Source organism: Augochlora pura, chromosome 6, assembly GCF_028453695.1.
Source record: "Augochlora pura isolate Apur16 chromosome 6, APUR_v2.2.1, whole genome shotgun sequence".
NCBI lineage: Eukaryota > Metazoa > Arthropoda > Insecta > Hymenoptera > Halictidae > Augochlora > Augochlora pura.
In genome coordinates, this window is record NC_135777.1 from 13,121,879 (window position 1) to 13,193,967 (window position 72,089).

A 72,089-nucleotide genomic window follows, 5' to 3' on the forward strand; every position below is an offset into this window, starting at 1 on the left:
TTAAAAGGGTTAAAAATCGAAGGATCTCGAGACGGGAGGTCTCGCAGCCGATTGGCGGGGAAATCGTTGCAGAGGAGCCAGAGGCCGGCGTTTTAGCACGGCAAGGGGTTCCGTGGAAGAGCAGCTGGATCGAGATTGTTCGAGGATATATGGAAGGTATATCGGAAGGTACACAAGGGCCGGGGCCCCTTCCGGGGCCGATCGCGGCTCTTCGAGTGTCGGCTCGCCGGGAAAGAAGCCGGGGGGTGGCGCGAGGGGCCAGGCCACGATCCTCGCACGCACGTGCTAGATAGAGGGTCGAGCCGCGGAGCGGAGGAGCTCCCCCGGGAGCCACGTACCATTTTGCATAAATCGCGAGACACCCCGTAGCGGCGGAACCTCGGGGAGATTCCGAAATGGCTGGAACGAGCGCTCGCGATCACGAGGAAGGGGGATGAAAATGCCGTGGCGCGGCGGCTGCCGGCGGAGAGACCGCACTCGATATTTCACCCCGTTTTTCTTCGCGGCCGTGGAACGCGGTCTCCCCCGCGCCGCGCAAGGAATCTCCTCGATAATCCCGTGGAATCCTGGGAACACGTCGCGTTTCCCGAACGACGCGAGACGATGGGACCGCGATAGCTCTGGACAAAAGGGAGAGAGCTCCGGCGGCGGACCGTGTGGACCACCCCCTCTCGTTGGCCAGCTTAATTCAACGATAACCGCAATATGCTTTCTCCCGCGGCCGACGAGTATCGTTTTATAGCGGCAACTTGCCAGAGCTCGGGGATGTGGCCCCCGATGAGGGGATGGATTCGCGACTCCGAATGAAACGGAACGACAGCTCGGGGTGCAGTTAATTCTCGATTCGTCGCCTGCGCCCGAAATTTCGCTGATCCTACAAACGCCACAACTTTACCTGTATAATGTTGTTCGACCAAGAGTACCTGTTACGCGCGGTCGATTAGAAAATAAGTTGATAGCCCTGCTGCTAAAAAATTTCATATACGGACTTTTATATATTTTACATTTGATTTATGGAGAACTTGACTTTAAACAAATTACATTGTAATGGTGCTTTTATAATAAATCAGCAATTGCTATAATATTCTTTTATGCTTTGACTGTCGTGCCAACGAGTTCAAAAACTTCATTAAATTAAAGTGTTTCGTTTAATTAACCTCTCACACTACGATTTCTTTTACAACTACGTTCTCCGGTGTTTCATTGTAGCTAATAGATTCTTAGACGGGAAATATAACTTGCACTGGCTGCATGCCAACCGTTGAATTTGATTTCGAATTAAAGTGCATAACGTGTACACAGTATATAGTAGAGTTTGCATGTGTGTATATGTAGTAGATTATAATAGAAATTTTCATAAAAAGTCTGACGTTGTTACAGCGCAAGAAATTAAACTGAAATTGATAAGTTAGATTGCATAACATTACAATAATTTATCATAAAAATGAATTTTCAAATCTCAGAAAATGGTTCCGTCCCCTCATACGTCTGTCGCGACAGTTAAAGTAACCTTTGCTTTAGACTTACCAATGACTTTCACTCCTCCTACATTAGTTCGTTTCGCTTCTGTTTCATTGACCCATATTTTAGCAAGTGTTTGTTTGTTTAGGAAACGCATGATAGAAAATTGCCGGAACAGTGGACGCTCGTACATTATGGTATCGCATCGAGCATCGATCGGCCCGGATTCCGCTTCTGAACGATAAATCTTCGGGGCGTAGTTTTTCGAAATGATCCGGCCATTATCGGGGACAGTGATTTGGCTGCGGGATCTACCGATCGATCGCGATTCAGTGGCCCGATAAGGCCCGTCCCGTGGAACCGGTAACGCGGTCGCTTCGCGGCATCCTCTCTGGTCCGCTTTCAGCTGCGACCGTGGCCGGTTGCATCACTTTCACAGCGGATTTAAGTCGGCCCGTAAACCTTGGCTTACCGTCTGGTCGATACGTCGTTCCGTTTGATGGGAAAGTCCGGCTATGGTTTCGACCGTCGGGACGACCGCGCCGGCCGGACATCTTCCGCGTTCCTTGCCGCGATCGTTTTGGAATACCATCGTCGGAACGCGGACCGTCCGCGTCCGGCCTTCGTAATGAGCTTCTCCGTTTATCTGGGAACGATTAATAAGCCGGAGACCCGTCGTTGATTCGTCCAAGCGATTCAGGTAACGGTATACCGCTCCCTTGTCGACTTGGAACCGACTTGATTCACTTGGGCGAGACAGGTACCATTTTTCCAGGACCAGTGGAAGACCTTGAGAAGTGACTTTGCTCTGACTTCGCTCTAGAATCTTGAGCCCAGATTGCACTAAAGAACGGATAATCGAAAGTCACGTTGAAATTACATAAATACGATAGCGTCGCTTTTAAAGTGACTGTAGTGAGTATAACTCTCTGCTTCGAATTTTCGTCTGTTTATTGGAAAAGGTTAGATCCTAGCTTCTGTCAAATGACCACAGAGTTTCCATCGGTGAGCCTGGGCTAAGTAGGTGTGGCTTCGTTGCTCATGAGTCCGACGGAACAATTGCATTGCCCCATGGGACAATGTCCGCTTTGCTTCGACCTGTAATAACAGCTGGAAGTCACGATATGGTAACCTTGCCTCTTTACTTTGAATTCATTAATAAGATTCGTTCTATCTCACACAGGACAGTCAGTGCTCCTACCTGCGCTGTGGGATTTTTTGCGGAAGAATGGAAATGATTTTGCAATAGAGCAAGATGAAACAGATTAAAGATGGATGGAGAGCCTCGTGCTGCCACTGGGACGTTGTTGTACGGAGCAGGACGATTTAATTCGATTCGAAGGGCGCTGGGATAAATAGGCACTCTCGCGCCGGATGATCGAGGGACCGCGGATCATTTAATTTAATTAGTTGGCCGGGGGTTAATAGCGAAGATAAAGGTGGCTACGCTCGTGCTGGATATTGCAGCGCATGGTCGGGCATCGTCCCGCGTCCGCCCCCAAAAATAAATCGTCCCCTCGCCGCGCCGCGCCGGCATCGCGCGTCGCGCGTCGCGTGGTCCCCCAGCTCCCGGGCGCGTGCTTGAAAAACTGCCGGGCTACTTAATCTCGAGCAACGCGTTCAAACTGTTATGACAACGGCCGAGCACCCTCCATGCGCCGGATTAATCACTGGAGATTCGATTCGCCAAGATTCCGCGAGCTGGAACTCGTCGAAGAGGGGCTGGTTTCTTCAAAATTTGCTTTGCGCTATACAAATCGAAATCGAAATCGAAATCAACGGAACAAGCTTTCCGAGAAAACTAAAAGATTAATCCTTTGCAGCTCTAATTTAAAATGCTATTACTAGGATACGATGGTCGCGTTTGTTTAAATGGCTATTTAAATTTGCCGAGTACGAGTGGAATTTTATGTTCAGTTAATTGAGAAAGAATCATGAAGAGTAAACTGTAAGAGTTTTCGTTGAAATTATTCTTTCCTACCCAATTTTTAATAAATGTTTGCATAAAATAATCTCCACATCTCATTTCTTCGTCTAGTATTTCAATCGCAAAATGCAATACAAATTCCAATATATGAATTCGAATGTAGCAACAGTGTTTTGGGGTGTTTAGATATTTAAATCTTTAGCGTCTTGGAGTGTTAGTTGTTTCACGATTAAAATTAGCTTTAACACGTTCGTCGCCGCGTCACCCATATCTGGGTGACACCAATTTCTGACCAATTTTGAAAATTTATTTTTATTGCAATATATTCGAGCAAAATGAATTCTACTATGATTTTTCGAATACGAAAGAGTTCTAATGGCATCCCCTATGATAAATTTGAACCTTTTAGATTTATTTTAATTAATTAAATTGCTTTAATTATGTGGGGATTTTAGTGTCTACTTGTCGGCGACAAACGTGTTAAAGTTAAATGTTTAAAGTCAGCATTATCGGTCTTTGCAACCACCTCCTAGAGTGGCTAATTCAACCGGTTGTAACACCTTCTGCTGTACCAATTATTATATCACGTCAGCGTTGCCGAGTACTATTTCATTACGAGCGATCCCTGTCCAGAGCCAGCACAGGCCAAGGTTTAGGACAGAGTACTGGCTCCATATTTTTGAGTCGCCTCGGTGCCAACTCCGAGCTGCCAGCGATAGACAATTTCCGGTTGTACCGCGAGCGTGGTCGTGCGGGACGCATTGGGGTCGATTTAATTTCATAAACCGCAACTGTTGCCACTATTCGGTCGGAAAAGGGAGCGCGAGACTAACGGTTACGAGCTCGACCTCCTGCTCTTAATCGCGCGGTCCTGTGCCCCCTTTGGATGGAACTTCCCCGGCGCGGTCCACGAAATCGCCCTTCGGCTTGTTCCCCGAACGGTGCCTCTCGTCTCGTCTCGTTCCGTCTGGTCTCGTCTTGTCGCGGACTCGTCGGACGTCTTTTTGCGTCGGATGGAAGAAAACGAGATCGATCGGCAGTCGATCGGCTCGATGCACTCCCTGAATCGCTGCCAAGAAGGGCCGCCGGACCGGGAGACGCGCCGCAAAAAGCTCGACCCGAACGAATTCGAAGCGGACCGCTGGGTCCGACACGTGCTGCGCGCGTTCCGGTCGCTCCCCTCTCTTCTCCTCTCCTCACCGCGCCACGCCGCGTCGCGTCGCGTAGCGTTGCGTTGCCAGGCTCACCGTTCGGTAATTTCGATGGGCGGCCATATCAACGATATTCCGATGACGACGCTCGCAGTCGGGCCTCGAACGGACCGAACGGGCAGCAGAGGGATGGTTCGTAGCCGCGGATGTCTCCGGCATTGTATGCAGATGAAGAAGGCAGGGCGACAATGACTCGGGACAAGCCGGGGCCGAGGACCCAGGCCGCTCGCTCTATCTTCGAGCTCGGAGTCTTCGAACTCATCCGGCGGGAGCCCTCCTTCGGCTCGTGCTTCGCCACCACCGTCCTCATCCTCCTGCTCTCGCGTCGCCCACCCCTCGGCAGACACGCTTTTACGTACTACGCATCCATGCATTAACATGTCATCATCGCGCGGAAACCGCCCTTCTCCTCGACCTTCCTGCGGACGTCGTGTCTCGGGACGTGCGACGCGACGCCCCCTGCGAGGACCCACTCGCTTCTATTGTGCGGGCCCCTTTATCGTGGGCGGACGGAAATCCTGCGGCGAGCTGGGCCCAATTTTGTCGCAGTTTTGGAGCGGTATAATTGATGGAAAAATTCGGACGACCCACGCGAGCTGGGAAGTTTCTCGATCGCATTAACAAGGGGAACATCGGGCATGGGTCGTACCGATTTCAACGAAATTTTACAGGACGGTATATCTTTATGTAAAATAAGCTTAGCTAATAATTTAGCTGTATACAGGCAGTCAATTATGAGAAGATTCAACATAAAGTTTATACAAATTTGGTAGGCTGCAACGATTGTCGCTATATACCATACTTGTTGTTAGATGTCGAGCAGGACAATTCCAATAATATTATTGAAGTGTATGCGTTTCTAGCAATTTCTACAAATTTTACACGTAATTATCTTGTAATTGATTATTCATATACAGCTAATATTTTAGCTATACTTATTGTAGGTATAGATGTATTAGCTTGTCACATTTTGTTGGAATCAAGTAGAGCTATATTTGATGCTCTCCTCGTAAATGACACGGCTATGGGATACTCTCACTTGTCTGTTCATGATCTATAATTTAGTCAGTAATCCCAGCCCAAAATTATCCTGAACGGCTGGTAACATAATATGAAACAGAAAAATCGGAAGTTTGAATTGTTGCGATGTCTATAGATGAGATCGCCTAGACTCGTAGTCTTACAGGTGTAATCGATCAGTAGAATCTAAACAAGAGGCTTCCTGTTCCCTCAGTAACCTGTTACTTGAAGTAGGCCATCATAAATGAAAAGACCCAACACGAATGGAAATCATATGCAATTTATCTACACTCAATGAATCGAACATGGATTCTGTAACACGAAGATCTAGCAAAGCCCCAATGTTCCGAAGATCTTCAACCATTAACACCATGAATTGGGATAACTCCAAAATCCATCCAAACCTTGGTCGCTCGCTTGAAGGTTGCATCGCGGAGAGTGTTACATCTCCGAACGGAGAATTCGAAAAGAAAACGCCGAGTCGTTGGAATCGTCTCGCAAGGGCCAGACGAAGGGTGGTCGGGAGGGGGCTGGAGACACATCGGTCGAATCAAACCTCTGGAAAATCGTTGACGAGAGTATTTCGGTATCGCGAGGGGAGTTTGGGAGCGGGTCGATACGACGCCGGGGGTTGTTTGGCAGATACGCGTACGCGCAAAGGTAGAGGGCCGAGCGGAGCCGGGCCGAGCCGAGCGGCGCGATGCCGGGCCAAGCGAAAGGTAGAGAGCAGAGGCAGAGGCAGAGGCAGAGGCAGACGGGACTGCGGGCGTTGGTGTAGGAAGAGCTGGATTGGTAAACCGGTCACGTAGTGCTCGGCGATGAATGGACCCGGCGAGTCGAGGCCAGAGCCGGGAATTGGCTACTGGGCATACCACGACCACCTACCCCACTGCGTCAGCTTTAGCCACCCCACGGCAACGTAAAATTACAAAGAGAGGTGCTCAAACCCGGGCTAGCTCCTCGCGCGCGTTCTCCTCGCCGCTCGCTAGCACGAAATTGCCTCGTCGAACGGCCGAACGAGAGACCCTCCTCTCCACCCAGAATGCTCCTTCAACGTTTCCCTTCGAAACCCACCGACTTTGCACTTTCGACTTTTTCGCCTGGCCTACCCTACCCCTCCCGCCCCCACTTTCTTGCTCTCACCACCCCCTCGCGGCCCTCCGATCACGAAACTGTTCCGCCACCGTTACGCTCGCAATAAAACGATTCTCCTTGAACCGCCGCTAAATGTCTGTAAATTTCAGGTTGTCGCGGACCCGATGGATTATCGACCGCGTACCCGAGGTAATCAGGATTCCATTTGCGGAATCCTCGAGGGCTCGCGACGCTGCCCCGTTCGCCGCGCGATCTCGATCCTCGGACAAGACCGAGTCTCTGACTCGTGGTTCCAGGTCGAGCCCCCTCGTGCAATCTAAACTGTGCCGCCGATCTGCCATAAAGTCATTTCGTAGGCCATCCCGAGGGTTAAGTGCCGGCGAGGCCCGAATCCCGGGTTAAGCGGTTCGGCTCGCGCGAAGGTTACGTCTCTCTGTCCCTTCCTCTTTAACCTCCTTTCCTCCCTCGCCCCTTAAAATCGCAGCCCAAAGCGTGCACTAAATGAATAAAATATGGACGAAGCTGGACAAGGTGCGGCGGGTAGTAAACTTCGTTGAGATCTGCGTACTACAAGTTACTGGAATAATTCGGCCTCGCAGTTTAAGGGCTGAGAGCCCTTCTCGCTTCACTCAAGCTTGTTACTATTGTACCCTCCTTGTGTTTTGCTGGAATTTCCCGATTGTAATCCATTCCGTCGGGAAACGAGTCCATCGACACCACAGTTTAAGTTTTAATTAACGATATTACTTGGTCACGTTTGCGTCGCTGAGTCACCGTTCTGGGTTTTCCGGGCGGACATTGGGTTCCAAGGGAAAGAAGCGTGAAATCGCCGAAGGAAATCCGCGATCGGAGGGACGCGAGCGGAGGAGCAGTGGCAGGACCGGTGACAGTTGGGCCGGGATTAAAAAATAAAAGCTCGTTGTAAATCATACGGCTTGTCGACGAGCGCGGCGGCGGCTGCAGACCTCGGGTGGTATCGCGAGGCGAAGATGGGGCGACTGGGGAGGCGAAAACCCTTTCGTTAATTGCTCGACGCAGATGCCGGTCGTTGCAGCCGCTTTTTATGAGCCACTCTTTCCCTCGACGCTTTACGAACGGCGCTGAGCCGCGCTGGAAAAGCGGAGATCATTGCGAAAAGAAACTCTGGCTTCCAGCGATTGTGCTCTCCCGTTAATGTGGTCATGATTTCGGGAAAATAGTTTTCAAGGTCGTGCAACGGAATCTTGAGACGTAGGTCGCTGAACAAGTGAGTTGCGCGGGATGCTCGCGAAAAAAAATATTTTACCCTAAATTTTAGAGTTCCCTTTTGAGTTGGTCGATAAAGCCGTGCTCACTTTGCAATATTGGTAAAATTGGTGGAACACCTTGTGGGAAATGGAAGATGGACCTAGGATATAGAACAAGACAGTCGGTTACATAAAATAATGTATTTATTGTTAATACCCCACTTCGCTACAGCGATTAACATTGATTTAACACAATTTATACCGTAATTCTATGTAATGTATGCATTTCCACACTGACACGACGCCTCGCTGCGACGACAGGACCCTGGGAGAAGAACGATCGCTTGCATCTGGACGATACGAGACAAATCTGTAAGCTGCAACATCACAAGCAAAACCCTCTTAGAATATCGAACCCTCGCAAACGGTCGGAAGTTCTAGTTCGCGATCGATTTGCAGCAAGTACGGTGGAAGACGGCGATCTGGGATTTTTTGACAGATCTCGCCGCGATTTCGTGCGGGATCGGCGGGATTCTCAGGGGGGCCCCGCCTTCCGTGGGTCCGAGAGTATCCTCGGATATCTTCGAGGCGAGATCTCTTCTTCCCTGAGACGAGGAAGGGTCCAGGGGCGGCGGAGGAGGCCACGGAAACGTTATTAATTGGCTACACGATAAAACAGTGTTAGTCCCCATTCGCTGTCCTTCGCTGGACCCCCCCTGGCTTCTCCTTAAGATATGGGGCCACGCGACTTCCAGGCACCTGTGTGAGCCTGTTCTACCTGTGCGTGTGCATGTGCGTGCGCCACGCCGCACCGCGCCGTGCCGGAGGTCCGCGGGTTTCGGGCCCCGCGAAAAGGAACGTCTCGACCTCGCCGAGGATCGCGCGGTTTCGAGCGGAACCGACCAGGAATTTTGGAGATCGGATCGCGAATTCCCACGGGCGAAAACACGATCCACGGGGTGCTCGTTTGATCTGGATCCTGACGTTGAGTCTTTGGAAGCGACCACTGCCTTTGCGATTTTTGTAATCAGCGCATCTCTATGCATTTTTCCAATTTACGGATTTTTAACGAATAGCTCAATATTTTAGTCGACCCTCGTTCGTTTATTAGAAGAAATTGACCCTCTGTTGTCACAATATGCGAAACGCGCGTGTTATAGTAGATCACTGAGACCGAGTTCAATTTTCAAACAGCTGTCATTGGAAAATTAGCAAAACTGTAGTGACTCAAATAATTTAGATATCTCACGATTTCGCATCTCCAAATGTATTGAATTGTTAATTTCAATCCTCTCATAGTAGAATTACCTTCACGAATAGAAAAACGTGGTTACATTTTGACCTGGCATGAGCAACGGTGGGTTAATACAACAAATTATGAAAAAAGAGTATTGCACATGTAATTGTTTAGTTTTGGGTATAGACTGCGGTAGTTCTGCATTAGTGGTAAAAATGAATAAGTGAAATGCAGACTAATGGAGTCAGCAGAAAAATTTGAAAACGTACTTCCTCGCTTTAGAGGTCTTATTTCTCCATTTTAATTCTCCATTTCCTCTTTAGAATCTTATTTCTCCATTTTACTATAGTATTTCCGATTTATTAATATTATGAAAAGAAAAAAATACATCTTCATTAAACTCCTGTTCCGTACAACTGACACAAACAATTTGTATTTCGCATAGAAGTCCGTAGTCGCTCGATTACATTAATTTCTAAAGCATTGTTTCAAAGCGTCGCCAAGGGACAAATGAAATTGGTCAAAGAAATGTGTAAGAATCATTTATCGCTTCCCTATCGTAAAGCTCTCGGATTCGTTGCATTCGTCACAGTTCCATTCAAATATACTGGACAAAGTAGGACATGTTCCTAAAACTGGCGCGAAGGGTTAAAAATCTCGGCGCCCATTCGAATTCTATAAATTCCGGCGGGGCGCGAGCACCCTCCTACGGCGCTGACTATATTTTAATTTATAGGCGCCGCTAATTAAGTGGTAGCGACGGTCGGCGCGCGAGAGGTAATTAAATTTCGCGCGCGCGAGACGAAAGAAACGGGGAAAACACAAAGGGGAGACCTCGTAGAGGCCACGTCCACCCCCGTCGTCGTCCGACTCCTCCTCGGGCCGTTCGTTTTTTGCTCGTTCTTCGGTTACAACGCGAATGCCTCGGACCCGCTCCCTCCGGTTCGGTTCCCCCGATCGTGCTTTCCGCTCCGCGCCAGTCCGCTCCTTCTCGATTTCTGTTGCGGCCGGAGGATCGGCGGGTCCTTTGGCTGGCTCGTTACACAGACTCCGGTGTCGATGGGGTATATATATCGCGTGTGTTTCGCGTTTCGTACCCCTATCGGTTCCCGTCGCCCCCCTCCTCGTTCCCCCGCCTCCGCTCTCTCTCTCCCTCTCTCTCTCTCTCTCTCCGCCTCCTCCCTTCACCGTCTCTCCTTGTTTTTTTGCAATCGCGGTGCGTGCATGTCGGCCGTTGTTGGCGTTGTTGTTGTTGTTGTCCCTCCCATGGACAAGGGAGCGAGCGTATGAGCGCTATAGGCCATAAGGGCTAACAAGGCGATTACTCATGCCTCCCATAAGAAGAAGTTACAAGCGGGTTCGAAGGTTTATTGCGGCAAATGGCGAAATTTGTACCTTGCTAACGATCGGCCGTCTTTTTTGCTCCTCCGCCTCTCGCGAACCCCCTCCCCCGGTGTGTCGCTGTCCCCCCTCGACGCTCCCGGATCGGGTACACGGGTACACGGACCCGCTCTAGTCTACCCTCCACGGTAATAATTAACAAATCGCAACGAGTTGATCCACGAGCCCGCGATTACCCTTTCTCCGGTCCGACAGCCCTCCAATCGTAAATCCCACGCGGCCTCGAAAATCGCGAACCCTCCGACGTCCTCAGCCCCCTGGACATCGGTCGCCGTGTACTCGCCGAATTATTCGCTACCGTCCGTAGATATTTAGCCGCGTAAATCTCTTCTCGAGAAATCCCTTTTATTGTTATTCTAATTTCCCGTGGAACACTGACCTAGACCTAACGCGCGTCCATTGTACCCTTTAGTCGGTACAGGACTCGCAGTCGAATGGAAACAAGCGACACAATACCTGACAAGGAATTATCCTCTTGGAGATCGAAATGAATTGCTGCGAATTTTATCGCTTTTATCAAGCGAGTTTAATAAATCGACAACAACGGCTTCGTTCGAATATTAATAGTCTTTTGTGTTCTTCGGAGGATTCGATAGCGGTCAGATATTTAAGGACGGTAGTTAAAGTAGGAATTTAATTGCGAATTCATCGAGATGATCCTTACCTCGAATCCGACGACGATCCAGACCCTTTCCATGTTCGAACCGTGAAAAAAACGATGCACCATCGCACTGCATTTCCGGAGAACCGGGTTGAAGACGCCGATGGCTGCCTCGAGGTGAATCCTGCGCGTCTCGGGCCCTGCGGCTGGCGGGACCGGGAGGGATCCGTGGAACGTTCGATGATCCGAGGTCAGGAAACTGTAATTTCACAAAGGGGAGCCTTAATTTGGGATCCTGCCGTTCATAATTACGATAGCTAACGTCTAAATAGCCTCATCCACTTTTTGTCTTGCCTTCCGTACCACGTGCACCTGTATCAATTGCTAAACACTCATCCTTTGGCCACTTAGCATATATTTAATAGAAATTAATAGTATACTTTCATTTCGTCTCTACTAAATAGTAGACAAGATAAAATAGAGACGAAATAGTGGTAATCTTGGTACTCTAATCGCTTATCTTTATGAAAAGATCCGTGGTTTGTTAACCTTTCGATGATGGAACATTTTCACAACTGTACAATTGAGTAGTTAGAGTCATAGTATCGTCAATCATGTATACAAAAATATATCTTAAAACGTAATCTACGTTTACATGCCTAAATGTTAAAATGACGAATAAAATAAATTATGAAGTTAGAACGTTTTAACTGAACTGTAAATTATCTTAACAATAAATCAATAAAAGATACAGATGATACTAAATAATAATACTGTTTACATCCCATGATATGGAAAATGTGACTTGATTTCTGCCCACTTGATTGACGATGTTTATAATCATTCTCGACGTTGTTCATTAATCTTTCAAGACATATTTTTGAAGATTCTTCTTATCAGTCTATCTGCCGTTTAGACTGCATTAGCAATAATTTAATTTAATTGCAAACAATTGGTTAATTAAGTAAACTTGGTCAGCTTGACTCAGTAAACTATATCTATCAACAATCTATATCTATCAGTATAGTATATCAATAAACAATTTGTTTCGAAAGTTTCAACGACACCAGGGCACGGTTCCAGACCAATTCACCGTCCGAGTAAGTTCAAGTTCGAGCAGCTCGAACCGGGCAACAATGTTCAAGCTCGGTCGAACAGGTTCATAGAAAACTGGTCTCCGCTTTCACCGGCGATTCCGTCGCGGAGTTTCCTTTAGCCGCGTAGCTTGGCGACAAGTCGCACTCTCGACGCTACAATTAACGCGATTACACGGTACGTTCCACATTACCGCCTAACGGCTACGAATCGAAATAATTATGACATTAGCGACGCAAAGCAGCCGACTCGATAATGATCGTCCGGATCTAAGCAATGCTGCAGGATCGCAGGCGACAATTACCCGATCCGGCCGGCCTCCGTTTAGCCGTTCACGAAACACGATTGATCGGCCGATCGCTATCGTCTCCGCGATCGTAATCTCCCTTGAACACAGATAACGGAGTTCTTCCAGAAAACCTGCGTGTTTCGCAGCAACGGAGGCGAGATTGCGTCACCACGCCCTGGGTCGATCGTCCGCTCCTATCGAAGAGAATGCGGCTCGATCGCGCGGGGATTTTCCAGAGCAGAATAATTTCCACGGCGCGGTACGCGTCACGTACACACGCCGCGTCGTCGGAAATTATTTTTTTTCGAAAAGCGGACGCAACGCCCGCGACGCGAGAGAGAGCCGTGGACTTTGATCGATCGCGAAGTCTCGCAGCTTTTCGAGGCGGCCTCCTTTTTCCCGATGGAAAAACTCCTCGGAGGGAGGCAGCTCTCGTTTCCACGCTGACCCGCGCCGAACGGGACGAGACCCATTAGTCTTCCGCCAAGGAGACGCAGGGAAATTCGAGGATATTAATTTAAATCGCCTGCCGCCACGCTGGGGGCCTGCACCGTAAATAAAGAAGCGGCCGGAACGAGTTCCAGCGATGAAATGGATCTGCCCTGGGAAACAGAGAGGCGACGATGGCTGGTTTAATTGATCATCGAAGGTTCACTTTTTAAGTTTGCCGCAGCTGTCAACTAACTCATCGATTCAGGGTTCAAGTATCGAATTGTCAAGTAAGAATTACGATTTTCTTCATGGTACAATAATTAAAAATTCTCCGACTCTGATCATTTACTAAAGGCACAAGAGAATTTATATTTGTTGCGCGTCTACATTTACTTGAATGCTGAAATATTAACGATAAAATTTTATTTCGACTTAACACGGGGGCATACTATTCGTTTTCTAACATATTATTACTCCAAATTATGTCTTAGTCTCCATTACAAATCACACCGGTCGAAGGACCGCAAAGGGTTAAAAGACACTGACAAATTTGAGAGAAATCCGTCTGGAGGAAATAGAAACATTCCTATTGTCGGTTTAATTAATGACAGGACATTGCGGGGATTCTTGCGGTAGAGCCTCGGAGGATCTCATCCCCTAAGCGCAACCCTTTCTCAATCGTCTATCCGGGACACTTTTCTGCGTGTGCAGACTGCCGTAGAAGACAAAACGGAGGGCGACGGTTGAGATGGCTGGTGTCGAGCGGCTTCTTCTTTCCAACAACGGTCACCCTGGGCCGTTTCAGTGCAGGAGGAACCCGATTCGAAAACTGGATTCCGATGCAGACTGAAAGAGGCTGCGCACGGACGAGGGTAAGCGGAGCAATCTCTGCTTGCAGCGGAGTCTCTCTTCCGCAGAGAAATGCGAGGTGTTCCGCTAGCAGTTACTCTTTACACTGTGATCCCAAAAAAGATCAACGTGAACGATGATTTCGTGATAGCCGGACAGAATAATGAGGACTCAAAATTTAGACAATTGATTTAGGCTAAACGAGCTTCCGTCTATGAATATTTGGGAAGCAATGTGTAATAGTAAAGTTACTATATAATTTTCGAAATAATAAACGATCGACGCTGGTGTCACATAAAACTATGCTCACAGACTCTTTGATTATTGCCTGTGGAAATCTATATCATAAAAATCGAAGAATATTTGTACCATTGGAAGAGACGTTTGGATAATGATCAATACGTCCTACACCATTGCAAGATGAAGAAAATGCCGAGCAGACTGAAGCACTGTCCGTGGAAGGTGCAAAAGAATCGCTGTCGACGTGTAACGATCTCGTAGGTTCCAGGATCGCCAATTTATGATTGCACATTTAAACGGAAAAGTCTTGGAAAGAACAGTGTCTCATTACACCCACGCAATAATCTCTCCCCGGAATCCTGGTCGTAGATGGAATAAACCGAATCGGCTTGGTTGGGATCGCGGATCCGGTCGCGGTACGAGGGCCGACCCCGGGAATCTGAAATCTCGAATCGATAACAAGACAAATTGCGTAGGTACTCGTATAATTAAAGAGTCGGCAGGCAGGCAGGCAAGCGAGCAAGCGAGCAAGCAAGCAAGCAGCGGCGGTAGGAGCCGCTGGATCGGCAGCAGACCGGGAATATCTTGGATCGCGCAGAATCCCAGAGCCGTGTATCCCGTGGTTCGCGTCTCTCGTGTCTCCGAACGAGGAGCTACGAGGCAGCAGCCTTTCTCGGTCTCTGAAGCAACGGATCAGATAGTGCTCGGTGGTATCGGTGTCGCTCGAGGCTGGTCCGCGCGAGCTTAGTATCAAGTCATCAGAGAACCACCGAAGACCCGGGCTAGAGAGAGTCAAGGTAGCGAGCCGGTGCATCGTCGCAGCGATTCTCTGGTCCGATGATAAATGATACGCTGAAACGTGGTGGGCAGCGCCGGGGAACGGGTCCGCCGATACGGCGCGAAACTTCCTCCCCGCTGGGGTAGCAGTCGGCCAGGGAAACGAACAAGAAGGAGGAAGGCAGGAAGGAAGGGAACGGCGGCCCGAGAACCAGAAAAAAGCGACAGAGAGAGAGAGAGCTGGACCGACCAAACACCGGTCTGCGTCGCAACGCGCAGACCGGTGACCAGCAGCCGGTGACCAGTCAGAGAATCCTGCGAGTCCCGAAGGCTAGAACTCCTAGGGAATCCAGGCAGAACCGGTCCAGTCGGATCCGGAGCACCCGCTGCTCGCTCGCTCTCTTCGAGAGCTGTCTACTATCCTCTGCCGGCTCGTACGGCTCTAGACGTCTCTCTCCTATCCCACAGACGCAGAACACACTGTCCTGCGCCTCTTCCGTTTTGTCCTGCTGCTTCCTTTCGGCCCTCGTACACACTTTCTGCCGACAGCCTACCACAAGCGATACTCCACTCGAGCAATCGCTGCAAACTGTCCCAGGTTCTTCGACTTCTTGACAGATCATTCGTTTGCCTGTGTACTGACTTCTCCGGTTCGTCTAATTGTCGCAGAGACAAATCTGAAGCCACCTCATCGCGTGCACCGTCGAAAAGTTTTAGTATCTTTACTTCGTATTAAGTATAAAACCTTGTGATATTTTTTTAATATTTCTAATATTTCTTATAATGCTAAATTGTCCATATTTACTACAATCTGAAGGACAATTGGGTAGAATTTATTATAACCCTAAGGCAACACTGTTTCTAAATATTTTGAACGCTTTTATGTTCTTAACTAAAAGAATTGATTGTAATTGTTTTCCTTCGAAACACTATACTGCTCCTAATGGAAAAATTAAATGTTACCTGTTCTGGTCTCTTTTCTAGAACACTCTTCTAAAAGCGGAGCCATATGAATGTTCGGATAGCAAAACATAGATCGTCATAAACAGTTCATAAATTAAATTATTTTGCATAGAAGTCGAGTTAGTTTTAGCTGACCGGATGTGACACGTTTTTGAAGGATCTGATATTCGAGGTCCTATAATGGCTACTAAAAAAGTAGAAGTGGAAGCCGAAAGATTTCGGCGAAGTAAGAACGTTGCGAAAAAATTGAATAAATCGACGGTAGGAATAAATTGACACCGAAACGTTTAAACTCGTTCCGAGGTATAATCTAAAAGGATCTCGGCCCAGCACGCTTTCTCCGGTGCTCCAGGTTATCGTCGGGTGGAGGTGTCATCCAAGGATTAAAATATCACCTTCCAGGCCAGTGTACTAATCCCTGCCGATCCTCCGAGACGATTCAAGGCCATCCTAGAACCCGACCGGACGCCCACGCGAGTTTCCGAGCAACTCGCCGGCAAAGTCGTCTAGTTTGCTGGCAGTTTCTCCCCGAGGGCGGAGGATCGAGAACGATTTCGCGCACTAGATTCCGCTCGCGCGATGATCGCCGTCTTTGTCTCCGTGCCCCGCTCCTCCCGGATGATCGAACGAGATACCGGAGCAGCACCTGCGCCCACCGAGCCGAAGGCCTCTCTGTTGCGCGCGCGAGTATCGAGCGGCATGCGGTAACAGCGTCGCGAGATCCTATCTCGCCGGGGAGAAAAAGTCGGGCGTCGTGGACGTCGATGACGCGATTAGGATGGAACGTCGTCGTCGCTGGGTCACGCCTATGACGAATCACCGCGAGAACCATCTAAGGACACCCGCCCCTTCTCTTTCTCTCTCTCCCTCTCTCTCTCTCTCTCTCTCTCTCTCTCTCTCTCACTGATTGCTGTGCCTATCCTTCTCTCTTTTTCTGGTCGTCTGTCGAGGTTGTGGCACGAGTCGGCGACTGTCGACTAGGCGACAAAAGGTGCGCGACCACCGGCTTCCAGGTTGACCCGTGACCCCTCAGGGATCGATTTCGACGTCGATCTATCACCATTAGATTCCAACCCGGCGGCTGGAATTTCCAACAACTCCCGTAGTACCACGCGTTCTCGTCAACGCCTCTGACAAATTTCAGAACGGTTCCTTTTCTATTCGATCGAAAGCTGTTCCTGTTCGGCGAGGATCGATACCGCAATCGACCTTTGACAAATTTATCAACGGATTCTTCTCGGTTGAGTCAAAAGATGTGTCGATTTGCTGGAGACTGGGTAGCAATCAACCTCTGACAAATTTCTTCAAAGAAGAAATTTCTTCAAAGTTCTTTCTTATTCGAAGATGTCCTGATTCGTTACGGATCCGCATAGTTACCGACTTCAAGGAAATTTCGTAACAGTTTCTTTCCCGCTTAAACAGAAGGGTTTATCGAGGATAGGCATAGTAATCAAGTTTTAACAAATTTCAAACAATTCCTTCTTTACCGGATCGAAATGTGTCCGAGTTACTCAAGAATCGATATAGCGGTAAATATCTGAGAAATTTCAGTGCGGTTTTCTTTTTTTTTGCTCCAAAAAGTGTCTCGTTTCTCCTGAGATCGGCGTAACACCTCGCTTTTAACACGCTTCAAACAATTCCTTCCGTATTGAACCGAGAGGTGTCTCGTTTCTCCGCTGATCGGTACAGTAATCGACGTCTGACAAATTTCAGAACGGTTCCTTCCTTTGTTCGTCGAACGGTGTCTAGGTTCGCCGGAGATCGGCACAGCAATGGACCACGGGGGGAACGACTCGCGGAAACCCGACACCGTGGATTGTTCTTTCGACGCGATCGCCGCGGAAATCGTATTCGCTCGGTTTTACGATAACCGGGATCGCTGTAAAACCTGCCGATCTCGATCTCCGTCGGCCATTACGCGTGCCGGTTTATGGCGACGATTTAGCCCGACCCCGCGATCGCGCCGGCCGATTGCGGGACCCGGTTCTAATCCGTGACGACTCTTCCGCGTGCTACGGCGTTTATAATTTCGTCGCGTTCTCGCACTCGATTCGCCGGGTGATTCGAATTTCCTGTGCCGGGGCACTCGATTAGATTTTATGCGACGACGGTTTCCTCTGCGCTTCGCCTCTATCCGCCGCTGTTCTCGGCAGGACGCGGGCAACCGAGGAGCCGAAAAGGATCGTGCCGAGCGAGAATGCTCGAAGGATTACGTATCCCCCGGTGCTCACCTTCGGCATTCTATCCTCGGCTCGAGACTCGTCCTCGCCGCCTCGGCGTCTTCCTACTCGCCTTGCCAACAGACCGGCCTGCTGCGTGAAAGTTCACGTGCTGATTCTGCGAGCCCCACCGGCCCTCTCGTTCCCTTTCAAGGCCCTTATCCTCCTTCGCGGTCCCATGACTTCATCCCTTTACCTTCTAATTAGACTGTCGGAACTTTCAGTCGCCGTGTTTAGGGATGTCAAAAGGCGGGAGGAACATTTTCACTCGTGTTATAGAACCGAATTACGAAGATTTCCTTTCCCAACACAATGAGGGTAATCTGCGCATCAAGTTAGTTTATCAGAAAAACGATTTGTTATTTAGAAAACGTCATCCGGCAGATTGTCGGGTGCATTATCGTTGTCCTAGTGAGCTCGACAGCAGGACAAGCTAACTAGATTGCAGAATGATTTGTAATCGGAGAACGGCGAAGGAGACGTCAAGTTCTGCGGTGTAGGAGGAAAACGGACGAACGGATCGAGAAAGAGCAGAGGTGGTGTCCGAAGCCGTAGGGTAGGATGCGGAGAGGGAAAAGAAGGACGCACGGCCGGATCGTACGTCTGAGTGGCGTGCGCTCCGGTTTTCCAGTTTCGTCCGCGAGCGAGCGAGCGAGCGAGCGAGCGAACGAGCGAGCCGGATTACATTCCCGAGATCTTAACGAGACGTAATTACACGGCGAAAGGTACGAAGCGACGGATGCCTTCGGAATATAGCTACTAACACGATAATTGCCGCTATTACGTTCCGAAACGTCGTATTTAACGGCTAAACGGCGTTCGCCTACTAATCGCACGGGGAAGCCCCATTGATCGATCGGAATTGATGCCCCGCGTTACGCGCACCTTTCGCGCAGCCACCGCCATCTTCGCGCCTAATTTCGTCGTTTGTTCCTGGATCGACTGACGAATGCTCCACCGTTCGTTCTCCTTGCCTACGGATTTACCGTTCCGAGCTTTTCCCGCGACTCGAGAGCCGATGCTGTAGCGATCATGGCAGCAGTTATCCGACCACCCTGTATATCGGTTCTCGATCATCCGAAATAACTCTCCCCTCTTTCCGGAGCAGACCCCCGAAACCAGCTAACGCGGCAAATGCGTTTACCTGGCCGGCGTGTAATCCTGTAAGCGCCCCTTATTACGCTCCGCGTGGCCCATTGTCGCCCGATCTTAACTTCTACGGATTATAAACTGTTTCTCGTCCGGCATTAGCTTTTTTGTTCGCCGTTTTTCCGTGCTGCTTCGCTCGCACAAGTCTCGACTCCCGCTGCGAGCAGTCCCGATCGCACGAAACTAGAGCACCCTTCGTCCCACCCTGCACCTTTCTGTCGGCTACCCTAGGAACATCGCCGGCGACCTAAGAACGTTGCCTTCGGTCTCTCGGAGCAAGGATCTTGTCAAGCGACAATTACTTTGCGACACCTATCACGAGCAGTACTTCGCACCTTCGATAATCTTGTCCGTCCTGGGAACGTGTTACATAGTTGCAATGCTTTCGCGAATATAGATTTAAGTGGACAGCTCGTTTTAGTTGCACAGTGTCCGCGCGTCTGGGCGTAAATATTCATAACCGCGTTTGTAGATCGCCTACTAATGCATCGCTGACCAGTCTAACCCAGCCTCGACGCGAACAAATTATAATAGGTCCACTCTCGTAAGCGGTAATTCTATGGTATTAAAAGCGGGAGAACAGCTCCCTCCTTAAAAACACGCCTAACCGGGGACGAAAAGGTTGGCATCGGGGCATGATTTTCTGCGGCGCCGCGCCGCTGCGCTCGCCAGTGGCAATTTAGCCGAAGGAATTTCGCAAATAATAAATAATCGCGGGTGGCAGGGGCGGCTTATCGCGGCGCCACGGGGAAAAAAGGAATTCTACGGTGTATCCTTCGCTCCGGAGCGTGGCGGGGCCGATGCACGGATAAAGGCGGATCCATAATTCCTCTTTCTCTTTAGCCTCTCGCGGTCGGCCAGCCGGTAATTAATGAACACCGTGTAGAATAGGGAGAATTATTGCGCGCTTACGGGCCCGCGTTCTCTCTCTCGTTCACCCTCTCTCGCGTGCGCGCGCGAGCGCGGGCGAGTTCTTTTATGAAAGGACCCGAGATTGAAATCGTGACCGCGGATGCGCGCTCGCTCCCGCCGCGATTTATGCTTGTTCCATAAAACCGGCGGAGGACCGTGTCATTGGACACATGTCGCGCCACCGGTTTTTCGCGGCACCGAAAGCTTCGTCTTCTCTATCTCTCTCGCTTTTTACTCTGCTCGAAAACACGGGAACAGCTCACGAGAACCGTTCTGCGTTTTCGTTGTTTGGAAACAAGGTATCGATGATGCACTTTCGTTGGTTACTGGGGAGCCGAGGCAGACGTTCGACACGCGGCGGTCGGACAGCTGCAGCCTGGACCCCCGTAAGCGATCCACGTCGCAAGCGGAACGCGGATGGAAGCGGTGGAACGTGGCCCGTCGTGGAACACGCCCGTACAAAAACCGTGCGTGGACGGGCGCACAATGCGAGCAAGCGTTGCAACCGCCCGGCACAAAAGACAGCCGACCATAGGACGACCCGGCCGAAACCAGTCAAATCTGCTCCATCATCGGACGCCGACAGACACGGACGTCCTAACGAGGATCCTCCACGTTCGAGGATCGATGGAAATAGGTCGGAAGCGTTGCCTGTCCGTGAGCAATCCGAATTGCTCCGGGAGTATACGAGAAATAAATGAGAGTCGCAACCCACGTTTAGACGCGTTGATCTAATCTCAAATGGCGCCGGCATTTGCATTTGGACCATGTTGCATATCCTCCAAAAGTCTAGTTTCATGGATTACAATAATTCCTACCTTTTTATCAGAATAATGGAATGCTACGCTCTAATGAAAATTTCCTGAACGATTGTTAGTTGACCCTCTGAAACCGGAACCATTTTAACTCGAAATCCAGGATAGCTATTCTTACAGTATTTCCATTTTATACAATCTGGTGTAGTTTATACACATGAAATTAAATTTTCCGATTCATGCAACAATTACCCTTTTAATAATTCTTTAAATATAAACAGATTTAGTAATATTAAAATTACTTTAAAACGTGATATGGCAATTTTTAGAGAAGCCTTAGAGTCACCATTCGTCAGCAGTGTTGAACTCTCCTCAGTGGGCGTGGCTAACCTGCTCCTGATTGATGAGCAAGGATAATGACTTAAAGGGCAATTACCGAGGAAGAAAATGACTCTTTACTCTCTCTCTCTCTCTCTCTCTCTCTCTCTCTCTCTCTCTCTCTCTCTCTCTCTCTGTTTTCATCGAAATAGTAACATTTCATTCAAGTCTCACTATACCAATCCAGTTCCGGCAGGCGTGCTTCAACGGGACAGAACAAGTCTGCGACTCTAATCGATCTCCGTCGAATTCAATATAAACACCTCAATCAGAAATCCCGTGTCATGAATATTCCAGCGAACTGTCTGGGAAATCAGCGAAACTTTTCCCGGACAATCTATGCATAATTGATCTCGGCCGATGAAAGCTGTGGCGCAGAGACGCGGTATCCGTCGCAGGGTGCAGCGACACGGCCGGTCGGCCGGACTAAATGATTCAAGGAAAACGCAGTCGGATCGCGCGATCGCCGCGCGCTTCTCGCCGCGGTTATTTTTACAATCGCGTCGCGGTACGAGTCCGAGCAACGTGCCGGGACGGTGGTAAAGTTCAAGGCGAGCCTGTGACACCACCGACAAAGGTGTCCGCGAGGAAAAACGCGTGACGCGATAAAGTTCGACGACGAATGCAGAGAGGCAAAAAGCCGTGACCGGTGACCGACGTTTCCGCGGTAAACACGTGGCGGCGGTGTCGGTGTTCGAATTCACGGAAAAACGCAGCGTCAATCGCTGAACCGCACGATTCGTGGATGCGCGCGAATTCCACGAAGAAGAGGAACGAAATCGGCGAAGTTCCACGTGGATTCTGGAAGGATTCCGCGTGAGTCATCGTGGTCCCGACGATCCGAATGACGAGGAAAAGTAACGGCGACGGCGGCGAGGGGAGGGGAATTGGAGGAAAACAGGCGAAACGGGGAAAAATCACGGAGCGTGCCGGACAAAAATAAGAGAGCGAGGTGTGCCGCGCCCTCGACCCCCCCCTCCTCACACCGTGGATCTCGCGAACAAAGCCGGAAAAGCCAGGGGTGGAGAGGCTGCGCTCGGTTCGGGATCTCCTGGCACCGTTTCCCTCTCTTTTCCGCCTCGCTCCGGTTACCGTCTCGTTTCTCGCCTACCGCTGCCGCAGCTAATACGACCGGACAACAATGCGGACCCGTCCGCATTGCACGCGTCCGACCGCTAATTCCTCGCGTTTTTTCGCCCCTCCTCCCCACCCCGCTTGCCAACCCCGCAAACATCCTGTCCGCCAACCTAACGCGGACCTTCTCTTTCCCGTTTCGGCTAGCCGATTTCCCTCCTCGCTCTTTTCCTGCGAGACCCGGCTCCGGACCGGCCCCCGGAGCCTCCGGAATTGGATTTCACGAAGGACTTTTTGCGGTGGTCCACCCATCTGCTGGCACGCTCCGGCGAGACGGAGCGAGGCAAAAACACCCCCGGAAAACCTCTATCCAACGATTGTCGCGCGGGGTGACAACATTTTCTAGATCCGACTCGAAACGCTGACCAGTCGATGAGAATCGAGAAACTGGTGCGATCTCGGGAACAGACGATACTTTTTATATTATGTAGCTATTTCATTATTCAGATTGTAAAAATACATTTATAAGGTATTTAGTCAATACGTGTGTTATTTGCGGAAGATATCATAATAACACTCGTTAGAAATGAAAAATAAATGTTTTATTCTTACGTTTACAAGCTAATATAAAACAGTTGTTTTTAGTGCTTCGCAAAGTCAGAATAGCTGCTAACACATTATATGTTGGAGAGATATTCTGCCCTCCTTACTTAGATTGTCCTGATATTTCTGATCTGTCAAGAAATGGAGCTTCATATTAATGAAACCATGTAATAAGTACAGACTAATAAATGGAATCACATTTGGAACTCTACGAATAATTATAATAATTAATTAACTAAGGACGACAGTGTTAATAACATTTTTTTGTTTGATTTTGCTGTGCATTTAAAAGAAGTCGCCTTTGTAATTCCAAAAATACTCATTATATACTTATTATCAAAATATTATTATTGCGTTTCAATGTATTATAAGTTTTTCTAAATGTGGATTTTTTCAATCTTCGTTGATTTTTAGTGAATCAAACTCAATTCGATGTTCGTAGAAAATGTGTTAACCATCTATAGGCTGAATTAATTTCTTAAATATCTATTTGCAGACAACTTGCCAGGTATTTGTTATATTGTTATTTGCCATTTCAAAGACCTTGTATAATAATGACATATATGTTATCTTGTGGAAAAATTAAAATTATTTGGTAAAATATCGATTTAGTAATATGTAAAAGCTACATAATTCCGTTAAGAGCTAAGAAAATAAACAGTAATGGTAAATTGAGTGAGAGCATGGATTGAGATTGATGAACAAATCAGTTTCGATACTAATATTCGAGGGTCAATAGCTTCTCCCAGATATCTTGTATTTAAGGATGTAGTTTCCTGTGGTAATCTCGAAATGAAGAATCCACGTAGCAAAATAATTAACTCTCCAATTATTGAAGCGCCGTCTCGAGTGCCGGAGTCCTTTCTGACTGGCGCCGATATTCTACTAATGCATATTTGCGATCCTCCACTCTTGTTGGCCGTGACTCCGGCACAGTAGACAGCGGATTAAAACTTGCGAAATAGTGAACAATGAATATGCTGATTTTGTATTACTGGCTCTTCATCTATATTCTTTAACTCTGTGCACTCGAGTGGTGACTCTAAGGCACCACTATAATTATTCTATCACGTCCCAAGATAATTTCAATAATAACAAAGTTTAGATTTAGAAAGTTGTTAAATAGTGAAACTATTGTTACGGGTCACAAGAATCATTTTCGTATGCTTAAAAGTGCATTTTATTACATACAATGAGAATACTATGAGCTGGGAAAATAATTTAAAATTTATTGTTGAAATAGCTTCGAGCGCAAAGGGTTAATTGTCAAAATTGCGATGTTCTGTAGCTGCACAGAAATTGAAAAATAATCAATGACACCGTCGGGTCTGTTCAAGCTCGTGTTTTCAGGGTTCTTCGACGAGCTATCGCCACCAAAGTGAACGTTTTGACGAATCTAAACGAAAAATTGAAGAGGCAAGCGGATCCGCATCGGTTGAGCGGTTTCTCGTCTTCCGAGAACTCGTATCGAACCGATGGAAATGCAAATTTGCGGCACGGACGGGCGGATCGACGGACGGAAGGGAGAAACAGAGAGGCGTCGGCGACCACTCGGATTGATTTCCGGCGAATTCCGGCAATGCGGTTCCCCGATGTAGGTACTTCCATCAGACACGAGGCCTACACGCGATTTCTCAGCCAATAATGCGGCGTGCGAACCCTTGCTCCAATTGCTGGTACACAAAATACACGAACGTTGTCCACAGAGTCCAAGAATTGTTTTTATCACGCTCATATTTGCGCGGAGAGGAAGCAAAATCGTCGCGATGTTCGACCTTCTTGCAGTATGCGATGCATTAAAATTTGACAAGATGCAACTGACCTTTCTATATAAACCAAACTGTCGTCACCATTGCTACAGCGTTGCAAAATTGTTGCAGAGATCTAGAGAGATTCATCGGTTGAGAGAAATAATCTTGAACAATATATGATGCCTCTAAGTATCGATTATCACTGCCGATCTAACTGCACTTCCTACAAGCAAAATCGAAGCGAACGTTTCCTCGAACTGACTCGAATATTCGGCTTCGAATAAAAGAAGACCAACGGGAGATTAACACTGTCCCCGATTCCCGATGCATCTCCTAACCCGAGCGCATCGATCACCGGCGGAATCCATGCGGCGGTGGTGTAACAGCGAGAAAAAAGTGTCCCGCAGCTTGTATCGGAATTGGAAAGCGGGGGCGGGCGACGCACGGCGAAAACAGCTCCTTGATCGGGCAATTAAAGAGGGAACGACACGGATAGGATCGAGCTCGCGTCGAACAATGTACCCTGAATACGTAACAGCGTATCGTCGCGGGAGGCGAGCGTGTCGGGGCACTAAATGCAGGCTATCGGGCTCGAGTTTCCCGCAGGTAAATATTTCGTCGGCGGCGACGCGGTTCGGGGCGTGCGGACGCGATCGTTAAATTCGTCGGCGCGGCTCGGCGCGGCGCGGCGCGGAACGGCGCGGACCGGTAGCAGCACCAGCACCACCGGAATTCGTGGGCTCCGCGCGATTCCCTCGAGTGAGCTTCTCTCTCTTCCGCCTGGTCCTCTCTTCTCTCGTCTCTTTCACTCGGGTTGGTCGCCGTTTATCGCGCCACCCGGTGCATTCGGTAGCCCGATAGCGCGGTTATCCGCCGGCAGCCTCCTCTCGCTCCGCCTCCGCCTCCGCCTCCACCTCCGCCTCTATCTCTGCCTCTCCTCGCCTCGAAATTTGCATGGCATTTACATCCGATTGCGGCGCGACGCGGACCGAAAGTGGCTAGCGTGTCCGCCTGGCCCTCGTCGATCGAACTCGCCCCCCGACGAAGGGCACCTGCCGTTGCGAGGGTCACGGGCGCGATGCACACCTTCCCCTACGCCGATCGATCGATCGCGATCGCGATCTTCTTCGGACAGTCTCCACCAAATTGACAACGAATACCTGAACGCGCCTGATGGAGCGTCACAACTGATCTATCCTTGTTAAAACGCCTTGGGCCAGATCTGACCCCGGCGCAGGTTTCTGTACGAGGAGGATGAGACTTCACCGTTATCTGTCGACATTCGAGGAATAACGCAACGCATGTACAATGTTGCATATAAGTCTCGAATACTTTAGAAAGGAGGATAAATTAATTTACGCCTAGATTGGATTTAATTCAAAAAGCAGTGACAATTGATACTACTAATGATTGGCCCCAGAATTCTATGCATTCCTGTTTTTAACCTGCCACCTGGGGTTACTGGGTCATTCCGATCCAGTATATATATTTAAATCGTCACCTTGTTAATCAATTAAATACCAGCTATAGAAACAATAGAAGTATCTCAAAAAGATGTTCGTAAAAATTGACGAATAAAGCTGAGTTCTGAGAATAATCGAAAATCTGAGGGTTAATACCTGCAACATTTATTCTGCACAAAAATCCGCAGTCTACCAACCACACTGAACTTTTCTTCCTCAAGATGCATCGTCGACGACCAGCTTTGGAATTTTTCGATAATTTCATCGAACGGTGTCACATTTTGCATAGATTAGTCCGAGCAAATAGTAAACCACGCACGGTTGGACCGAGGTCACAGCACGCACGCGCCGCATCGAACGAAAGAATGAATAATCTTGGTAGCAGAACGTGTCAGTGTTGCAAGGGTTAATGGAAACGTCACTAGAGCCCACGACCGGTTGTTTAATGTCTGTCGAAGAAACACAGAGGAGGGTTTTTACAGACAGAATCGTTTTCCCGAATCGCGTCGGCGAACCGATGGAAGTTCGTCCTACGACGTTCCATTGTGTCCGATGCTACTACACAGTATTGTGATTTAGGGTTCGATGACGACCCGTGAAGCACCTTTCACCTATAGGTTCGCGTGGCAAAAATGGAAGGTGAAAGCATTCGCGAATTCCAAGGTATTTCTTTCGTGTAGAAATAGTTGTTTTATCTCTTCACGACCGCCAGCCTAAAACTCAGAACTGTTAATTGCTCGTTCGATGAGGAAAATGAATAGCGGATTCGCTCGTGCAGATCATTGCACAAGATACTCTGAAAACCAATTATTCCGACTGCCGATGAGTAATACATAATTGGATAAATAATTCTTTGATGTTCCCACGATCCACAATGTTCCGCGAGTTATTACACAAACATTACACCCGTTTTTCAATTCACACGAATTTGTTTTACGCGAATGAAAATTGCAAAAAAGGATAATACTAAATCACAGAAAAAGTATTGAAAATAGAAGCTGAGGTAGGTTTTAGAAATACATATTTATTTCAGTTGGCTTAAGAAAAATTAATTTTACCATTTCAGTAAGCGGAAATAAATTTTATTCTACAATTTTAAACAATCAGCTTTTTCTACTTCATTAGCACAAACTCACCGTCTTCATCATTTGAAACAATTAGAAGTCCGACATCATTTCCATTTCTAATATAAACTATTTCGGATGATATATTCGCCATGTCTCGTTTCAGAAACTTGCTGATACTCGCGGCAAATATTTGATTACTTTTGTTAAAATTTAAAGACTGCTCGAAAGTTCGAGTCATCGTCTACAATAACACTTTCCAATCCATTGACTAATTCATGAGTTTCGCGGAGATTTAGTGGCAGCATAAATTCAAATGGCGTATCAAAAATACCGCGTCGATAGTGTTATAATTTGCCCCGTAAAAAAAAGGGACGCGCGTAAAAAAGTGCCGCATAAATCGTGGAACGGGAGTACGCGTTTGACGAGAAGAAGAAACGTCGGACAAATGACCAAGAACGAGCGACTTAAACGGCACCCCTGTTTTATAGCGCGGCCGATCGACGCGAGAATGATCTGGCCTGTTCCGTCCCCAAGCAATTCTATCAACGCTTTCCATTGCATTTAGAGCGCATTAAAAGATAACTAGGTCCCCTTTTAGGGTTGTTCCGAACCGAAATCGCGGATTGGTAACACGCGAGTCGACCGTAGGCCGTCGGAGCGCCGCCCACTCGGCCGAGCATTCCTCGGCAGTTCCGAATGAGCGCTCAAGGTAAGCCGAGAAGAGTCAGGGTCGTAGGTGCTGCAGTTACGTCGGAATTGGACATTATTTTCAGCGAGTGCCGGCCACTTAACTTGGGCGACCGCGAGAGAGCGAGAGTACAGCTGCGCCCGCGTGCACGTGTACGTGTACGCGTCGCGTACGTGGTGCGTGCGTGTCATAGGTCCTATTATCGCGGCCGCTCGGCACTGTTGGGCCGATTCGCATACTCTTGTCCCCGCCAAAGTTCGCGCCGCGCGAGTCTCTCGACCCGTTCGTTTCTCCCGGCCGGATAAGTTCGCGGCTTTACGACGGGTCGCGTTCCCGGCGTTAACGAGCGTCGCCGAGAGGAGCGGAGCGGAGCGAGGAGGACTCGCGGACGTTCCCAGACGGTTTCGCGACGAGACGATAGCGGGGTATTGGAATTTCATGAAATTCGAGGGGCACCGTGGCGCTAATTCTCCGAGTATCGTGGAACGAGAGGGTCTCCGGTTTCCCGCCTGTTAGCGAGCTCGTCGCCGGACTCTCTCGATCGGGTCCTCTCGATCCCCTGACCTCTCCGCAACGGACCTGATAGAGTTTCCTTCCGCGTGAACGCCGGAGGAGGACCGAACCGGGCAACGGTCGCGGCGCCGTTCCGTTTTTACGGGGCCACGCCGCGCCTGCTATCTAGCCAGCAGCAACAGGCCGGTTATAAAACGCTCTCTACGCGTCGACGAACGTCGTAAAAGCGAGAGCACTCGCCGCTCGATGTTTATCCGCTTAGAATTTTGAGGACGGACCGACCTGCCGTTGGCTCTCGAGACCGTTCATTAGCAACACGAGTTTGCCACTGCGACATTCCACCAGCTCATAGTCTTCAAGTTTACAGATATTTGCTGCACCGAAAATTTTGAGCATAAGATTCTTTTTCGAAGCCTAACGCTAAATACCAAGACAACAACTATATTTTTTTATCTTCAGTATCATAAAATATTCTTCAATTTTCTCTTCGCTTTTGGAGTTTGAAATAGTTTCTAACGTTATCCATTTAGATACAATTTAGATCTGACTCAGACGCCACTTAATGCTCCGAATAAAATTCCCTAGCTCTATCGTGGTCATATTTGGCGGATCTCTAAATTTGTTCAGCCCCCCCCCCCTGTTACCTTTAAAAGTGATGATTTATGGGCCGACATACATTTTTGTATCTATACCAAAGGATTTAATCTCGTTATCTGTATATAGACAATAAATCATTAACTGCAATGCCGATTTTCCAAATAAGAAAATAAGGGTTCCTCGAGATCCTGGAGCGCGCTAAATACCAAGATAACACGAATACCGATCTCTCTAATTACAAAATTAAGACTCGCAGCGTTCCCCGATGGAATATATAAGAGAAACAACGATTCTGCCGCGACAGGTCCCCCAGAGGCAGGTAAAGATGGCGCGGTTAATTGAATCGTCGCTCGCTCGAGATTAGAGCTCGCATGCAGGGCGTAAAACGCGATCGGCAAATGTATATTAAGCAGCCACGATTTTATGGGCTGTCCGGTAGGTGGTGAAGCGATACCAGTCGCGGTAAAGCGATACACACGGCACGATCACGCGATCCTCCGATCGATCGATCGGTTGGAATTTCGTACCAGGACGAAAATCGACGCTGCGCCTTCCGCCTCGCCTCCGACGACCGAGCCGACACCTTCTCCTTGACATTTTCTCCAGACACCTACGGGCTATTCTCGAGATCTCGCCATGGAATTTGCTTGCGCGCCGCGAGTCGACGCGATCGGGTCCGATGAGATCGCGTGGAGGATCGATTCTTCAAGCTGCCCGCGACCCACCCCTGACCGATTCCCATAATTATCCCTTCGACACCGTGACACGCTGTCAGATGTCGAAACTGTGGGTCTTCCGTGGATACCCAAGTTGATTTTTCCACCGACGATGTTGACTTTCAAAGCTACTCTCGATGTTAATCGCAAAAGTGCGGAGAAATAGTGTAAGAATATAAAAATAAACTGTCCACCAGGTATATCGAATTTACCGAACTCCGTATTGGATAACAAAATATTAAATGCAATTTCCTCCCGGCTCTTTTTGTCAAGCTTTCATTGCATTTTTAAACAAGCACCGATTAAAATCAAACTATCGAGACGATCCCTTCGATCGAAGGTACTCGATCCACCCTCTAAGTCCTATTAGTCGTTCATGCCACTTTTGTAGCACTCGAGTGTTACCATTTCACCGAGGTGAATTGAAACGTCAAGTGTTCCTTTGAAAAGACAGGCCGCAAACACGAAGACAATGGCCAGGCGGGTGCACCCTCGCTTAGGGGATGCTCCGGCTCGCAGCTGGCTGCGAGTATGGAATCGCAAACGGTCGCCGTGGCTTGGAATCTGAGAAGAAGCTGGTCGTCCGGCCGCGATTCGATCGTAGCATCGATAAAATTGAGAATGCACACGCGGTCTCCGGGTTTTAATGAATGAACGTCTCGTGGATGCAGCAAGGGGGAGAGACCGAGATAGTGGGGAGGGGTACGGACGAGAGGAACGAGCCACCGACCGGGGCAGAGGGGGGAAGGTTGATGCGCGCCGCCGAGAGAAACACAGAAACACCGGTGACCGGGTCCCCGCGTGTGCTTCGCGTTCTTGCGCGTGTGTACACATGCATGTGCATGCGAAGAGCGTGGTGCACCACGAACCTGAACGCACAGTCATAGGGAGAGTTAAACAGGCGTTTGTGTAACGGCGGGACGTAGCCGGAACGGATAGCTCGCCGCGGCCGTACAGATCTACATAATGTTTATTATGCTAACCTAGGCCAACGCGCTTGCATCAACAAGTGTTATATTATCATTCAAATAAAATGTTTTAATCTGCATACGTTTTATCGGGCTCCCGCGGGCATGCGGAATGCGCCGGTGGCACGAGACAAGCGCGTTCCACGCGGACCAGACCTGCACGCGTCCCGAGGCCCCCTCACAGTGTCCCTTTAACACCTTGCACACCCCATAGATCCGCTCCATCTTCGAAACAATCGGGTGTTCGATCTCTGGTTCGCCAAAAATTCTGTAGACAATTTCAACTCGATAGGTCGTCGGTCAGCCTCGACGATGCTGCGCAATTGCATGTGAACTGTTATTGTTTTCGCGTTGTCAGTCGGTGAATTGATTTGCTTCTTTTAATAGAAGAACGGGTACTTGGGACAACTGATTTGATTTATGCAAACTCAAGTCTGCTGGCAAAATATTTATCAAACTTCTTCCTCGATCTTTATGCAATACTTCGGATCATTTCATTAAAATTAGCCATCCGGCTGACGAACTAATTTCGAGGTTGTGAAATAGTTTACACGACACTCAAAATTGTTTAAAATGGATGTATTGCTACTGCACGTGTCAGTGTACGATGGATAAAAAAAGAAAATAAGAAATATTAATTTTTAAATCGGAATTAAATATAACGTAAATTGCACATGTCGAGTGTAATCGGAAGAATTACTTGAAGTAATAAATTCAAGATTCACTTATGGTAGAAGTAACAAGTAATAGTAGACTCTGACAGACTCGGGGTCTGCAGGTAATGGTTAAGATATCATTTGAAGTCAAGAGGTGAAGAAAGACATTGCAACTTTGAGCGGCAGAAACGAGAAGATTGTAGTCTGCCTTCCAGCAACTTGGACACGAATAAATACGTTTGTCTGTCTCTCAACAATTACAGATGAAACGAAAAAATTGTCAGTGCCTACGTAAGCACTCGGTTTGCAGTTATTCTTTCCTGTGGAACGTTAGCCAGAGCTCACTCCAGGGATTACGAATGCGGGCAGCAGCGCAGAGTAGATCGTGATCAGGTCCACCCGCGAATTTACGAAGAGTTTAGCCGCGAGCCGCGAGTGTCGGCGCGCACCGAAAGGTCAATAAAATTACTCGGCCGCAAATACGCCGTGGATTCGATCGCGTACAAATGTAACGAGCGCACCGGGCACGGGGAGGGCCGCGCTGCCGATAAATACACTCGCCGCCGATTCAATTACGGATCGGCGGATGCTCGTCCATCCTTCCGTCCGAATTTACGGTGGAACGGCCCGTCCAGATGAATCCCCGATCTCGTCGCGCACCGGGACAGAACCGTCCGTCGATGCTGCGCCACCGACGGACACCAGCCTTTTCCCCTTTTACCAAGAAAGTTTATTGTTTAAAACGTCGATCGTGCGAGCGACACGTCCCCGCCGCCGATAAACTGGCAAATCGACGAACCTTTTTCACGAAACGCCACTCCAAGTACCGAAATTCGAGGCTCTCCGACGAATTTTTTGAAAATCACCTTGAACTGTGAAAATTATTTCTAAATGAATATATAACGTAGTAGAATAAAGTAGAATTAAGGATGGTTCGACTGTTAAAAATTTCTAAATTCTGTCTTACGCTTTCCTAAATCTTCAATTGTTGATAATCTTTTAAATATTATAAGATCAGAGTTTTCCAACAAATTAGTGAGATATTTAACCCCTTGCCATACTTTCACGAGTCTGACACATGATGGAGATCTCTAGTAAATGCCTGTTAAGTTCTTTTTCACCTGAATAAAATTTTGATTCCTTGTCATCAATATTCAAACATTCAAGTAAATGTGGACAAAATAAATATAAATCGTCTTTTTTCTTCTTCGAAAGTATTAAGATCGGGAAACTTTGAATCGTTGTATCTATAAAGAAAGTACAGCAAATACTTTGGACACTGAACACTCAACTCAATATATGATAAACTTACCGCCCCAATCTTCCTATGAGATTTGATTATTTCTAAATCAGATCGTAATGTCCAGTTCTTCAGTTGCCGAAATGCAATGGCGTATCATTTTGACCAAAATCTCTAATCCCATAATACATTTCGAAGACGAATCCTTGAGATCAATGTTGACCGATTAGTCAGTTAACCGTCTTTTGCGAGCATACTCTGATTATATTCTGCCTATATATATATCAACCATGTAATATACCAAAATGACTAACAGCAGCTCAAGCTATGAATTTTGCGAATCGGCAATCGCAAAGACAAAACGTTCTACTTTCATATTAATATGGAGAACAAGTGCGAATTATGTCGAACATTTTTCACCCCTGAAGCACCGCCGGACCCTCGCAGCTATACGTTAACCAGAGGTAGAACTTTGCGACAGATTTTCGATTAGGCGGGTCGGAAAAGGCCCAGCGAGATTCGAGAAAAAGTTGGTCGACGAAAAACGGTGTAATCCGACGGTTTATCGGTCTCGAGGGTCGCGTGGGGCGTTCGCGAGCGGACGACGCGGATAAAATGGATCAAATGGATAAAATGGGTAAAACGGCTAACACAGCGCTGAACAGGGTTGGCGGGCGATCGAGCGGGCACGGTCGTGACGCCGAAGCGGAAAAGGGCCGGCGCGGTGCGGTGCGAAGCGGAGCGGAGACGCGGCCGACGGCCTGAGAAGAAAAAGCCAAGGCGTTTCGGTCGCGTTCGTATAGCGAGTGCGTGACGGCACGGATTCGTGGCAATGCCAGTCCGTGCGACGCGTAATTGTACTAAACGTCCGCATTCTTGTCGTCGACGCTCGGAAAGCGAGGGGAACGGAGGCCTGACGCGAAAAAAGCCGAGAGACGTCTTCTGTCGTGACACACGCGTGCCGTTTACCTGCGATCGTGACGAGATCGAAATTATTGTTCCGTTTATTACCGGCCTGTCGATCTCGTTGCGCAATAATTGCACCAGAAGATTAGTGATTTTTGCGTCTGTAAGGGCGCGGTGCTGTCACTAGCCTCGTTACCGTCGCGCTGTATAATTAAACTCATAGCGGCGGAGTAACGGTTAATTTCAGCTGTTCGATCGAAGACGAACGATATCGTTGGAAACCTCGTCCGCGACAAATCACCCTGTCCAAATAATGCTGGTACACGAGAATATCGCCGGTGTTTTATAAGCGGCAATTTTCCGCATAATTGCGATGCACACGTCGCCGTTTCTCGGTTTCGGTTCGGCTCGGCTTCGGATTTTAATCGCGGATGCTGCTAAGCGATCTCGTCATCGTTCGTGCTTGTTAATAGACTCGTCGTTCGCAATAAACACGCTATTATTACCGACTTTCCAAACCAGCCGATCACCTCGCAACGATCTCGATCCCGGAATCGCGACGGCGGAGGAACGGGGCGCCGATAATCAGTGACATAACCGAATGAATAATAAACGGCCGCGAATAATAGCGATCGACCGGAATTAATGAATACGATATTTCGCGAGACGTTTCAACTCTCTCTTTCTCCTTCTCTCGCCTCGAGAGCCGTGTCCCGGGCCCGCTCCAGGTTGAACGCTCGATTGGAGAGACCGCTAGATTTAAATATCCAGTTATGCAAAGTGTCGCGACGACTGACGCTCCAATTGTGTCCCGAAGAATCCGCCCATCTGCGGGGACGGGCGTGAATTTCGATGGGAAAGAGACGCGAAAACCTGAGGAAAAGAGTCCGAGGTCAGAGTCCAGAGGCGGGACGTGTCGCCTGGTAACGATAAATAGAAAATGAGCTTCGACTCGGACAAACGGAGCCTCGAAGAATCGGAAACTAGGCAGACGAGCGGCGTCTTTCTCTCCTCTCTCTCTCTCTCTCTCTCGCTCTCTTTCTCTCTCTCCCTTTCTCTGGTTTCCAGCTGGGCATCCGGCTCTCTCTCTTTCTCTTTCTCTTTCTCTCTTCGCTCGAGACTACGCGTTGCTTTCTCCGTCTCTGGGTCACTCGCACGGGGAACCTGGGTGGGATCTTTCCGTGCCACCTGTGTCTTCATTATTCAGCAATGCAAATAGATTGCCGGCGCATTACCATAATTAGATTCAATATTTGTAACTTGTCACGCCATTAGTATAATTCATCCGACCGAGCGCTCCGTCTAATCTCCTCGGACAACCATGCTCAGGATCACGTTTTTTCCGAAAATCGTCTAATACATCTTCGTGCCAACAGATCGCCGAAGATTCATTCTACCAGCACAGCATCGGAAATCTTCTAGTAATTGAATGAAACTGTTCCGAACCCATTTATGGCCATTGGAATCATGGCGCATTTGCATGCTACTGTTTATTACTGGAAACGGAATCCCGAATGTGGGTATCAATGTTACGATCAATGAATATCTACCACTTTTCTCGCGTACAATAAACAATATTATATAAACGCCGAACGAAACAACTTTTCCGCCTGTCCCGCTATAAATCTATGCCCGCACATTCTACACCGTTATTTAGGATTTGTCAATGTTTTCTGGTAAGCCCAATTATTGCAATGGCTCGACGAATGCTTTCGGAAATAATTCACAATGTTCTTGTTTCAGAACTTTTTTTGTCTACTCTTATTGTGGACTAACGTGTCGCGCGTGACAACTTGCACCGGTTCAACTTACGTCTATACGTCGAATGTTCTTTATCGTTTGCGACTATCAACTGCCGGCAAAATTTTCATCTGTGATTATCCTCAAAGCGGAAGATATTATCATGTTTAGTGGAGAATTCAGTAAGTATTTCGAAATTTGTTTAAATCTATCTAAAGTATAGAACATTAAAAAGATATCAATTCCAGGTTGGTAAAAACTACCTTGTCGGCAGAGGTGTAATAACGCAGAAACTCTCGAATAAAATGAAGAAAAACACACCGCCTAGGGAAACCTCGTCGCAGAGAGACAAACAAACAGAAGTCGTCAACCAATTTTCACACTTTCCCAGTGTGCAGGCAACTGCGCGATTACTATTTCAATGTGCAAAGTGCATCGAGCAGGTGACGCCTCTTGGAAAGAAACGAAGCAGCGTAAGTGGAAGAGGACAGCCTCGCGCAGCCATGCGTCAGGGTCCGGCGGGACCCGGGCGCAGTGGTCAGACAGGTCGACTATTAATCCACTGGTGGGATCGGCGCGTCACGAATCGTTAGCAAAAACGACGCCGAGCCTTGGCGCACGTTACCGACGAGTTAATAACGCGACGCCGGGCCGGCCGGAAGTCTCGATTCGCATAAAACTCGCCGGCACGTCCCATAAATTCTCGAGTTCGATTAGAAAAACCTGTGCAAAAACCGTGACCGATAATCTTCTAGATGCTTCATCGATCCGCTCGATTTCCGCGTTGCTGTCGGCGGCCGTGTCCCGACGACACGGCGTCGCGGGATTCTCGTGGAACGCGCTCGTGCAGCGCTCACGACGGTGCATTCGACGACGCAGTCGACGGTGGAGCGGCGGTAGAGCGGCGGGAAAACAGCGTCGCACGCGGAGAGGGAAGAAAGAAAAATAGAAAAACAAGTTTTGCCGGTCGGAACGCTTCCACCCCACGCGGCGAAGGCCGCTGGAAACGCAATAGCAATCGCGCGGTAAGTGGTTTCTCCGCGCGAGCGCAGCCTCGGGAACGGCCAAGTGTTCGCGAAGGTCGCCGTCAGCGTCAACGTCAACGTCAACGTCGAAGACGACGACGAAGAAACGGCTCCGGCTCGCCAGGCCTGTCCGACCGAGGATTCACGGGCTGGATCCGCGCGCGTTTGGCGCCGGCGTTTCCCGAGAGAAAAATTCGACGCAATTGCGCTCTCGCAGGCCGCGCCGCGCCGCGCCGCGCGAGCCTCGACCTGGTCGCCGATGTTTTCGGCTTAGTCAGTAGATCGGTGGTGGACGTTTGCCCTCAATTAACTTCATAAGTGAGTAAGGAGGCGTGCGGTCGGTCGGTCTCCCGTCGGATCGCCCGTATCTCGCGCGTACACGCGCGCTACTTCGCACCGATTCGGGCCCGCAACCGCTTGCTTGTTCGCGACGCTGGCAGCCGCTCGGGAGCGCTCGCGAACGCGAGATGGAAAACAGCGAACGGCCTCTTCTGCGAAAGGAAACTTTGTCGCCTCTCCGCGGTGAAGCTGGAGGAAACGTACCGAACACCGCTCGCGAACGCGATCGCCGCGCCGGGACGACGCGAGTATCGGCGAGAGAGGAAAATTTTCAGCGGCCTGAACGCTTTCCGGTCTGATTCCGCGACCGGTAAAGAGCAGCGCGAGCCGGTCGCTGTAATTTACGCTCTTCGTCCTTCGGCCGAGGAATCCAGATACCGTGTCAACCAGACCGATCGCGAAATCCTTCGACTTTGAGGCGACAGAGCGTGCTGACCAGTTTCTACGCTGCTCAAATTAAAGGGGATCCTGTCCGACTCGCGACGAGATAAGTCGGCGCAGCTGTGGGCGCTTGGTCGACGGGAATCGGTCGATCCTTTTTTCAAACTTTCCTCAAGCTGATTCCCCACCTTACGTCTTAACGCTTCAGCTGCTGTGTCACCCACATGTGGCAGACGGAATTATTTGCCCAGATTTGAGAATTTATTTATACGGGTGTCTGTCTACAGTATGTAGTAATGGCTTTTTGCCCGTACAACGAATTCACCTGGACTCTATTTCTACAGCAAGATCGAGATCGATAGATCCTCTTTCGATACGGGTATCGAACACAATTTGCCCTGGAGGTCCCGGAGACGTGAATCAACGATTGGGCAAAGTTTAATATGTTCACGCACGATTCGTTCACTTTGCCAATGCACAGTGACGATTCCTCGTCTAACGCCAAAGCTTCGTCTTTCTAACAACAATCGTGAAAACCGAGCAATCGTTATAAACTTCAAGTTTGCAGTTCTGTTCTCGCCAAGTAGGTTAGTTCGATTTCTAAAGCTATGAGTGTAAAAGTAAGCTCTGTGGGATGTCTGCTGGATGGTTGAATACGCAATCGCGCCTCAATCTTTGTGCAATCGAACTCTGTAGGAGACCAATGGCGTTGCCCTAGTCCTACATTCTCTAGGTCGAAGAGAACCTTGCACTCGGAGACCAATCCTTTGCGGATATGCAACGTCTCAACAATCTCTTCAAGAAGAAGAAAGGAAACTGATGAAGTGCGAATCAGTTGGTCGCAAGTAGATTACATGAACGGAAGCTAAAATAATGAACGGGAGACCCTGACGTCTCTAACATGGCGACAATGGTCCCGAATGGGTTAAACTCATCGTTTCCCGGGTAATTCGGCGGGTTCGTAAACAGGAGCGAATGCGGCGTAAAAGTTGGGAGCGTTGGCAGGTCTCTGCTGGATCTTGTCTACCTAGGCGAGCTATGCGCGATCTTTATTGTCCTATGGCCTCGATCGGCGCGCGCGCTCCCGCTTAGACGCCCGCACGCTGCACACAGCTCTTTCGACGCGTATGAAAACGGCTCTCTCTCGGTTCTCTCTCGGCCCTCTCGGTTCTCTCAGCTCGGCGTCCGTAGGATCGGCGAGGCGCACACGATCCGCGAGCGACGCCCACGCGAGAATATTGCCGGTCGCGCGAGAGAGCCGGACGAGGACCGAGCGGACTCGGTCTTGGTCTCGTGGAGCGGTCTCTCGCGGAGCGAGAACGCGCTTGGACACCGACCGAAGCTATACGGTGCCGCTTGTATCCGTACAGGTGTACGTTTCACGAATGCGCGTGCGTAGGCTCGTTTACTTAGCCAATGCCATAGCCGAGTTATTTATCTGTCTTTTGCCCGGCAGCACCAGCCGAGAATCTACCTCTGTGTGTAAGTACAAGCCCCAACACTCCTAGAGAGCCGGCAACGCGTGGGTCCGGAGCTGTTCAAGGCCTACCTGCTCGATCGCTAGTGCGTTCGCGTCGCTCGGACTCGCGATTCCTTCTCTCTCTCTCTTTCTCTCTCTCTTCCCCTCTCTCTCTTTCTCACTTTTTCTCTCTCCAACCGATTCTATCTCCGTATTTATCTCGTCGCGCTGCTACGCAGTATCGAGATACCCGCGAAAAAGTTATCGGAAACTCGATGGACGGAAACGACAACTGGACTCAACTGTCTACCATTGGCACTTAGACCGTGGTCTCGAAGAAAGTCGAATCTTTTCCCGCCAAGTTGTCAGGTCAAGTTGAGAGTCCCCTGTATTGTAATGCTTCGGAGATTCGACGATTGGTTATACCAGAAAATGATTTAAGGAAGTTTACAGTTCGAAAATTTATGAGAATTTGACCGAGTGGAAGCAGAACGAGCAGAATGGTCGTTCCTAATTTATCGTGTTTACGCGTCGCGTAATTCGAACAAGGCACATCAAACATCTGCGTTAGCAGTATCCGACCACGCTCGTAGCATACCTATAGATCGCCTGATAGCAGGTGTGCCATCTTTGTTTATCGAACTACATAAATCAAGCTATCGAAGTTAGGAGCAGTAACGTGCTCTCTTGAAAGTTCGAACTTCTTGACGTTGATGCTGCTGTTTCGGGAGGACTCTGCAATGGAGGTCCGGTGCCTGGGGGATGACTAAAATCATTCCGGATTGATCTTTTCGACAACCTGTTCTTGTTATACCTAGATCAACGAGTGGAGGCGTTGCTCTTACTACTGTTGCAGCTAGATCTGTTTGCAAAGGCCAATATTTGCGTCCATTTGTCTGGGAAAGTCGAATCTGAGAACCATCGAGCACCTATATAAATTCTGAAGATCGGTCTCGAGGACGAGGTGGGAAGGATGCCAGTCATGGAAAAGCGAAGTACAGCCGACGGACGGCGAGAGAAAACGGCGTTCGATGGAGTTCGGCTCGCGAGAGGAGGTGTGGGTATACCTAAACGATGAACGAGGCTCGTACGTGGCCGAGCTCGGCGAGCTCTCCGTAGCCGGATTGTCAAGTGACGTCAGCGCACCGGAAATGGAATGTAGGTAGCTGTGCTTATTAAGCTTCGCTGCCTGTGGCCGCAGAGGAAGAGACGGGCCGGGCCGGGTCGGGGCGAGACGAGCAGAGAAAGAGAAAGAGAAAAAGAACTAAAGGAAGAGAGACCCGATGCGAGTTGTGCAGCGAAAACGAGGGACAGAGATGGCGGAACAGAGAAAAAGAGAGAGAGAGAGAGAGAGAAAGATGGAGAGAGAAAAAAGGGAGAAAGAGAGAGAGAGAGAGGGAGAGAGAGGTTTGCAGAGAGAAAGAAGAGAGGGAAGGATGGCGTTCAATTGTTTCCTCCGCACACGCGTGCCGCGAGTGCCGCTCGCGTATCGTCGACGCTGTTCCTACTCGCGCGAGTAAGAGCGGACGTACCTATACCTCCACGTCCGTTCCGCAGCCGAGCGCCGTCGACGACGTCAACTGCGACGGCGGCAAACGGAGAAACGGCGTCGTCAGACGACGATCCTAGTGTGGGCATCGGCCATTAAATCAATGCTGCCGCTGTCAGGATCCGTTCACGCCTCGCTAATGCGCTCGTGGAATGTCAACGAGCCGAGTGAGTCGCCGCGACTGCTCGCGGAAACCCGCGAGATCCCCGGCCCCGACACGATTTCGCCTTCTCCCGGTCCCCCCCCCCCCCCCCCGCCTCCCCCCGTCGATTCACGGATCCACGTAAATCGAAGACGATCCGACACGATCCTCGAATTCCGCTTTCGTGCGCCGCGAGGAATGAGAAACGCGATCCGTATTTTTTTCGAGACGATGGAATACCCGCGGAATTGTGTCATACGCAGAAAATAACGCCACCTGGTGAGATACGCCGTCTGCAATCGGTGGAAATTCATCGACTTCCGGCGGAAAATGCTGGGAGCGCAAACGTGTACAGAGATCCTGGGATTTTCGAAGGCTGCGATTGAAATTTTTTGGTCGAGAATTTTATAGGACTCGAGCGGAGATTCGGAATCCCTCGGGTCGTCTGTCGAAGCGACGACAGTCGGGCAAATCCGCATTCGAATGTACTACAATTTTCGGCGAGACGTGTCCAATGGAGATCTACTCCGTTCCCCTACTGCAACAACTAAGATGATCAAGCAGACAAATTCGTAGTGTCGAAGATTGCCTTGTCACAATTTCTGTAAATTGAAATAATTTTGTCGATTCTGCCGAAAAAATGAAAAGTTTGTCAACTGTTCCGACGGAGCCCCCGACTGTGGTGAAATAAACAGAATTTGTCGTCTCGTCAATGACTACAGACAAAACTGGAACTCTTTCGTCCTGAGATCTCTTCTCAGAGAGATTATACGTCTTCACTATTCCTGTAAACTTTGTTCTCTATCGCGAGTGAACAAATCTGTTTATGTATAATGTATAATGTATGGTAAATAAATAAATAGTCTAAGAGGAGAGAGATGTCTAAAAATAAGAGAGTGGTGGTATTATCCGTCGCGTGCAGACACCGCACGAGTTCCGACGACCCGAGGCGACGGCTATTCGAGGATGAACGAGAGAACGTCGCATGGAGATGATTCTGAAGGGACACTCGATTGGGCCGAGAGGTCGGGGGCTCGAAGAAAGGAAGATATCCCGATTGAATAATCCGTGGAAGGGTATCCCGGGTATCGACAAACTCTTATCAGAGGATTGGGGGATAAGCCGTAACACGGATCGCGAGCGTGCACGTACGCGGGTCGTGGACCGGTGTACGCAGACGTCACGGTACACCTATAACGATAATTTCGGTAGGTGTGAACGAAATGTCTGCGGCGAGTGGAAGACGGAAGCCCGGAGGAGGGACGAGGAGGCGGCTAGGCTGCTCCGAGAGCGCATGTCTTCTCGAAGGGGTAGCTCGAAGGGGTAGCTCACGCTTGCGCCCTCGCCTCCGTCAGCTTCAATTTCCCTGCCCCCTCGAATCGCCGCTCCTCCACCCTTCCGATTGTCTTTCCTCCACCCCTTCCCCCGAGCCTCTCTCACCCATTCGTCTGTCTCTCTTCTCTCCTTCTTTTCTTTTTTCTCTCCCCATTTATCCGGTTTCTCCTTACCGGTCGCTGTCCCCGGATTCGTATGCGTTTTCCATCACCGTTTCCCTTACTTTCCATTTCTCTCCCATTATTCCATCGCAATCTCTCTTCCTCCTCCTCCTCCCCCCCCCCCCACGACTGTCTAACCCCTTTTACCGTTGCCTCAGTTCGCGCCTCGTCGCTCTACTCCTCTCCCCCGTGTTTCGACGCGTCGTCGTCCTTGCGAACCGACCCCCTCCACCTGACAGTTTCACCCCCTTTCGCCACGGTGCTCATTGTTCGCGCGCGTCACGCACCAACCGAGTGAAACCATCCGACGATTTCCTGGTTGACACCTGGTTTCGCGCCTTTTCCTCTCGCCGATACCCTTTTTCTATTTTCCGTGACCTAACCCTCGCGCCGCGGTCTCGCGAATCACAATACGCTCCGCGCGTTGGGCTACTTTGAAACTGTAAGGTCAATTAGAACCGACAGCGCCTATTCAGCGACGCTTTCGCGTTGGGACCCCCATGGTATCCGACAGAGTTACCACTCTCTCTTTAACGCGATGATTAGTAGGCTGTGAATTTTACGCACTTATACCAAGGATGGATAGACGAAGTTTAAAATATCGAAACGATTGAAAGTAACTGAGTTTTAAAATTGAATTTTATTTCGCATAGACATTATTTTGTCTAATGATTAACGACATCGTTGCGCTATTTTCGACCGATTCAAATCATTATATAAGATCATTATTCCTCATAATCAACTGAGAAGTTTCGTTTCGTATGCAGATCCACAAACTGGAAACGACACGTTCAGGACCTAACATCAAATGCAATTTACTCAAAAAAAGGTACTTCAACCAAAGTGTCATTGGTGTTGTCCCGCGACCAGACGAACGTAATGCATTAAAAATGTCCATTTCCACAGACCAAGGAACAAACATATCCTCATTCGAAGTACTGCAGACTCTCGTCCACTGCCAATTGTTTAGAACTCAGAGAATTCAGTGAGCTAACAAGCAACAATAAACCTGTAGCGGTATCAAGTAGCCAGCGACCGAAACGAACTTCTACAAGTAAACTAATGGAATGGTCGGGAAACTGCGGGTCGCTTCAGACCCGGGCACCGCAGGCGGGGGCCGCGAGAGACCGGAAACGGTACTCCCGAGGCGTTCTCTGCGGAAACAGGCGATAAAGGCCACGGAGGTTAGACATTCCGGCGGACCATCGTAGACCGGACATCTCCAGGCCGTATAAAGGCGTTGATCGCGGCGGCGGACACGCGTTTCCGGTTCCTGCGGGCGGCGACGAACGCGCGCACGGCCCCGGCACCGGTCGAGCCTGACTCGTGCTGCTTCGAAGCGCATCCACGCGAGTCCGATTATTACGTGGAAGCGCGAATTGCCTTTAATTATGCATGGCAAGGAGCACGCGATTAACTGGCAAGATACCGACGCAGCGTTAAGGAGAGAAAGAGAGAGAAAGAAAGAGAGAGAGAGGCACAGGGCGTCGTTGCTTGCGATACGTGAGGGGGCACTCTCTTTGTTCGGATCGCGTTTCGAGGGAAATCAACTTTGCCGGCCTGGAACGGACAACCGTTAAATCAATTGTTCGAATGGCCTTTAATCCGCGTTCACCTGTCCGCCGCGATATCCTCGAGGTCCGAGCATGAACACACGCCATGGTCTCAATCTGATCGAGCGTGATCCGCGATCGATAACACGGGATAACGTCGTTTCATGGATTAATCAGCCGGCGACTCGGAAATTTCACGGAATCAATGTGTGCAGGTGAATCGGCGCAAATTACAGCGAGTCCCTTTGCCCACGATACATCTTCTATCGTCGATCTTCTTCGATCATTCGCACGCGATTGGTGAGGCATTTCATTAGCTGGTCGCGTGACAACTTTCACTCAATTTAACCTAAAAGTTAAATTTCTCAAGGGATCCCTCCGCGGTGTTATTTTCTTTGCTTTCTCAGGACACTTTTCTCGTCCAAGCAATAAATTTGACAGCGCTATGGTTTTGTATATATATTTTACAATCTGTGAAAAGTGCAAACTAATCGATTCAAAAATAGTGATTATTACAAAAGTTTTTCCCTTAAAGAGGCTATCCGATAATCGAAAACCAGCTATTACTGTCGCTCGCTGAGTCCTACGTTCACCTGTCACTTCGAAAAACAAATGTTCCTGCGAGGTAAGAGAAAATGTAGCCCAATCAACGGTAAAACGAACAAATTCGAACAGCCAACCATCGAATAAGAATTTCCGCACTGATTACGGCACGGAGAGTACGACATCACCTATGCGAGAGCGGTCGTGTGCTTAACGAGGATTGATAAACAAGGGGTTCAAACGGATCCGAGTACAGCTAGCTCGTACACCTGCCGAAACCTCGAGCCTTCTCTGGGTCAAAGATCGAAGCCAGTAAAGAGGACAAGCTATCGGAAGTCTGATGTCGCTTTTCGAGCCGCTCGTTGCCGCTGCCGGTTACCGTGCCGCCACCAGGTCGTTTCTGCTATGTACACTTTCGTTCCCAAGCACCGGATCATTATAGCTCTCGGGTCTAGACTGCCGGTAAATCTGTTAAACGGCGGACTGGTTTGCGTACGCAGAACAGCCGGCGTCTCCCGGTTTCTCGGCGATCGCTCGTTCGATTATTAATATCGTCGTTGGGCCGCGATCACGCCGCGATCCAGACTCCTAGGCGGATCGTAACGCGACACCTTTCAGCAACGCCTCCTCGGATCGATGGAGCACGGAAGATTTTATTCGATCGTCCTGCAGGAGCTTTTATCTAGAATCTGCGGACGCGGTCGCCGACGTTAACTCGATGTTGGATCGTCCGGCCCGATGATCGAGCCGGGCGTGTTCGACGATTTATCGATTGGTTCCGCGATTCGGAACAGGTCGAGATCGGTAACTGAGGGGGAAATAGCGCCGCCAAGCGTTAAAACCGGAGACTTTTATTTTAGATTTCACGTAAACCTGTTTATTTATTCGGTCGCTGTGAGACGGATATTTCTGGGCTTAGAAGGCCAAAATATCTTCGATGTTTTTAAAACAGTTTATCAGAACTTTGACCCGTTCACGACATGCGAGAGAACGTGTGAGTGGCTTAGAAGCGTAAGGTACATATTCCTTATTATGGGAAACGCGGAGTGTTATTGTTTACTAACACGTGTATTGTTTGCTGATCAAAGTTATTGTTATAACAATTTAGAATGATTAATTAATTGAATTAATTTATAGTAACTTTATAATTTATAGCACCTGTCTTCTTAACAGTTTGACATGTACACGTCAATTACATTTAACTATGTTTAGTGTAAACTATTAAAAATAATATACACAGATCCGTTTTCCCGGGTAATTGCATAAAGATTCGGAGCTCAACGATTTGCATATCGGTCTGCCAGTCCATGGATAATCTTCCAGCACCCGGCCACTGAATTAGGGCCACAGAAATTTCGCTGATTTAATTGCAACACTGTCTCAAAGATGGTAACGTGTCCTTGGACGTCCAAATTATTACTCAACGCCGAAACCGCCGCGTACACGGAGCTATTGATTTATTGCTATGTGATATGGTGTCTCGTTATTTATTGCTATTGATTTACAACCACGATGGTTGAGCAATTCGCCCGATCCGGGTGACAATAAATATGTTTGCATAACACGATTTAAAAAAGGAAAAAGCAAAATAACGAAGACGTAAACGATCACCGAGACAACTGTATGTTAAACGTTGTTGAACTATCGTGTTAAAGCGATCCACGAAATCAAAAGAGTACTCTTAATAAAATCGAAACTGAGAATGTACATTTACTCCCATAAATCTTTGAGTCAAAAATTGCATCACCTGCATAAAACCGATGTTGTATTAATTCGACATAAGAAATTTAAACCGAAGGATTTGAAAGCCCTACCAGAAGACGTTCAACGTTGCCGAGATCCGAAGCAGAAGCCTGACTGTCATTTTGGCGACGCTGCTGTCGATCCCCCAACAGATCGACGGATATCTTTCTGATTTCGTTCGTGGCGATGTTATCGATACAGGAATGTCAATCGATCGGCAGATAGTCGCAGTCTTCGCCAGCTGTGTAAAGTAGATCATCGTTCCTGGTCGAAAGACGTTGCGCAACGCTAGGATTCGGGCCCGGAGCGACCGGCAGCACGATTCGAACCGAGCGACGATCGCGAGCAAAAATTAGACCAGCCGGGATCTACCTCCAATTATTTCGTGGTCGAATGGAAGCGTGGCCGCGGGATTGGAAACGGCCGGGCGTCGCGCAATTATGCGATCTCGTTTCGACGGGCCGCGGAAATCGAAATCTTCGCGCGGAAACCGTGCGAATTAATTGGACGCGCCGATTCGCCGCGAGAAGAACGCGCAGGGTTCTTTCGTTCCCGTTCCCCCAGAGGCTCGTTAAACGATATAATCGCTCGCCGCGTTACAGAGTATCGATTAACGCGCCGCTAAATCTCGCCGACGCGACACGACGGTGTCCTGGAGCGCGAAAGAATTAAACGAGCGACAATTAATTCGACGCCGTGCGCGCATCGACGTTGCCCGCGTCCGCGAATCGCGGGAACAGCTATGAATCATAATGAATCGCGCCGTTTATGAACCGTTCGCGCGTCACTATCGTCGCGGATCCTTCGGCGCATCGGCGGATTGGAGAAACTTGTCGGCGATACAAGGAAAACGTGCTTTACGCCAGGCTATTACGAATCCTCGTTGAAATCCGCTCGAAAATCCTCTCTGACGCATTCGTTTGCTTTTATAGATCGAAAAATGTCAGGGAACATGTTTCTCTACTGTAAGAGGCGTTGTTCATCGAACAGTGCTATCGAAGAGGTCGTCAGAAACGTTGCGAAATAAAGTTCTTCGAAAGCTTTATTTCTAGGCACCAGCACGACGTTTTACGAAACATTCTCTCTTTTTTACCAAAATTACATTGGTCACATTATGGATTCTTCAATAACCCAAATCGTCTGCTCATTGTCCCAACCCGATACTTTGACTAACTGGATTTCTTTTGTAATTCGTATACTTCCCCGTTAATAGTGCTATTTTTCGGTCTTCTTTAGCCCCACTCATATAATATAATTAAATTTCTTGCATTTCCTTTTTTGAGTTTTATATTTAAGATTTTAACTTTAACACTAGATTCACGGAGCACTAAAACCAGCGGTTTTATATTAATTTACAGATGTGACAGTATGACATTTATTCTGATATTTTACGAGTGTTATTGTGATATCTGTCGCACGAAATGAATAAATAATTCTTGAATGTATCTTTACAATCTGAATAATCGTAAATCAAAGAATTAGTGACGCCTCATTTGGACGAGTTCCGTAAACCGAGTGTTAAGTAATTGCATTTTATCCGTGCTTGCGTGCTATGTTATTATGCTCACACTGAAAGGAAAGAGTCTCCTGCCGTCCAATGAAAATGTTACTATAAAAATTATTATTACTGTGTAATGCGAGATCCATATGCAGATTAACACCTCGCACTGTAATCTAGCTGCGAGACTTCGGAGTTGTACTACTCGATCCGATATCCTACATACACGAAGATGGATAATATAATAGTTAGCGAATTTTATCGTTCTGAAACGTGGTCGTAAGGCGTCGGGCCAAAGCCAACAGCAAGCGGTAGCCAGAAGAAACGATATCCAAAAGAATCGAAATCCAGGAGGTACGAAACTATTCAGAAGTTTCCGTGAGCGGCGTTGATGATCGACAAGACCCGTCCTAGAAATCGATCATGGTTGGCCGGGGATTACGCCAGTTCCGCGGTGGTAACGAAATCATCGCTCGAAGGGGATTGGCTACGCAACGTTCCGCCGATCCGGACTTTTTCTCGACTAATTATTTCACTTGTCGCATCAACTACCGCGATGATTAACGGTCGCGCTCGCGTTCCTCCGCGGCCGTTCCAATAACGCGGCCAATAATTACGTGGAGAACGATGCTCGCGGACCGAGAAAGGCCGACCGATATCGCGGATGCCGAGCGTGCCGTGCACAGATTTTCGTGGTTTGTTATTAAGCCGGCTACGCGACGCCACTAATTAACGTTTAACGCGGGCGTGGCTCGCGTCTAACCACCGCGTCGGGCCGTGTTCGTACTAAAAGGATTTTCTGTAATATCGCGAAATTTTAAAAATTGCTCGAACATCATTTTAAAGACGTTCGACACAGTTTAACCCCTTGATGCCCATGCCGATACGAGTTACAGTTTGAAAATGAATTAGAGATCGATAGTAATAGTGCCGCGCCAAGAGATTAATCTGTCGCCATCTCGAAAGGAATCTAGTGTCCGCCAGGTGTAGATTGGTTGTAGGTGTGCAACGAAAGTGCATAAACGAAAAAAAAAGAAAAGAAAACGCCAGTTTTGTTGTTGTATTACTTTCATGTCGTTTATTAATTAAAATTCAGTAGTAATTTAGTTTTCTGCCATTCTAACAAAACGTCACCACCATTCGCCAGATCTTTATTTTACGTTAATAATAATTAAGGTTTAATTATAATAATATACAGGGAGAAGGAGGAGCTGTGTACAATTGATTCGTTCGCGTGTATCCGGTATCGTTTTCCGCGTGTCGCGTTTTCGTATCGTTTTTCGAAATCTTGCTACGCGCGTGTGCTTCGCGTACATCTAATTGTAAGTATCTTTACACGCCTTCTGTCTTTCGCAGTCTCTCTCTCACGTTCATTCACGCCCTCTCTTTCGTTCTCACCCTCTCGCACCGCGCACACGTTTCACAAGCACACACAGCACAGGCATCGCCGCCGACGCAGAAGTTCGCGCGCGTTACCGAAACTTCGGAAAATCGAAGAGGTCGATCGTCGATCTCGCGAGAACAGCCGAACTTGAGATCGACACCGATCTTCGGTTCGCACTCGCGGTCCGATCGAGCTCTTCGATCCCGAATTGCTCGGCTAATTCGTTCACCCAACGGCCGACGTTGTTACTCGCTGTAAAACGCCCTCGACTGTCGTTCACTATCGTTTCCCCGCATTATTCGTTCGCCTATGTACAACGCATCGAGCGCGCATCCTGTCGCAGTTTCGCGTAGTCCGGCGCGGACTCCGCGCGGTACGTCGCGCCGACGAGATCGCCGCGACCTGTCCGCCTTAACCGGCTGACCGCTCACAAGTATTTGCCGTGAACATAGCTTTCCCGGATGGAAGTACAGCTTTAATAAAACGAAACAAAAGAGCAAATAGTTGCGAGCAGTCGATCACCAACGAAAACTAGGAGATCCGGACAGCGGCAAGACGGACAAAACAAACGGGCCAAAAATTAACGAAACAACGTGGTCGCGATCGATTTCGTCGGCTCGACGGATCACCTTCGATTGCGCCTCTCTCGCTCAGAACCCCTGGCTCTCTTTCTCTCACTCGGGAAGAATCACAAAAGGAAAGGCAGAATGGAAACGGCGCAGGACTAGTCACAATCGCGAGCAATCAAATTATCATAGAGAAGATTCACGTTTATCGTCCCTTGTCTACTTCCATAATTTAACAAAATTTTCTCTTCCACGAAGCAAGTGCCATGCCTGAAAGAATTTCCAAAGTTTGTCTATTTATTTCTTCAATGTGCCGAATTTCTTCTCGAATCCGATAATGTGACACCAAAGAACTCAAGTCGAAGGTTCGACGAAAGTTTGTCAGAATTTCGCGATCAGTTCGCCAGCTGGTTTTTCATAGGGCTACGTGAATTAATCGGGCGTCGGAAATTTTTACGAAAGTCGATCCAACGATGGCCGGGGCAGGACTCGCGCGAAGCGCCGTCACTCTCCGGCCAATTGAGCAAATCATCACGGAAACCGTGTCACCAATAACGCGCGTAATCCCGACACCGAGCCTCGACTCCGCGAGCTGTCGCCTAATGAAGCCGTATCGATCGCTCTCCGGAGAAATCCGGGGTACGAATGCCCCCCCTCAGCCCCCCTATCCTCGCTTCAACTTCCCGTGAGATCCAAACGACTTCCCGATTTTCGGAAATCGACGGTCTAACGAGACGGAGGATTCCAGTCGGCAGCGGGGAACCTATCATTAGCGGCAAGAATGTGGATGGATCACGGAAACGGGCGGCGTTTTGTGTGCCCTAAGCGCGTTATAACGAGTCGGACCCCGCACGGATCTATCCACCGTCGGGCCCTTGGCCCGATTTTACGGTCCCTACCCTTTATTAAACTCGTAGAAACTCGCCGATAGAGTCGTTCGTACGATAATGTGTCACCTGTTCCCAGCTTTTATTCGAATACGCCGAGGATTTCGTGGATTTTAGGGGGCCGCGCGATCGTTTCCGCGCTCGACACCGATTTTACGAGCTTTTAAACAAGCGGCGGGATCCTCATAGGTGTTTTAAAAATGCGAATCGAGCGGCATAACCGTGAAGTGGATGATAAAGTGACGTTTACGTCACGAAAGACAAAGTTTTGCTGGTGATCATCGAACGCCATAGAACTCGAAGCGACGGGTCGGACATGGTGCTGTCACAGTTGCGAACGATCACGGGCGAGCAGAGTTACCGTGTCGAATGCGATCAATTTATAAGAAATATCAAGTCGATCGAGTCTCGCTGCGGAATTTATCGAAAAGACGACGATGCGTCGAGGTCTGTGAAATCGATTGCCAGGTCTTCGATTCTACAACGACGGACCCTACTCCTCGGTGTCGGTTTCTGCCAATCGCGAATCGCGTGGTGGTTGCAAACGAACATCGGAAAAATTTCTAACGAGGAATCAGGGTTCGAGAAAACAATGACTGCGATCGCCGCGAGTCCCGCTAAAGCCGCTCGCTTATGCAGATCGCGTCAAGGATCGTCTCGCGGGCGTACGCGTTTCGCATAATTCGCGCGTGTCTCGGGGAATTCATTGGACGCGGTGCCTGGGTCTTGTCTTTCTTTCTCCGCGCGGCGGAGTCGGAATCGGAGCCGATCGAAAACGGCAGCGGCGAACAAGCCTCGCGTCCCTTTTCTCAATACTCGGAACACCCTGCGGCGAGCCTACCGGAAAAATAAAAAGCAAAAGAGGCGCGCGCGCGCGTTTTCGTTTTGCGTAGGCCCGCGCGGTACATGCGACGGCCTGTACCCGGGCCCCGGACGATCACAAGCACCGAGTAAGGCCCACGGCCGAGGATCGGCCGCGAGAAAAAGCGAAGGGACTGGGGAACGGACCGCGTGACCACCTACGCGACGAAAGGCGTTAAAAAAGGAGCCCCGAGGACGCGTACGCTCGGCGACGACATGCCTATTCGTTGCGAAACGCGGCGTAGGAGATCGGTGTTAACCTGCTGGAGTCGCACTGCTACGGCTTTTCGCGAAAAACGCCGATCGATACCTCGGAATTCGCTTGCAGCTGCTTTATCCGTCTTACCGCGGCTGCATTGGCGATTTGTTTAAACGGTTTTTGAGCAGAAATTAGCAGCTGCGAATAACGATGAGCTGTACTTTGAAATACAAGTTTCTCTTAAACTTCCGGGAACCATGCGATGTCAAATTAGCCTCGGCGATTTTAAAACTGCAGTATTACGTTGCAAAGTATACGCGAGCGGCCCGGGTTTCTGGGTTGTTGGAGATAAGACGTTGCTGCATCTCGTCGCGGTGTTAGAGATGGACAAACTTTTATGTTCTTCTTATTAAGATAATCAATTGTTTATTTTTAAAACATAAAATCTGATCGAAATCTTTACGAAATTACCTATTTGTAGATATGTTTGAAGTATAATTAACCCTGTATGATACAAGGCTTCACTTCTTTCATCTGGTTCGAAAGAGGTTACAACAATTTAATTTGTCCGTGTCACTGCAACTGTCGTTGCGGTATATTTAAACAAATTATAGATACAGATGAAATGGTATCAGTTCGAAGACTATTGTGTTTATTGTACAACTTGTAACAGCTAATTTTGGAGTAGAAACGGGAAAGTCTGATTCTCTAATGTAAACTTTAAAAGAAGAAAACTTGCAAACAGTGTGTGCCAAAGAGTGTGCTACTTGCAATAACGTTAGTTGTTCGAGCAATTTTGGAACCGGCATGTTGTGACTCTGCGGTGTAAAGGCCGCCGAAGAAAATTTGCCTTTCTCGATAAACTAAGATTCTCTTGAGTTGCGTTCGCTTCGTGCTTGCACATAACGAGGATCTCGCTACAGGTAAACGAGCTTGTTAACAAAGGTACGAAGACATCTGGCAATGATCAGCGAGAGTAAATGACTGAGTTTCTGTGAAAACGAGGATATCGCTATCGAGTGTTCGAAAGTGATTGTCGTTAATTTCGCGAATGGGGAGTCGAGGGACCGGCTGGTAGATGGTAAGAACGTCGCGGAGAGCTTTGTTTGCGAGGTAGAATCTGTCAGCCGGCGCAAAAAGCGATCGGGGATGAATTTTCGTCGAATCCAGAACGGATCGACGGGCCGGCGCGACGCGTCGCGGCGACGTGGTCGTTCTAATCCTAATGTGTACAGCCAATCGCGAGAACGGGGGAGGGAAAAAGCGACGGGTCCGCCATCGCGACGCCGAGACCCGTCGAGTCGAGGGACGACAACCGGAATCGATTGCTCGCCGGCGGAAAAATCGCGCTACCAATCGCAGAACGTGACAACGGAATTTCACGAACGGTCTCGGTCGCCAGGAATTTCGATGAAAATCGCGACGAAAAGAAGTGACGAAGGGCGAGAAACGGAGGGAAAGAGAGAGAGGCAATTCGGTCGCCGGCGGCGACGGATCAACGCGAGACTCTCGCTCTGCGATTAGCCTCCGGGCAACAGAAGACAATAATAACATTAGTAATAGTAATATTAATAATAATCGGTAATAATAAAGAATAATAATAAATGACAATAAAGAGACGGCGAATAATATAGTAGCAATAATAATAAAACCATCGTAATAGCGACAAAATAATAATGACCTGCCTCGTCGTTTACAATACTCTCTTTCGCGGAACGGTGCCTGTCGAAACATATCGCAAATAATACACATCGTGTATGTATATATATATATATAAAATTTAGCTACGATCTTTTTCGACTTCGCTATAAATTTCTCTCTCTCTCTCTCTTTCTCTCTCTCTCTCTCTCTCTCTCTCTCTCTCACTCTCTCTCTCTCTCTCTCTCTCATGTACACAGATTCTTCGCCACGTTTATACACATATATTTCACTTGTTTTCTTTTATATATATATATATTTGTTCATATATATATCTATATACTTACTCTTTATACAGAAGGGATTTTTCTTTGCGAGGGGGTTCCGCTGTCGCTAGGATTCGGCACACGTTTCCGGACACGCGCGTCTCTCTTTTTTCCCCGTTCGTCACGCGTGTCCATTTTTGTTCTTTTATGTCTTTTCGTTTACTTTTGCCGCGGCGCCTCGAGAGCATAGCGAGCGCTCGGCGTCGTTCCCATCCGATTTTCTCTCGATTCCTCGCAGCTCCCTCGTTCCTCCGACGGGCCTCGAGAGTAGTACCATTCTCGCATTTTCCAGAGCCCGTCGGTGGCGGCTGCGACGATGACGAAGACGACGACGGCGACGGCGACGACGACGACGAAGACGAAGACGACCACGAAGACGACAATGTGAACGAACAAACGTCGACGCTGCGCGCTCTCACACTTAACTTACTAGCTTTATCTAGTACATTATTTACAGTCCATATTTACTTATGTTACATCATCCGGCGGGTTTGCCGAGAACAAATCCCGCTCGAACGTATCACCGCTCTTCGCCTCCGGCTGCGTGTTCCTTTCGTTTTTCTGTTTCGGTATTATATATACACGGCCGTGTACGTCCGTCCGTCCATCCGTCGGTTATCCCCGAAGGACGGCTTCCCGTCGTTCGTCGATGCACAGAAAACGTCCCTCGAGCGCGCACTTATTCGTTTTCGTTCCCCGTCGATTTTTCTCACCGTCGCAAACGACAAAACAACGACAACGGCGACGGCGTGGGCGAAACCACGGAGGGTCCTTTGAGACGAACGAACGAACGAACGGGCATGAAAACGGACGGATCGAGTCGACCGCGGACGAATTACGCACTTTCCGACACAGGGGGTTAGGTATCGATCACGGGGAAAACGTCGACGAGCGAACAATGCTCGATCCTCGAAGGTAGACAGGAACTGTGCGCCGATCTGGTCCCCGTCGCGCGATTCTCGGAACGATGAAGAACACGATACAACTCCCTGGCGTAGCTGGACGACGATACCGAGACGGTGTCTGTCTGGTGTAGGCACGATTCACCGTCGAATCGTGCCCGGTTACAAGCCTCCCCGATGGATCCGGGCTCGGCCTCGTGAAACCCCGTTAAATCTCGACGACGAGAGACCCGTTGGAGAACCAACGGTCTCTCAACGCGGACGCACACGCACGCACGCACCCACGCGCGCACTCTTCTCGCGCGCGCTCTTCTTGCGCGCGACGACGACGATGGCGACGACAACCACGAGCGATTGAAGGGTCGTGGCTCGTTTCGTTTCGGTGTGCAAGCTGTGTGCCGTCCAGGATAAACAAAGGCTCCCTTCGTTCAAAGGGCGCGTCGATTCAGAAGCACGAATATCGCGAACGAGTCGCGTCTAGACCGCTCTGCGACCACGGCTACGAGTTGGTGGAGTAGCTGCCGGTCCGCGCCTGCAGGTAGTGGTGATAGAACGGAGGGAGCGTGTCCGGCGGCGAGGACGCCACCGGATGATTGTTCGCCGAGTTCTGCGAGGTTATCGAAAGGCCCAACGGGGGAGGCCCGGGCGAACGCTAGTGGGCCGCCAACGAGTGGGCCGTGAGACCCTGAGGACTGAGCATAGGCGGACTGTGGCTGTGGCCCATGGGGCTGCCGTGGAGGTGATCCTGCGGATGGTAACCCTGATGCAGACCCGCCTGTCCTTGGTGTCCGGGCGGCATGCCCTCCATGATACCGTCGCCGAGCGTGTTCGGTGGCGTCATCCTCTTCTCCTTCTGCCGTCGGTTGCAGAACCACACCCTGACCACCTCCTTCTCGAGCTGCAGGCTGTCCGCGAGGGTGGTGATCTCCTGGGCGGACGGTTTCGGCTGTTTGTGAAAGTGTTGCTCGAGGGCGCCCTTCACCGACACCTCGATCGAGGTGCGCTTCTTCCGTTTCCTGCCCTGGGCGGCAATCTTGTCGATGCTTGTCGGCGAGCCGGTCGTCGAGTCCGCCTCCTCGAGCCACTTCTGTAGCAACGGCTTCAGCTTGCACATGTTCTTGAAGCTCAGCTGCAGAGCCTCGAACCTGCATATCGTCGTCTGCGAGAAGACGTTGCCGTATAGAGTACCTAGCGCGAGCCCGACGTCCGCCTGGGTAAATCCGAGCTTGATTCTCCGCTGTTTGAACTGTTTCGCGAACGCCTCGAGGTCGTCGGAGGTCGGCTGCTCGTCCTCGCCGGCGCTGTGGTCCCGGTCGTGCGCGTGGCCCGGGTGGAGCGCGTGGCCGACCGGCGAGCCCGGGTCCCTCAAATTCGGATGGAGGCCGGTCTGGTGGTTGTGTAGCTGGGGATGGTGTTGGTGCGGGTGCGTGTGCAGCATGCCGTTCATCGCGGCGTGGTATTGTTGCAGGGCGGTGGGCGAGGCCGCGCCACCCGACGGATTGTAATGCGCCGACGGGACGACCGGCGCGTGCCAAGGATGTGGCGAGGCCATGCCAGGGGACTGATGGGGCCCGCCGCGGTGCGGGTGCATCGACTGGTCGTTGGCCGCAGCAGCCGCGGCCGCGGCCGTCGCCGCCGCCGCCGCCAAGGGCTTCACGTCCAACCCGGCGTTCGTCTGGTGCGGATGATGATGTGGGTGATGACTGGTGTGATGCATCCCCATGGAGGACGCCCAGTGGTCGCTGCTCGGCTGCAGGCTCACCCAGGGGTTCGCCGCCGAGAGCGACGCCGTCGGGTGCGACAGCCCATTTGGCGACGGAGACGACGTCACCTGGTGATGATGATGATGGTGGTGATGATGCTGCGGCGCCGGCATGTACTTCATCTCCCCGGCGTCGGCGGCGCTGCGAGGCGAGCTCGAGGAGTAGCCACCCACGGCGATGTTCATCCCGATCCCGGTACCCGAACCACCATCAAGCTCGGACGACACTGCGCTACCAATCGGCATGTACGTGGTAGCGGCCATCTACTTCCCCTCGTCCGAGGTTTCGCGAAACCCGCTTTCTTGTTTCTCGATTTTTTTATCCTACGGCTGGTCACACTCCCGACGATCACCCGAATCGGGCTGCCCCGACAGGGCACCCCTCGACTCTTTTCCTTCTCTTGCTACTCCTTGCCTCCAAGTGACTTTGGCACTTTGCGCCTCTTCGGATAGTCGTCGGTAATCACGGTTCTCGTACAACGTCCAGAATCCTCGCACGAAACTTTATTCGATCACCAATGCGAAGCTCCTGCGAGATCTTCGAAGTCTTTGTTGATCTCTATCTTTACGAGTCACACGTAGCGCACAGTCCATCGTTCGCGGGGGCACTCGAAATCCTTGATCAGCGACATGGTTGCGCGTGCGAATAACTCGTAGTCCATAGTTTGCCGGAGCGTCGAAGGATATCCGTGACAACGGAGTCCAGAACAAGGGACTGCCACGAAGGTGGCTTCGAGTCCTCCGGGGAGTGTCCCCGTCGGCGACGGTCTCACCGTGTCCTGACCGACTGGTTTATCGAACACCCCGACACCAGAGCTCGGGTAACGCGGGTTACGTACGAACAAGTGGATCACTCGCGACGATCGATCGGTTCTTTATCGGGGATCACTCATCACCGATGCTGGGTTATCACTGACGACCTTTCGAAACTCGTGGATCCTCGTCGGAAACGAAGCACGACGCGACACTCGCGGGCCGAGATTCGGCGCGGACGCGACCCGACGAGAACGCTGGACCGGTACACGATCGGGTTTATCCTCCAGCGGGTACGCGAATCCACGGCTGGCGGTCGTTGACGATTACTGGCGATTGCTGGCGAAGTGACGAGCACACCAGGATCAGGAGCAGCACAGCAGACGAATAAATGGTGCTCACGGTGGCGTCTTCTCCGGCGGTGCGCGCGTGTACGCTTTCCTCGCGTACGGTTCAGTCTCTCCCGTGCGCGAGTGTGTGGCCGCGAGAGCGAGAGAGAGTGTGTGCGCGCGAGAGGAGAGACGACGACGGCTCGCAAAAGATCTCGCTCGAGCTCTCTCATGCGTTATGCATGTCGTAGCTGAGAGCGACTGACTGCCTCGCCTCGCAGCTCGCTCGAGGTTCCCGAGGCTCCCGGACCGCCGCTCGGTGGAACCGACTCATGCGCGCCACCGTCCTGCACATCCCCACCAGAAACCGCGTTCAACTTTCCCATTGGCCGTGCTCGCAAGGTGGCCGTCGACGAACGTCACCGTCGGGCGGGGTCTGTACCGACCGCGCCCCCGAGGCAACCTACGCACCCCAGGCGCCACTGCTCTCACCCCTGTCCTTTCCTCTCCTAGCCCCTACCTACGGTCGACTCGATCCCGACCCGACTCGACCCGAAACGCGACTCACTTCGACCCGATCCGACCCGACACAACGCGACACGATGCGACGCGACCCGACTCGACTCGATTCGATTCGATTCGATTCGCGCGCCTCGGGTACGCTCCACGATGTCGTACCTTCATCGTCACCTCCGCCGTCGTCCTCCTCGTCGTCGTCGCGCAAACATCTCGACCCTCGATGGATTCCCAATTTCCCACGGATTCCTCCTCGCTCCAGAGTTCCGCGAAACTCTGTCAGCCGCTTGCCGGAAGCCGATACTCGCGGGGCCGCGAGCGATCGCGCGCGCAACAGGTCCTAATTTCGCGCGAGAACATCCGCGAAAGACGAATACCTTCTGGCGACAGTAGGACCTGGTTTCGCTTGCTGTTCGCGTAGCTCGCGGTGCAACAGGTGCAGTGGACACTCCGCCGCGTCGCGACGCTTCTCTTTTACGGTCCTGTCACCCTCCGCTCCCCTGACACCCGGCCATCGTCGCCGTTCGTTTCGAGAACGAGAGACAATCCGTAGGCCGAGAACCGATTCGACGGACGGTGTCGGGAGGTGGACGATCGCAGGAGGAAGTCGCGTTTCCCCGAGCAACAGGTTCTCGTCCGTGGTGATTAATTAGCGAGAAACGCGGACCGGTAGGGCCCCGAGGGGGCGGTATCAATAGAAACGACGCGTCCAAATAAAAAAGCCTGTTTCGCTGGGCGCGAACCAACGCAACGGCGCGGCGCGCGGAGCGGACAGGGGGAGGCAGCCAGACCGAGCCAGCCAGCGAGGTTTAGTACATTTAAATGAGAGCCACAGGTAGCAGCATTATGCAGTACGTGCCAGCCACCCCTCAGGAGGGGTGAGTTAGATCATCGTGTGCCGGGATCCCCCTGTGTCGTACCGTTTCAACTACCCAGCTGGCTTTGCGCCTTCGCACCTGTGGGCACCGTCGAGCTCCGCCGAGGCCATAGCGATACTCGCTCACCTTTGCTTCTGCTACTCCTACTATGACGGTCCTGCCAGCTTCCTACAAGCTCATCGCTTTGGTATACTACCGCTGCACCGTGCTATGCTGTGCAAGGGGTCTCCTACTAATTGCCAATCGATCTTATTTACTATCTTTGATTCCAACTTTCTTGTTTCATGCGACAGACATTACCCGTGTTGAAATAATTGCTCGCAATAACTTATCAAATTCCACGCATTCCTAACGAACGTAATCCGGCAATACACGCATGCGAGGTTCCATTAAATTACTATTATTTTATACTAAATAAAGAGGCATAAAATATATATACATAAATGTTCATATATTATTATCAATAAATGTCACGTCTTATTGGGGGTTGACGAACACCCCACATTGGTACTTTTGTTTCAGAAGTTCAGGCGCGTAGGAGGACCGCCGGATTATATTTCAACCCACTCGTCTTGATAAACGAAGGAAAGCAATTTCTGTTTAACTTTGCTGAACAATTTGCATTTTGCGCAAGGGACCGCAAACTGTCCTTGAGAATTGCCACCATCGTCGATGTCCACGGTAGCAACCACCTCGATCCGCTGTTACCGCCAACGGCCGCACAGATCCCTCGTTTTTCCGGATTTTTCCCGCGCCTCGGAATTTCCAAGAAATCGAAGGGCAAGTGTTTGAAGCTTTCAGCGCGAAATCCGCACGCACGTCCTCAGGCTAGCGGCGTGTAATATCGACTGACAAGACTCCTCTCGCGGAAGAGAGCGAGCGGCCGAGCAACCGGCGCGGGCTAGCGATACCTCTCGTGGTCCGCTCGCAAACGATAAGTATAGCCGAGCTCCTACCGAACCTAGGAATTTCGAGCGCACCTCCGATGCCAATTATGCTCGGCTCTGTCATTTACGCGGCCCGTTATTACACGGCCGCGCGTCGACTGTTTCGCTGGAATTACGAGCATTTTAATGCCAGCCCGCCATTATCGCATCTTTGCCAACTTTATTACACGCGCGACCCTTTCGGAGCAGCGCCACGGCCTCGAGACTCTGTCACCCTTATCCTACTTAGCCTGAAAAATTCGAGAAAGTTCGCTGCTTTGTCAACCCTTCGACGAATAATTCAAAATTGATGGCGGGAATCGGATTATCAAGTGCCCATACATTTTCCGCGTTAACCCATCGCGTCGTAATATTCCGCAAAACTTGTCCCGAAAGTTTCGAGCAAATTTTGCTAAATATCATTAGCACGAACGTGGACGTGCCGGTTGAATCTGTGTGCACCTGTACGGTGTTCTGATAGAAATGTCTTTAGATGCCGATTGCCGAGTGATTGGTTAAGAAAAAGATGACAATTAACGCGGTAAATTTGTATCGTGCATAAAATCCGCGGTACAGTTACGAATTTCAAATTTATTCGATCTAGTGATAGTTTTAAGAGTAACGCTAACTGCAAACACTCTCAGCCTTATTATACGGTCAAGTACAATAAACGTAAAATTAAAATCTGGTACATTTCACATTGTGTAAAACGATTTACTAAAAAATATTAATAAAAACGGTCAAACCTCCCTTAAGTGGAACGCGTCAAAAGTTACCCCAAATCATTGCCGGATGATCGAATCACGCGGAAAGTAGTTTGAGAATCTTCTTCGATAAATACTCAAAGGGTCGAAATTGAGCTGACCGTTGCAGATCCTGAGATCTTTGTGCTTCCAAGATCTCGCACGATCTTAACGTTTGGCTCGGCTCGCGGCGCGACTCGATGTCTCGATCGATCGGGACTGCAGGAGCCAGCTTCGAGTAATGCACCCTTAATTCGATTTCGCGCAGCCCCATTGCGTCAAATTGGATCGAACGTTGCCGAGAAATATTTGCTTAGGACCCGACAGGTAGCGAGTTGGCTGGTTGTGCTGCGCAAGGGGTGAGAGGCGAGAGCATCGCGGGCTCTTAGCAGAGCGACAGAGACGAACGGAGGAAACGGGGGAAGCGAGCCGAGCGGCAACGGCCTGTTCCTCGCTCTACGTGAAAACACTTTACTACCTGAACGTTTGCTTGCATAATTTAGCCGGTCTTTTCTGACCCAACGGCAGCCCTGGGGGGCGCGGTCTGCCTGCCTGCCTGTCCCTGCTTTGCTGCTGCACCTTGTTCCGCGCGAGAACACCACCGTGGGGTGCGAAAACATTTGTGAGGAACGTTGTCGGGGACAGGAAACGCTGTCACGGAGAGACACCGTTTGACCCTCGACCTCGGGGAAGAATCTCGATAAGAATTTCGAAGCTGACCGTCAATGTGAGCGACAAAGGGAAGATGGAACATTGGGGTACCTAGAGAGTTCTCTGGCGACATATAGGTTGTCCTGTAACAAGCGAGAGCAAGTGATTGCTGCATCGTCCGCGACATATGTCGTCTATTTGCACCCTTGACTCTTGTGCGAATTATTTGTCGATAGCTGTCGTTGCAGAAACCGCGGCGCGAAGCTGACGAATGCGTTTCATCCGAAGGATAATAGTTCTCTGTGATAAGGAATTAAATAGGAATGACTTTAGACTTTCTAGAAGTTTCAGTCGAGTTACTAAATTATGTCAGCGTCTATCTCGTACTTCAAACAGTCAATAATTGCTGTGAGAAATTAACTTAATAGTATCTTCGCATCCTTGCATGAAATCATGAAGCGATAGCATAAAAATATCTAGAAACCATGCAGCCAAAGTCTTACATACGAAAGATGATAGATCGTAGATTAACTCCTTGCGCAGAGGAAAGAGAAATGACTTATTATTATGTATCTATATTTACACGGGTTCTTAAATACCAACGACAAGAGAACAGAATTATATTTCTACTGGACAGAAAGATATAACATTCAAACTGGACGGATTCTAGTTACTAGAAATCTGAATCACATTTAATGGATAGTGATATCGAATTCGTTCACCAACACAAGATTCTGACAGGTGGCTAAAGTATCGCCGCGGCCGCCGTGGCAACAGGATCGAACTAGGACCATCGAGAGGAAATGATCGTGTTTAGATTGGCGCGAAGAAAGAGAGAACTGCATTAACCGATCGATGCGTAGAAATAAAAGATGGGACGCGATCGGCAGAAAAGTTCGGAAACGAGACCGTCCGTGTCGTGTCGTAGGTCGCGGCGGCCGTAAAAAAGAACGATCGCCTCGACCCCCGTGCGTGAATGGAGGACGGTAACCGGCGTAATTTCACTGCCTTTATGCTTCGAATGAATATTTTAATATTTTAATACGAAATACGCTACGAGGGATTTTACGGCGGGCCACGCTATAGGTTTCCCTCGTGGCGGGTTGTCCGCGCGGGTAGCTCGCGTACCCGAAGCTTTCCCTGTCGAGAGCGAAAGGGTGGGAGAACAGCCGGCAGGGAGACGAAACGGATAAAGGGTCGACACAAAGATGCGATAAGACGCGGAAAGAGAGAGGAAAGCGAGACGGGAAATGTCGAACGAGACCGAGAAGCTCGCCGGGTACCGTGAAAGGAGACTTTGCAGACGGTGGGGACAATGGCCGAGCGGTGGGGACGGCGCTACTGGAGGGGAAGCTTGAAAAAGGACAGGGCGTCCGGAGAAGAAGAGAGGAGATCGGTGTGGAAATCCGCCTGCAGGTGGCAGCAGCGCGCGGCCTTTTCTGTCGGAAAGGGTGGAAAAATTTCCCTTGCATCCCTTCGACGAGAATTTTCGAGCAGTCGCGGGGTTGTTCGTCACTGTGCTGCCATCTTGTGGAAACGGTGCAAACTTCTTTCCTTGTATCCTAACGTTGCACGTCGGTAAATTGTTTAGCAGCGTTCAAATTTTTCAATTTCCGAGTTGACCCTTCAACGGTACTTCCAAGTCTTTCGAAATCCTGGCACGATTTTCTGCATGTTGTAATATAATTGCGAATCCAAAGGTTCATCTTAAACTATGTGCGCGAAAGTATTTCAGTCAACTTTGACAGATTTTTTGGAAATATTCTCATAAAACAGACGCGACGCTTTAATATTGGATTTACTCGAAGATTGTATTTTGCAGAAGAGTCACGGTTATTAATCGTGTAGAAAGATATATTCAAAGTGTAATTTCAGATCAAGTTTTAGATTTCTAGATTTTAACACGTTGGACTTGTAAATAGGGCTGATATCTACAGTAATAATTGCCTGCGCTTGTTGCAAGAAGCAGAACATATTTGGAGACATTGTCTTTCGTTTGCATTAATTTTTATCACAAGGACATAAAATCTGCAGTTTTCTTAGAAAGTATCGTAGGAGGATCCTTTCGAAAAACAACGACTCGCCTTAGTTTAGCGAAACTTTACATTACCGTTTTCTGCCTAGCCACCAGTGATGCATTCTCCGCGGTTGACAGAATAATTTCAGCGACCACGGTTGCGCATCGAAATAAAAATTGTCGACGACCGTCTGTGAGAATAAAAAAAGAAAAGCCGGTCGTTTAGCTTTAACGTTTCGTTTAGGTCGCGAGGGAGTGGGGAATCGATAGGCCGCGCGTGGAGCGATGCGAGGAGCGCGAAGAAATATGTCAGCGATGGTAGCAGGAGGGGAGAGAAAAAGACAATGGTTTTATTTACTGCCGGGGACTCGTGACCCGAATTTTTACGATCTCGAAACGACGCGATTCCTGCCGGAGGACTCGAGGTCCGCGTGAATCTGACGTCTCGTTAGGAGCAGCGAAACGTGTTTTTCACGACGGCGTTTCCTCCGTGTCCTCCGGAAGTACCTGGTTGGGAAGACGGGTCGCGTCGTCTCGGTCCAGGAGGCTTAATAGGTAGTACTTGGAATTAGTTGGCGAAACATCGCGCTTAGTTGGCCCTCTCGGGTCCTCCCGATCGCGCCGTTAAGGCGTCATAAGCGTCGGCTGTAACGGATTAAGCTTGTCCGGAGATTCGATTATGGCTAGCCTGGCGGCGGATCGAATCGTCCCGCGCTAACTTTCGCCGACCACGATCCTTGCCAGGGGAAGGGCGAAACTCGCAAAGGGACTCGCAGCTGCGGAGTCTCGGCGTACGCCGAATTTGCGTTTGAAATCGAGCACCGCGTCCTTCGCTTCGCGACGACTCGCGCCGGACCCGCCAAACTATTCCCAGCTCCAAGGACCCGACACGCCGCGAAACTTCGCCGACGTGACCGCGCAATGCGATTACTGACCGGGCTACAAGATTACCCGACGATAGCCGGCAGAGTACTGTCTCTGACCCGCCTCCGATCGCCTAAACACTCGCCAGCAAGTCTTCGGGAAGCTGCCGTCCACTTGCGGAGCTTGTTACCGTTGCTATTTCTAACGATTTTACGTTCTACCGACTTCTATAAATCCACGGACTTATATGTACATATAAGGACTGTTTATAGCAGATTTAGCTTTCATTTACATATTTTGTAATTGTTATCGTATCGTACTTTTCAAACATTGAATTGACATAGCTGATCTTGATAACAAATGGCAGCTCAATCATCTTGATGATATTTGAAACTATACAATGAAATTAAAATGTCTTAGTACATTTCTTACAAGTTCCACACCTAATAAACCTGTTTTACTTACCTGATTTTGTTGAGCCCTTTCGCCTTTGTACTTTGGAATTGTACTTTAAAATTATACTTTGCGATGGAAATAATTCTTGTTCTTATTGACTATTTAACTTGTTGTAAACGTATGTTATCATATACATAAGAGGAAATTGGAATAAATTGTCAATAGGCAGGAAAAATTAATTTAGCGTTTGCACGACGTTCCTGCGTGTCAATCAAAGTTCAAAATTGTCAATCAAAAAATAGCTCTTGTCGCATTCGTAATCGTTTACCTCTGACACGCAGTGACTTTAAGAATCTCCAAGGGATTCACAGTTCATCGAAGGGCCCTTCGCAAGAACCAGCTGAAAATTCTTCGGCAGGCGAGTCCGAGACTTCGGAAGGTCTGTTCGTTTTTAAGCGTCTCGCGGGTGCAGCCTCGAAGAAGATCGTTCTCCGGCGACGGGTCCGCGAGACGTTCTTGGAGCGAGTCGAGCCCCCGGGCGGTTCACCCTTCTCCTTTCAACCCCCTTCCCACCCGTTGGCCCGGCGCAGATCGGAACCGCAAGAAGGGCCGAAAGTTTCGCGAGATAACGATCGAAGCCTGAAATATGCACCACGCCAATTTGCCGATCAAAATTATTATTAAGAGGTACCTCTGGCCAAGGGGCCGGCGAGAGGTCCGGGGGCATGGCGCGCCCGCCCCCTACCACCGTCACCACCGTGAGCCTACCGCGGATTCTTCTCGTTTTGCATCGTCAGCCGGCTACATTCGATGCGCGAAAATTGAGAAGGCGAGAGAAAGAACTGGAGTGTTGGTTTTCCAATTTCACAGAGTATAAGGAGATGCGGAACGGTACGAGCGATATGCTGGTGTGATTGATAATTATATTGTACGATGGTGCAAGAGTGACGAATGTAATTATTGTCGTATGCCAGGTTCTTTGGCATTGCTCATTAAGAACTTTGGTAAAAGGTCACCATTTCTTATTTATAATTTCTTTTTAAAACCAGATATTGTCACTCTCGAGATAATTGACAATTTTTAGATTAACATTAATATTAAAACTTAATACTCTATTCTACTTTATAGAAGATGTTATGTATATTTCTGTATTAATGACTTATAAACCTAGATGTCTAAAATTATATTTTCTTTGAATGACGGAAAGAAAATACTGTGGCGTGATAACTAATTGCGCGTGATTTGTATGAATGTCAATACGTAAAGAGAGTCAAGAGAGTAAAATGTAAGTGTTAAGAGAGTCGCAAGATCAATTCTAATACTATTGTCACATGTATATTCGAACAGATTAAATATACAGTTCTGTTTTGCCTCCTACTCCATTTACTTAACAACAATTCCTTCGACTAAACGCAATGATATAATTTTGCTGGATCTGGAACAATAATTAGTAATCAGTAAACGATATTTTCTATAACAGAACAAATTTGAAACGTGAAAGATTCCTAGAGAACAAGAAATGAAATGGTTCCATCGTCATCTAAAAAAACATGTGCCAAATCCTCTATACTAGATTTCGAAACCTTTCTTCGATCCTAAAAGCCTCTAAAATCCTATTCTCAATTGTTAGAAATTTGGATAACTTTAGCATTACTATATCGATGCATTACTAGCAGCAATTGCTAGGAAAAGGCGCGAGTTCAGATTGGTGAAGACTGCTCTTCCTCGCAGAAACTGTCACTACATTCTTCGATCCACTGTGAAGATCGTCTACATCGCTTATGAAGTACATCGTAAAGCTTCGGAGAAAGTCGGATAGCGAACGAGATGGAAGAGGAGAGCCGAGGAAAGGGCGACGGCGTGGGGGGAGGGCGCAAGGGCAAAAGAGCAAGAGAAGGGGCAGAAAGGAGGCGAGCGATGGAAGGCGAAAGAGAGACGCAGCGACTGGAGGCTAAGCCTGTAATCACGAGATTGCCAGGAGCTACTGCAGCTGATTGTTATCTTGTATCTACACCCACCACTTTATCGCCGGCCATCTTATTATCCTGGACATATTGACGTCACGCACGTACACCATCGAGGCTGCCCTTCTGCCTTCTTACCCGCGAGACGTGGCTTCAACCCTCTCGGGGGTGCAACGAGACGCAGAACGTCTTTCAGCAAGAGTGCGAAGGCATCGACAGCCGCGAGCGTTTCAGCTATTTTATACGTGTATTTTGTCAGCTAATGACAGTAGCTGTGTTTATTGTCATCTTCCGGAGGTTATTCCAACTTTCCAGGAAAACATCGAATACCCTAATATCGTATTAAAAAATGGAGAAAATTTCATGGTAAGTGTTATGTTAAATGTTGCGGATAAACCTGATTTGCAGAAGACGCCGCTCGTAAGGAAACCGCCCTTCGACTAGGACTATTCCCGTGCCAGGTTCCTGCTTATTAATCGATCAGCGGTAACGTATGCGTTCCGCGGTCCGAGGTAGTTATTACCAATCGAGTCACTTGAATTCAAAACGATAGGAATCGCGGCTCCCCGATTCGATCGGCCGGATAAGCCGCGGATGTCCTCGATGAAGGAGGATGGTGCCTGTTAACGTGGAAGCAACGCGGGTACTAATCACGGCAGCAGTCGCGATAAATTAAACCATTGCAACTCGTTATTACAACTCGGACCGATGGCAGTCCTTCTTGCCGAAGGTTTACGACCGACTGCGCCGAAGAAATTCTTCTGCGGAGCGCAGGGCGAATCCTTGGAAAGAATCTGAACATAGAAGCTCGATGGGTTTTTCAGGGAGGATAATTTATTAGCGTTTCGCGAGTCAGACGAATAGGAGCCCAGTGGAATGAATTTTTTGGATAATTGAAAATCGAGAAACGGAGCAATCGAGCCTATTAATCGACAAATGACATATGTTTAAAATGATAAAGAAGGAGTTAATTATACATATGTATATAAATAGGTAGTAGTAAGTATAGTTGTTTTATTCATGAATTAATTTATTAGCCTCTTGCGAGTCAGACGAATAGGAGTGTCAAGAGGAGTGAATTTTTTAGACAATTGAATACAGAGAAACCGAGCAATTGGGACCATTAATCGACAAATGGCATATGTTTAAAATAATAAAGAATGAGTTAATTGTATATATGGATGGTTAGTATTAAGTATAGTTGTTTCTTTTACGAATTAAAATTGTTTACTTTTATATTAACATAAAATGAGTTTTGGACTTACTTCATTATTCCACGCAACATATAGATTTACACCACTATAATACTTAACTAAAGGACTCTCGTAAAATATAATGTCTTCCTATTAAGTAAATCTTTTTAAAAATTCTTTTAATTGATCATACAATTTTTTTAAAGCAGAATTCACTTGCAGTGTAGAAAGTGGTAAAGAATTTAGCAACTTTTCCTTTTAAAGTTTGTTTCAAATTATGTTATTACTATTGTCTTACTATATTTTCGTGCAATAAAGCTACATAGTCTTAACTTATTATGAAGCAGTACACAAACTTCTAATTTTCACATTCTAATTGGCACATTCTAAGTGACCGGCAAATTTTTTCCGTTTTAAGTACTGAATACCGGCGAAAATAATGAAATTTTGAAACTGGTTGCCGAAAAACTTGTACCATTAAAGCAAGGATAAAAATAATAAAATTTGTTTGGAGATATCAATGTTTCGACTATGCGTTGTTTCAAATTAAAAGATTTTTGTAATTTGTATCCCTGTTTTAATAGAATTTAAAATGACGTGAACTTACGTCAGCGGTCACGAATGCGTTAAGTAACGCGAGTTACGCCATTTCTCAGCTGAGAGGCTCCATTGTCGAAGAATTTCGTGTAGATGCTACGACGAAAAATTCGCGTAATTACGGGGTCCTGTCTGCATTCTCGAGGTATTTTAGTATATTTTTCTAGTGCGACGCGAAGAAAAATTCGTTTGCGGGCCGAATCGAAGGGAGAACAGGTCCGAGGATGGATCGGGAGCGAGGAGCAAGCGGGAGGAAAAGCAGAAAGGACGCGGACGGGGAAGGAAAGAAGGAATTCACGAACTGCGAAATGCAATTATCGGCATTTGTCCGCGGGGTATCACGATCCGGCGGGGCTGGTCCAGGCTCGAGTGGGTGGTGAAGCTTCTGTACCGGGTGTATAATCTATCGTCGATGAAACCTTTGATGTTCCATCCTTCTCCTTTCTAGCGGGTAGACCTGGATCGAGCCGCGGAGACGGTGCCGACTAGAAACGAACCTTGCTGCGAAACTCTCTATACTGAAAAATCAAGAGTGTAATACAACCAGCAAAATTCAGAGCATTCTTCATTTAGTCCACTCGGAACAAATCTGTCGGTTTTTTAACACGTTCTATGCCGAGCTATTTTTACTCGATTCTTCACTCTAGTCATTTATTATTTCACTAAAACTTGCTATATTATCTGTAATTATTAATAAATGTGTATAATAATGAAACAATTTCATTACGATCCATTCATGTGGTGGAAATTAATTCTTTCATTCTAGATTTGTTATAAACTATTTTTTAGCCCATTAAATAAATATGCAAGCATGTACCATCTGTGGTACACATGACAGGGAACGTGTTAAGGAAATGAACTGTGAAAGAGTTTGTTACCTATTATCAACTGTTTCTCTCCTGTTTGCTATTACTTCTTGTTGAAATAAGACTCTCTAACAGGCTCGCCATAGATCAATTACATCGTGTTTTATTCGCATAAAACTACGTTCACGTTATTTGTTCTTTCCAAACAGATCTTCATCAAATTATGTAGCCTATTTGATAGCAATTATAATCATTAATTGGATACCCGGAATAAATTGATACTTAAAGAAAAATGAGCTTCACTTGTTCTCTACACTTCTTACGCTTTTTTCTTCCTTCTTCCTGTACTCGCATTTCGCGTGTGCGTCCTTAAAAAACAAAGTCCACAGTGTAATTATGAATATACTGAAAATCTATGGAAATTCTCAAGTATAGAAGAATATAAAGACACAGAAGGACGTCGGGAGAAATTTAATTAAAATAATGACAGAATGCAAAGGATAAGGATGTTGTATGTTCTACGAGTGGGTAGAGTACAGACGATCACTATAAACCAAAGAAGCTGTCTCAGACGCGAAGACCTTTGGGAGGTCTTTTAAAAGATAAAGACCTTTAACTGTGAGATCTGTATAATCGATTTTACATTATAATCGTGATATCTCTCAGAGAGTTCACAATCAAAGATAATATGTATGTATGGATGGATGTTTCTTTTGTATCGAGCTCGTACGTCTTCAGTTAGTTAGTCCTCTGAGTGAGTCCGTCAAGTTACCTTTGTATCTCTCTATTATTAAAGCGCTGTTTGCATAAAGCATTATTTCAAATATATATTACCGAAGACTTTCTCCAGTAACCAAACCAACATTAACAATCACAACGAGAACGACACTTCGACTGTGAATTTTACGCGTGCTCCGCAACGATTAATGGATTCGCCCCGAATTGCTAAAGGTCGCAGAAACGATCGGGACGTAACGATGATTTTCGACAGCGATCGTACTCGCAGCGATTGCGGGACAGCTGGAAACGCGAGTCTTAGGTACGTTGCAGGGATAATTGCGAGAAGATTCGTGGGTTAACGAGGAGATCGGTCCGCATCTCGTTCACCGATCCGCGCGGGAATCAGAAAAGTTCCGCGGCCGACGCTGTAATCGTCTTCGGATTCGGTCGATTACCTCCGGTTAACGAGCCGCCTCCTCGCTAATCGTAATCGTGCGACGATTCTCCGTTTCGAAACGAAACCTAATAACCCGTCTCGCGGCTGCACGACCGCCGGTCGTGCCTCTGCGAACCGCCAACGACGACAAGTCGATTTTAAATTGTAAGTGCGCCCCGGCCCGCGCCCGCCGAAGCCGGGCCCAGCGATTTAACCCGGCCCGACTACCACCTAATAGGAACTAATTCGAGACGAATCATCCGGCGAGAATTATGGCGGCGAAAGAATTTAGGATTAATAATTTAGCGCGTCGCGAGCTGCATGCCGAGCGGGGCTCGCCTCCTGCTATACAAGGCGTCCGAAACGCGGCGCGCAGCTTCTGCGAGGCGGATTCTACGGTGTAACTGGCAATTAAGCGCGATGACTCTTCCCAGCGCCTCCGATAAGAAACTAAACATTTCATTATGCCCGTCGTGCCAAGCAGGAACGTCCCTCGGACAGAAATAATTTTCAGCGAATTAGCGACTCGGACCGACCAGTGATAAAATATTGAATGTCGAACATACGCTCGGACTTTTGCTCCCCGCTGCCGAGTGAATTGCAACAGTGTAATTTTCTACTTGAACGGATAATTCTGCCGCCGAGACACCGGAGACCTCGTAAAACGGTGCTAAGATCGCCGAATCACTGTAATCCCATGATCGTTAATTATTTCGCGAGTACGATTCGTGCTCGCGGTTGCGTGCAGCGACGCAGCGTGCAATTGTCTCGATTAACGACAGAGTAATCGCGGCTCTTGTATCACAAAGTTTTTCTTCTCCCGATATATACCTTCCCATGAACGCTTCCGATTTTTTTTTCGTTCCAGTTCGTATAGCGATGGTGTTTGCCTCAATTTAGCAACGATGACTTGCTCCGTAATTAATCGTTTATCAATTCTATCATACGTGCACTGGTATTCAAGTGAATTATCTAGAGCGGGTGCCCATTTATGAAGCAGTTCGATTAAATTACAAATATTTGCAAAATGATAATTAGATGATCATTCTTGTACACTACCATGTTACCAATTTCCTAAAAATACAGGAGGAAGAATTTTAAGGAACACACAAATTCAATTTCGTAAGAGTAACCCGTTCCTTTTTCCCGTATATTTGCACAGTATTCGTTTATATTTTGCCACGAAAGAACCGAGTCCTCTCTACAGTGTATACCACTAAATGACGAAACTCTAGAGGACAGCACAGAACGTCTGACTTCTGAATAGCGTATGAATTTTCGATGGAATCGTTCCCAGCAGATAGTTTCGAGTGTTTTCGAGAAATGGGACCACTGTTGGGCAAGATCGTACTGGCTCGGGAACGTTTCGATGCGAGACACCCCGTATAGAAGGGCCAGCTTAGGTACGAAGCCCGGTAGCCCAGGGCCATAAGGTCGGCCCACCTCTACACCCTCACCTACACGCACTGGATCGCAGGGAACGGGAACGGGCGAAGGAGAAAAGAAACAGGACGGTACGGAGTAAGGCGACGACGAGCTGGGAAGAGGAAGGAAGAGGAGGACGAGGAAAGGGCGAGCCGAAAGAAGGAAGGAACGAGTCGGACGAAGGAGCCGTGCGAGAGGATGACGAGCAGAAGAGGTGCAGGAGAGAACCGGGGGAGGAACGAAGAGGAGAAAGAGAGAGAGAGAGAGATGGACCACATGCGACTCGAGTGCTTACACGGTCTATACTTTGGGTCGTGGTATCTGTATCTCAATTCTGACGCCACACGAAGGAGCCCGCAAGAGAAAAAGGGACGGACCCGGTGCGAGAAAGGGACGACGTCGAATCGCTCGGAAGTCGGAAAGAGACGAACCGAGAGCCGAACGGGTCCCTGCGTTGTGTCGGAGCTGACTCCGTAATTTTCTAATTATATACTCCAAAATAATTGGTTATTATCCCCCTCGCGCGCGTGTGTCTGCGAGTATGAGTGTGCGATGCTGCGCCGGATCGCGGATGCACCGTAGCTCGAGCCTAAAGGGAATCACGAGCGCGTCAGGGACCTCTTTCTCCCTTAGCTTCTCTTCTTCTTCTTCTTCTTCTTCTTCTTCGTCTTCTTCTTCTTCTTCTTCGTCTTCTTCCACTGCTTCTTGTTCTTCTTCTTCACCGTCGTCCTCGTCGTAGTCCTTGTCGTCGTCGAATTTTTTTCCGGTTCGCTGCTTTTTACTATTTCTACCGTGTCTTCGCTTTGAGATGCGCTTACAATTGTCTACAAGCTCTCGTTTCTAGCTTGGAAGAGTCTGATCATCAAAGTATCACACGGAAATTGCAATTATCCGGCTGCAATACTGGGTTCGTAGCGAGTGGCAAATTGTCATGGTTACTTAAATTGTTGCTGAATATGCACATGTGCGCATGTTCTACTAGTGCAATGTTAAGTACTCCTGGTACAATTTGATCACTGAAGTTTATTCAATTAGAAAATTCATGGATCTACTATTCTGCTTTCTGTTAGTTGCTTATCTATTAATTTGTCATTTTTCGGAATATTTAAAAATAGTTAGAATATTTAGAATATTAAAATATTTAAAATATTCTATATACACTGCTCAACAAAATTATAGCATAGATAAATTTTGGTTAAAAGTTTACGAGTTTTAACTGACAATATCTCCGCAAAAATCATCGTGGGATGATGACATCCTTTTAAATGAAAGCCTAAAGCCTGTACTTTAAAATAATCTCTTTGAATTTTATGTTTAACGAAGCCTGACTACTGTAATCTTTTAAACGTGAAGTCGTATTTGTAATATTTAAAGTACGAAACGTATGGACTTTATGAAATTCT

General features: G+C 48.7%; 1 protein-coding gene across 1 annotated transcript; it reads right to left on the reverse strand.

Annotated features, from left to right (window-relative positions):
• Window positions 1-8,125: 8,125 nt before the first annotated feature.
• Vvl (ventral veins lacking) lies at window positions 8,126-57,033 on the reverse strand. The gene is made up of 3 exons (XM_078183963.1): window positions 52,830-57,033; window positions 11,243-11,438; window positions 8,126-8,317 (listed from the first exon to the last, which is right to left on the reverse strand). The coding sequence occupies exon 1, from the start codon at window positions 55,734-55,736 to the stop codon at window positions 54,363-54,365; it is 1,374 nt and encodes a 457-aa protein (XP_078040089.1). The 5' UTR covers window positions 55,737-57,033; the 3' UTR covers window positions 8,126-8,317; window positions 11,243-11,438; window positions 52,830-54,362.
• Between the last annotated feature and the right edge of the window lie 15,056 nt (window positions 57,034-72,089).

What these genes read in the sequence shown, in the direction of transcription:
- Vvl (XM_078183963.1), bottom strand. Translation starts at nt 55,736, where the DNA reads ATGGCCGCTACCACGTACATGCCGATTGGTAGCGCAGTGTCGTCCGAG.